The sequence below is a fragment of the Chiloscyllium plagiosum genome, unplaced genomic scaffold, assembly GCF_037043375.1.
Source record: "Chiloscyllium plagiosum isolate Xiang-an unplaced genomic scaffold, Cpla_swu_hap1 HiC_scaffold_9, whole genome shotgun sequence".
In the NCBI taxonomy this organism is placed as follows: domain Eukaryota; kingdom Metazoa; phylum Chordata; class Chondrichthyes; order Orectolobiformes; family Hemiscylliidae; genus Chiloscyllium; species Chiloscyllium plagiosum.
Genome location: NW_028270147.1, coordinates 32,926,024 through 32,998,112, shown reverse-complemented (window position 1 = coordinate 32,998,112; position 72,089 = coordinate 32,926,024). Strand labels below are relative to the sequence as shown.

At 40.9% G+C, this 72,089-nt stretch overlaps 1 protein-coding gene across 2 annotated transcripts; it reads right to left on the bottom strand.

Moving 5' to 3' along the window:
* Positions 1-14,342: 14,342 nt before the first annotated feature.
* tmem275a (transmembrane protein 275a) lies at positions 14,343-58,839 on the bottom strand. Of its 2 annotated transcripts, none has more exons than XM_043700127.2 (2): positions 58,721-58,839; positions 14,343-15,740 (listed from the first exon to the last, which is right to left on the bottom strand). In XM_043700127.2, exon 2 carries the CDS (start codon positions 15,666-15,668, stop codon positions 15,114-15,116), a length of 555 nt encoding a protein of 184 aa, XP_043556062.2. In that variant the 5' UTR covers positions 15,669-15,740; positions 58,721-58,839; the 3' UTR covers positions 14,343-15,113. The 2 variants fall into 2 exon arrangements, with proteins under 2 accessions (XP_043556062.2, XP_087846393.1); XM_087990267.1 differs by lacking the exon at positions 58,721-58,839 and adding an exon at positions 58,188-58,699.
* Between the last annotated feature and the right edge of the window lie 13,250 nt (positions 58,840-72,089).

Sequence of the window (72,089 nt, the reverse complement as noted above, 5' to 3'; positions counted from 1 at the left end):
AGTTTAGCTTTTTCTGCATACTTTTCCCATTGCTCTGTAATTTATTTTTCCTAGTAGCATTATTTCTCTTCCTAACCTTCACTTTCCTCTCCAGGATCTTGGTTGGATAATTACTTTTCCTCCTGACTCACTTAAGTTATACATTTCAATTACAATGAGATCTGGTAAACTACTCTTATTCTCTTCTTTCTTCCCATGCCACCTCTATTCTGCATCAATTACCAGGGCAATGACAGAAGAGTATGTGATGCACTTTCTAAGGAGACCCATAAGATCCTGAGGGGGCTTGGTTTAATGAATACCAGAACTAATTGTGAAGGAGATTAGAATTTGGGATGTACTTTAAATATAAAAAAGACTTCTTTCAGACAGAGATGAAGATTTCTTTTCGGAGAAGATTATTAGTGCATGCAATTTTCTTCCTCAAAGAACTGTGGAGACTAGGTCATTGACTTTATCCAAGATTGAGTTCAGTAGACTTTGGTAGAAGAGGGAGTCAATGGTTATAGGGATAGACAGAAAAGTTAGTTGAGACCAGAACCTGATCAGCCACAACCTCCTTTCCCCATCATCAGCCAGACAATCAGACAATAGCTAGTTATGTTAGAAGTAGCATACATCCCTGTTTAAAATTCAAATTATCTTGACGCTTCGATATTGGGCATAGCATTAAGGTGACAGAAGTTTTGTGCCACACCAACATCCAACATCCCACTCCTTATTTCCAGTGCCCTCATCCATATAAGTTCTTCCAGAAATTTTGAAACTGTTGTTCCTCTTATAGAATGAATCCAAGCCTTTTGTTCTCTTTGAACCCTGGTCACAAATGTTACTTGTGAAGGTACTCAGCGGACAGTGGTTTGTTGGAAAATCATTGAATGTACCCTGTATTGCATATTATCTTGATCTCCCCAGTTCTGTCAGCTCAAGTACTCATGCTGTCATTTTTGCAATCAATTGCTTTTAGCCAACGGGATGTATCTTGACCTAGTGTGAATGCATAAAATAAGTGATAGTGAGATACCAGTCTTTGATACATCTCTAGCCAATTTTATTTCAAATGGAGTGATGAAAAATGTAACACTGGCTGCAAATTCCATCACAGTAGATGTCAGAAAATCATCTTCCATTATGGATCATAATTTAAGATGCAATTATTAATCACCATGTAATATTGTCACATCACTTTATCATTATATTTCATATCTTATTTCCCTTAATAGCATTATTTGAGCTTTTATTACCTAATTACCACATTAATTTGTATAATTCTCTGATGACTCAGCTTTAGTTCACTTCAACAGATTGCAACCTGAGAAAGATTGACATATCTGCAAGTCTGCTGTTAAATTGGAGGGAGATTTTGGTTAGTTAAATAGCATTATTTGAATATTTTATGGAATAGAGGGTTGAAAGTCAAACAGCGTTATGTGACACTCTCTTGAGAATATGGCATGCATGAGAACTAATGTTAAAAAGTAACAAAATGTACACATACTTTCATGAGTACTGGCCTTTTTGGGAACCTCTCATTTGTCAGTTTTTACATAGTACTTATCCTGATTTTAAAACATCAGAAGATGTATTCTATAAAGGACAGTAATTTGCAGTGGACCTGACAAGCCGTGTGACTGTTCTTCCATTTTCTTGTTAGTGGATGTATGTGAGTGAATTTTAGGTACAATGTTGGAAAGATGTTGACGTCATATATGTCAGTTTTTTACTTCTACTAAATATGAACATAACTAGATTCAGCAAATAGCAAGTGTCACAAAGGAGAGCTGAATGGCAAATATTTACAGGGCTGAATCTTACCAAAAATTGACTTTGAGTAGACTCTCCCACGAGATAAAACAATCTCTCTGCAACTACCCTGTCAAACCCTTAAAAATCTGACATGTTTCAGTCAGGTTGCCTCTCATTCTGCTAAACTCCAATGAGAGGCAACCTGACTGAAACAGGTTAACCCCTCCTCATAAGACAACCCCTCCTTTCCTGGAACCAACTTAATAAACCTTCTCTGGACTGCCTCCCTTGCCAGCATATCTTTTCACATATAAAAGAGCCAAAACTATTCATAGTATTCTATTAGTGCGTTTTGGGAACATTTGTAGCGCAGGTTTGCTTGCTGAGCTGGAAGGTTCATTTTCAGGTGTTTCATCACCATACTAGGTAACATCTTCAATGAGCCTCCAGATGAAGCACTGGTGGTATAGCCCATTTTCTATTTATGTATTTAGGTTTCCTTGGGTTGGTGATGCCATTTCCTGCAGTGACTTTATTTCCTGTGGTGATGTCATTTCCTGTTCATTTTCTCAGGGAGTAGTAAATGGGATCCATGTGTTTGCTGATAGCGTTCCTGTTGGAATACCAGGTTTCAAGGAATTCTTGTGCATGTCGCTGTTTGGCTTGTCCTAGGATGGATGTGTTATCCCAGTCAAAGTGGTGTCCTTCCTCATCTGTTTGTAAGGATACTAATGAGCGTGGATCATGTCTTTTTGTGGCTAGTTGATGTTCATGTATTGTGGTGGCTAGTTTTCTGCCTGTTTGTCCAATGTAGTGTTTGTTACAGTTCTTGCAAGGTATTTTGTAAATGACATTAGTTTTGCTTGTTGTCTGTATAGAGTCTTTCAAGTCCATTAGCTGCTGTGTTGGTGGGTTTGTGGATTTGTGGACTACCATGATGCCAAGAGGTCTGGGTAGTCTGGCAGTCATTTCTGAGATGTCTTTGATGTAGAGGAGAGTGGCTAGGGTTTCTGGATATGTTTTGTCTGCTTGTTTGGGTTTGTTGCTGAGAAATCGGCAGACTGTGTTCATTGGGTACACGTTCTTTTTGAACACACTGTACAGGTGATTTTCCTCTGCTCTTTATAGTTCCTCTGTGCTGTAGTGTGTGGTGGTTCATTGAAATAATGTGCTAAAGCAGCTTCAATTGTGGGTGTTGGAATGATTGCTTCTGTAGTTCAGTATTTGATCCGGATGTGTTGTTTTCTGTGACAAATAAATAAGACTGACTTCCAAAAAATGAAACCAGACAGATCCAACACACAACACTTCTATAGATTACCCAAAATTCACAAACCAGGAGCCCCCCTCAGACTATAGCCTCACTAGTTGGAACACCAGCTTACAGATTGGCCAAAGAGCTACACCAAAGTCTAAAATACTTAGTAGACAACTCACACCACTCCATCTACTCCATTCAAGAATTCCTGAAGACCATCAAAGACACCAAGATAGAAGAGGATAAAATAATGGTCTCCTTTGATGTAACAGCCCTATTCACATCCATCAATGGCCAAGGAAACACTGACTACACTATTATAAGACATCTCAGAAATGACTGCCAGATTACTCAGACCTCTTGGCATCATAGTAGCCCATAAACCCACCAACACAGCAGCTAATGAACTTGAAAGACCCTATACAGACAACAAGCAAAACTAATGTCATTTATAAAATACCTTGCAAGAACTGTAACAAACACTACATTGGACAAGCAGGCAGAAAACTAGCCACCAGAGTACATGAACATCAACTAGCCACAAAAAGACATGACCCACTTTCATTAGAATCCTTACATACAGATGAGGAAAGACACCACTTTGACTTTGACATCCTAGGACAAGCCAAACAGAGACATGCACAAGAATTCCTTGAAGCCTGGCATTCCAACAGGAACTCTATCAACAAACACATTGACTTGGATCCTATTTACCACTCCCTGAGAAAATGAACAGGAAATGACAACAACACAGGAAATGGCATCATCAACCCAAGGAAACCTAAATACATAAATAGAGAGTGGGCCATACCACCAATGATTCATCTGGAGGCTCACTGAAGATGTTGCCTTGTATGGTGATGAAACATCTGAAAACAAACCTTGCAGCTCAGCAAGCAAACCCACATCCACAGTATTCTATCAGTGATCTGACTTGTACCTTGTATAATTTCAGTAAAACATCCCTATTTTTATATTCCATTGCCTTTGAAATGAATATCAGTAACACTTGCCTTCACTGTCATCTGCTGAACTTAGATGCTAGACTTCTGCGATTTATGCATAAGGACTCCCAATTCCCTCTGTGCTGCAGCTCTCCATTCAAATAATATTCAGCTCCTCTATGCTTCCTGATACAGTGCATGTCCTCACAGTTTCCCAAATTATATTCTAAGAATTTGTCCACTCCTTTAACCTGTCTATGTCCCTCTGCAGACTCTTTGCACCATCCTTACCACTTACCTTCTCACTTATTTGTGTGTCATTTGTAAAGTTGGCGACAGTACATTTATATTCAGCATTCAAATAATTATCCCCGCGGCACTCTACTAATTGCAAGTTGCCATCTTAAGAATGCATTCCCTGCCATCCCAACTCTCTGTGTTCTATTAGCCAATCCTCGATCCAGACTAACAGAGTAGCTCCAGCATCATGGTCTTTTATCTTATTAAGTAGCCGAATGTGCAGTACCTTTTCAATGCCCTCTGGAAATCCAAATATATTGCTTGAAACATAGAAACATACAACACAGAACAGGCCCTACAATGTTGTGCCGAGGATTAATCCTAATCTAAAATAAAATAATTTAACCTACGCACCCCTCAATTCACTGCTGTCCATCTCCATGTCCAGCAGTGACTTAAATGTCCCAAATGACTCTGCTTCCACCACCACCACTAGCAATGCATTCCATGTGTTCACAACTCTCTGCATAAAGAACCTACCTCTGATGTCTCCTCTGTACCTTCCTCCTAACACCTTAAAACTATGACCCCTTGTGGCCCTGAGGAAAAATCTCTGGCTATCGACTCTATCCATGCCTCTCATTGCCTTGAACACCTCGTTCAGGTCACCTCTCTTCCTCCTTCTCTCCAGAGAGAAAAGTCTGAGCTCAGTCAACCTCCCTTGGTAAGACAATCCCTCCAGTCCAGGCAGCATCCTGGTAAACCTTCTGTGCACCTCTCCAAAGCCTCCGCATCTTTCCTATAATAGGGCGAACAGAACTGGACACAATATTCCAAAGACAAAAATGAGGACTGCACATTGTGGAAACCAGAGTTTAGATTAGAGTGGTGTTGGAAAAGCACAGTAGGTCAGGTAGCATCCGATGAACAGGAAAATCGATGTTTTGGGCAAAAGCCCTTTGTCAGGAATAGAGGCAGGGAGAGATAAAGGGGGGGGGGGGGCGGTGGGCTGGGGAGAAGGTAGCAAAGAGTGCAATAGGTGAATGGGGGTGGAATGGAGGTGATAGGTCAGAGACGAGGGTGGGGGAAGGTAGCAAAGAGTACAATAGGTGAATGGAGAAGGGGGTGGAGATGATAGGTCAGAGGGGAGGGTGCACCAACCAACCCAACTGCCCCGTGGCCCAACATTTCAACTCTCCCTCCCACTTTGCCGAGGACATGCAGGTCCTGGGCCTCCTCCACCGCCGCTCCCTCACCACCTGACGCCTGGAAGAAGAATGCCGTATCTTCCGCCTCGGAACACTTCAACCCCAGGGCATCAATGTGGACTTCACCAGTTTCCTCATTTCCCCTCCCTCCACCTTACCTCAGTTCCAACCTTCCAGCTCAGCACTGTCCTCATGAGCTGTCCTACCTGACAATCTCCCTTACCACCTATCCGCTCCACCCCTCCCCTTTGACCTATCACCTCCATCCCTACCCCCGTTCACCTATTGTACCCTACCTTCTCCCCAGCCCTCCTCCCCTCCCCACCGCCTCCATTTATCTCTCCACCCTGGAGGCTTCCTGTCTCTATACCTGATGAAGGGCTTTTGCCCGAAACATTGATTTTCCTGCTCCTCGGATGCTGCCTGACCTGCTGTGCTTTTCCAGCACCACTGTAATCTAAACAATACTCCGTGTGGTCTCACCAGGGTTTTGTAGAGCTGCAGCAAAACCTCACAGCTCTTAAACTCAATCCCCCTGCTAATGAAAGCTGAAACACCATATGCTTTCTCAACAACTTTATCCACTTGGGTGGCAACTTTAAGGGATCTATGCACTTGAACACTAAGATCCCGCTGTTTCTCCACACTGCCAAGAATCCTGTCTTTAATCTTATATTCAGCATTCAAGTTCAACCTTCCAAATTGCACCATTTTGCATTTATCCAGGTTGAACTCCACCTGCCATTTCTCAGCCCATGTCTATGTCGAGCTGCAGCCTGCAACAGCCCTCAATACTATCAATGGCATCTCAACATTCGCACCATCGGCAAATTAACTAGCCCACTCTCAACCTCCTCATCCAAGTCATTTATAAAAACTATAAAGAGCAGAGGCCCAACAATAGAGCCGGGCTGGACTCCACTTACCACTGACCTCCAGGCAGAATACTTTCCATCTACAACCACTCTCTGACTTCTGTCAGGCAACCAATTCTGAATCCAGACAGCCAAATCCCCCTGTATCCCATATTTCCTGACTTTATGAATGAATCTACCATGGAGAACCCTATCAAATGCCTTGCTGAAGTCCATAGACCCCACATCAACTGCTCGACCTTTGTTGACCTGTCTCGTCACCTCCTCAAAGAACTCAATAAGATTTGTGAGGCATGACCTGCCCCTCAGAAAGCCATGCTGACTACTTTTAATCATGCTATGCTTTTCCAAAAAGTCATAAATCCTATTCCTCAGAATTCTTTCCAAAACCTTGTGACCACAGATGTAAGACTGACTGATCTGTAATTGCCAGGGATTTCCATATTCCCCTTCTTGAAAAGAGGAATAAGATTCACCTCTCTCCAATCTTCCGGTACGACTCCTGTGGAGAGCGAGGAAGCAAAGATCTTTACCAGCAGCTTAACAACCTCCTTTCTTGCTTCTCGGAATAACCTAGGATAAATCTGGTTTGGCCCTGGAGACTTATCAATCTTAATATTTGCCGAAGTTTTCAGCACATCAACTTCCTCAATCTCAATCTGTTTAAGCTTGTTTCCCAGCTCGTCAAAGTTCTCATTCACAACAAAATCCCTTTCCTTTGTGAAAATTTAAGCAAAAAACTCATTTAGGGCTTCCCCTATCTGTATAGACTCCACGCATGTTTCCTATGCTATCCCTACGCTTCCATTGCTTCACCCTTATCATGCCTGTTTGTTACTCTGAACCATTCGAACAAATTTATCAGGTATGATTTCTTCTTCATGAAGCCAAGCTGACTCTGCTTGACTATATTTTGTATTCCTAAATGTTTCGTTACTGTATATTTTATAGCACACTCAAAATTTAACAGATATTCAACAAACTGGCCTAGACTCCAATCACACAGTCTACCCATCCTTCGCCTCAACTCATTTTACAACCCCAAACATGGCACTCTTTGAAGAATGGTTGATATTGTATTGATGCTGTGTCTCTGTCAATGGGTCATGAAATGGATTCATGGTCGCAGAAAGTAGCTCTTGTCTCGCAGTAACTATTCTCCTGGTCCTCGGAAGTTGCCTGACTGGCTGTAGTTTTCCAGCGCCACACTCTTCGAATCACCTCAATTTACAACCTGATCAAAGTCAATGCTGCTATTTCTCCAATGCCCACTGTCGGCCAAAACGTTCCTTTCATTTAATATAGAGCTATCACATAAAGAGATTTAAATTAGTTCAGAGCCTTCAATTTTATTCAGCAACAGCAGAAGTCAACAATCAACAAACAGACAGAAGCTGCATTTGCTTCTTAAACAGAAAAAGACAACTTGCCTGTTGAGCCACAACAAAGTTACAGCCAACAAATGATCACTACCCCCAGCTCACATCTACTGGAACAGGGTGTCAATTAAACATTGTCTGATGCTACACCACTCTATCATACAGAATGTGATTAAGCATTGGAACCTCATCTCCAGGAGAGTCATTGTCTTCTCCATTGTGGCACTGTTTGAAGAATGGTTGATAATGTACTGACACTTTGTCAGTGGGTTGTGGAACAGATTCGTGGTCGCAGAGAGTCGCTCTTGTTTCAATGTAACCATTCCCTTAAGACACCTGGGTCTTGACACAAATTAGGAAAGTTTTCAAAGATGTAGGTATCATGGCAGCTCCCAGTGAGTTGAGCATAGATTTCTAAGCTGTGGTATCAGTGATCACAGATCAGTTGCATATTGATGGAATGGAACCTTGTTCCATTGATGAACTCAGCTGTGTATAATAATAGCTTCTCAATGTCAATTGTGTAAAGTCTCTAGTGACCTTCACCTTGGGAAGCTAGCTATGTTTCCAAACTCAATTATCCATGTTACAACACTGTCCTTGTAACAAGGAAATGGGATAAAGTGGTGTAATCTGGCACAAATAACATTGGTAACATCCTTGATCATATGTGGCTTGAGAATTGACAGATCCCACACAGATCCCCAGTACTTCCTTGGAGGTGTTAGATACATAGATGTTTTTAGTGGCAGTTGTCACCTTGTGGGCCATCCCTCCTTCAGATCACAGCAGCTGCCATTGTTCTCTGAAATATCCTGAGACATCCTCAGTGTATAGTGACATTGTGCCTTGCTCATCTCGTGGAAATAACATTGAGGCCAATAGATTCTTGACATGCTATAACCCCTGAGGGGGCTTCAGTTGTGGCATTTTCATGAGGAGGCAATTTAGCAGCCAATGGAAGCTGCTGCTGTCCTGGGTTTGCTGGTACATCTGTTCCTCCTCCATTTTCTAAACTCTTGTTACATCACAGAGACAGCAATGATAACCCCTGCTGTGGCTGAATCCATCAGTCACACTTGCAACTGAAGCGAAACATTTTAATGTGAACAGTCAGTATTCAATTCGCACAAATAATGGTTTAGTGTTCTCTTCTACACAGTGAAATATTGACAACTCCAACAAGCAGGGCCTAGGAATGACTCAATATGGAACTTGGACGTTGCCCTTTAATAATGAATGCAGTTCTAGCCATGTCACAAGAAGACAATAGGAGATTCTAAATGATGCATGAGTGCAGAGATCTTATTCTCTCAACCACACTTTTCCCAGGAAAGACATGATTTCATATAAGAGCATGTTGGCATATGCTCAAAATGGGACGGTATCAATTCAGTGGTCGTGTGCAGTCTGTAAGCTGTTGCTGTATCATTCTGCAGGTACCACTCTTCAAGTCACCTCTGTTTTGCAGAGATGTCCACCTTCAATCTGCAATGATCGATGACGTGGTCAAGATTGCTCATAATAAGCATATGAATTCAACACAGTTGGATACTGCATGCATATCACATGTTTGATTCCAGATGACCTCAACCTATACTGTGAAAGTGCCTGATTAATGTAATTTTGCAGGGCCACACATTGCTCACAAGTAGAGAATGTGTGTTCAGACTGAATTAAACTCTCACTCTGTCCACTCTGGCTGTGGTTGCAGCCCTTTTCTATTCACAGTGAGCATTTTTGAGTTGTTTGCCTATGAAGACTGCCTGGGTCACACTTGGCAGTCTGAATATCAGACAGCCTGGTTATTGAGGGAAGCTCCATCTCCCTTTCTTCCTGGTTGTCCTTGCATCCCCCACATGCTCCTACATATTACACCTGCTCCTCTCATTAGTATTCACTCTGCCCCAGAGTAGTTTAGTTTAGAAACAAAACAGAATTTGCTGGAAAAGCTCAGCAGTTCTGGCTACATCTACAGAGAGGAATCAGAGATAACATTTCAAGTCCACCAAACCTTCTTCAAAACACCTAGCTTAGGTTAGTTTTGTTAGTTTAGTTTTTCCCACCATTGTACTGCACAACCCCCCCTCATTAAAACTACTGCTGTTGATAACACTCCTCCACCACTCTGGCAGTACCCCATGTGCCATGCATTATCATCTCCTACTTATATTTATGTTGAATCTTTCCCCTTTATCATTCCTGTCCACTCTGCATCCCAGGCCATTCCCTCCAATCCCCAAAAATGATTTCCCTAATCTCATTAATGCAGCTGTATTCCCTGCTAAATCTCTGTTGACTTTAATTCAGATGATCAATATGACAGACCAGTCCCCAATCTCCTGTAGACTTGGGCCAACAGCTCCAGTTGATGACTGACTGCTCAGTTGCAACTCCCTTATTGACTTAGCATGAATTCTCCAACTGGTTGTAGTGAACTTGCTGGACTGAAACTTTGCCTTGGTGTGGCAAGTAAAATTTGCAACACACAATTGCCAGTCTATGACCATCTCCAACAAGAGTGATTCTAACCATCATCCATTCAGATTTAATTGCATTACTGTTGCTGAATTCCCCACTATCAATATACTAGGGGGTAACCATTGAACAAAAATTGAACTGGTCTAGCCATATAAATACTGTAACCACAAGAGCAAGTCAGAGGCTAGGAATACTGCAGCAAGTAATTCATACCCTGACTCACAAAGCCTGCTCACCATCTACAAGGCACAAGTCAGCAATGTGATGGAATGCTCCTCGTATGCCTGAATGCTGCAGCTCCAACAATACTCAACGAACTTGACACAATACAGGACAAAGCAGCCTGTTTGATTGGTACCACAACCCCAAACATTCACTCCCTCCACCACAGACAGTCAGTAGTAGAAGTGTTTACCATCTACAAGACACAATGAAGAAATTCACCATGGCACCTCCTTCCAAGCCCATGACCAATACCATATAGAAGGATAAAGGCTGCAGATATAAGGGAACACAACCACCTACAAGTTCCCATCCAAGCTGACTTGAAAATATATATCTGTTCCTTCACTGTCACTGGTCAATATCCTGGCACTCCCATCCTAAAGGCAAAGTGAGTCTACTATCGCAAATAGACTGCAGCGGTTCAAGAAGGCAGCTCACTACCACCACTAGCTCTTATCTTGTGACTTGCCTTTTGTGAGGTATCTTGTTGAACTCCTGGAAGTCCAAACATAGTTCTCCTGTATTCATTCTAGTTGAGACTCTCAAAACTCTAATAAGTTAATCAGACATAATTTCCCTTTCATGAAGCCACTCTTACATCTCAAGGGCAACTAAAGATGGGTAACAAATGCTGGCTTAGCCAATGATGTCCACATCCAATAAATGAATAAAATAGGATTCAAGTCATTTACAGAGATCATGAACAGCACTAGACCTCACACTGATCCTTGTGGTATCCCAGTAGCAATAGTCTGCCATCTCATCCACTTTTTCCTACACCCTGCTTTCTGACTGTTGATCAATTCTCTGTTCATACTAGTGTATTTCTGCAATCGCACATATTCGATTGATCATTACTCTGATGTTCTTTTGCTTCTTCTGAATTCTATGTTTTGCATCTTACATTCTTCTCCCTCTCAATATTCCTGTCACATTAAAATTAAGGTTAATTCGATCATTGCAAATCTAATTCCCTATTATGATGTCAAACCTGTGGAGCTTGTTTCTCCCAAAAGAATTTCCATTTTCCTGCAAACTTCAGTTTACTAAATTCAAACTAATAATCACCAATTTTAAGATCACTTTTGGTCTTCAAGCCATAATGGTGCCTTGTACCGCATGCCTTTATCCTTGTTACAATACAAAAATATCAAAATCTTTTTTCTGCCTTTATTTGTTATCTTCATGTTCCTCAGACAAGAGGACAAGAATTCACTGTCTCCTACATTAAGTCATTAGCAGCGCAGTACTGTACAATCTTTAATGCCTCTTTGTAGTCATGCTGCTATTAGCAATTTGAATGGGATGCATTTTTAATGAACTATATCTCACGATCTACCAGGCTATTTTTTCAGCCAAGCCCCTGTACCTTTGGGTCTCTGATGCTTGCATTGTTAGTGAATGGGAAATGGTAGAGGAGTTAAACAGATATTATGAATCAGACTTTACAGTGTAAGTTACTTCAAACATCCCATTAATGCCAAAGAAAATGGGGGAGTAATTGAGTACCATCAAGTAAAGTTGCCATAGTCTTACCAGACCAAGGCTGCTCTCTCATGACAGAATGACAATTGGTGATGGTTTAACCTGAGGTTCACTATACCTCAGGGAAGGGGTTGAGAAAGGAAGTCCTTCATGGCAACCTTAGCCAGTGTAGAATTGAACCTGTTGGCATCACTCTGAATTTTGAACCAAATGCCCAGCTAACTGAGGTTAACCAATCCTCATTGTTAGACCAACTAACACAGCTTGGGTAATTATATCCCCTGTCCTAATTACTTAAATCCTAGGATCCTAAAAGAGGTAGCTGCAGAGATAATGGATGCATTGGTTGTAATTTTCCAAACATTCTTCAAATTTAGAGAAATATCAGAGGATTTTAAAACTACCTGTGTGATACCTTATTCAAAAAAGAGAGGGGAAGGCAAGAAGTGGGTAACTGTAGGCTGATTAGCCTAACGTCATTTGTTGGAAAAGTATTGGAATCTATTATTAAAGCTATAAAAGCAGAACATTGGAATATAATAATCTAATCAAACGGAGTTGGCTTGGCTTCATGAAAAGGAAATTGTGTCTGATTAATTTATTAAAGTTTTTCAAGGAAGTCTCAATCAGAGTGGATAGAGGACAACTGGTAAGTATGTTGCATTTGGACTTCCAGAAGGAGTTTGAAACTTACCTTACAAATGGCATGTCACAGTGTTGGAAGTGGTATGTTGGCATGGGCAAGAAACAGTGAGTAGGGATTAGGGGTATTTTTCAAATTAGCAATCTGTGACCAGTGGAGTTCCACGGGGGCCAGTGCTGGGATCACAATGATTATAATAGATGTTAATCATTTAGAGGAAGGAAATGAATGTACTGTAGTCAAATTTGCAGATGACACAAAAATAGGTAGAAAGGCAGGTTGCAATAGAGGTACAAACAGTTTACAGAGAGATATTGATAGGTTAAATAAGTGGAAAAAATGTTGGCAAATTCAATTTGGAAGGGACAATGAAAAAACAGAATATTATTTAAATGGACAGAAGAAAACTGCAATACAAAGAGACTTACAGGTATTTGTACATGAAACACAGAAAGCTATCACACAGATGCAAAAGGTAATCAGGAAGGCTAATGGAATGTGGACATTTATTTCTAGGTGGTTATAATATAAAAGTAGGGAAGTCTTACTGCACTTGTACAAGGTGCTGGTGAGATCATATCTAGAGCACTGTAAACAATTTTGTCCCCTTATTTAGGGAAGATATCATTTCATTGGAGGCTGATCAGAGAAGGTTCACTAGGATGATGTAGGAGCAAGTTATGGCAGATTCTAGAATCTGTACGTTTTGAATCTAAATGACTCATCAGAGCCGATGAAGAGCCATCTAGACTCGAAATATTAGCTTGTCCTCTCTCTATAGATGTTGCCTGATCCATTGTGATTTCCAGCATTTTTTGTTTTCACTAGGATGATCCCTGGTAAGGAGGATTGTTTTAAGAGCAAAGGCTAAACAAATTGAGACTCTACTCAGTGTAGTTTAGAAGAGTGAGAGGTGACCTCATTGAAACATACAGGATTCTTAGGGGACTTGACAGAATAAATGCTGAGAGAACATTTCACCTCATAAGTGAGTCTAGGACCTGAGGACATAGTTTTAGAATAAAGGGGCACAAATTTAAGATTGAAATGTGTGAATCTTTGGAATGTTATACCACAGAGAGCTGTTGGGGAAGAGTATTTGTGTATATTTAAGGCTGTGACAGATAGATTCTTGGTCAGTATTAGAATTAAAGTACGAGAAAAAAGCAAGAAAATGGGTATGAGGAATGTCAGATCAGCCATAATCCTATTGAATGGTGGAACATGCTTGAGGAGTCAAATGATTTACTCCTGTTCCTATATGATCTTACTGTCTTATGATCTAATTAATAGCACTGCCTTCTTTTACTCCCACTCTTTATTGCATTGAGCACAAAGTATGTCCACATTTTGGGTTTTTCCATTACTTTTTAAAATAGTACTGTTCCTTACTAAAACTCAGTCAATGTAAGTAATAGACTTTAATTAGAGTCCTCCCATTCAATCCATCTTCTACACAAATACTTTATGTCTAGTTGTACTTTACAGATACAAGAAAACATTTATTTGGAATTGTTTCTATGTTAACGAATACAATGAACAGATAATACATCTTACGCAATGACATGATCGGTACAGGTTTCTCCAGAAGTAGTTAAATAAACAAAACAAAATTTCCTGGCATTTTCACAACATTCCCTCCATTTCATTCATGATAAATACATAACTCATAATTACAATTTTAAAGCTGATTAACAATAGCAGGTAACTAATACTTGTTTTTCACTTCTTTTCCAATTTGTAGTATTGTTCATCTCACAATCTTACTTTAGGCAATTGTATACATTGGACAATTCACATTCCTTCAAGCTACCTCCTTGATAGAACTCCAACTGTTTTTGTTACCCCCCCCAAAAAAGGGAGAGATAGATAAAGCAAATATATTGTCATAATCCTCCTGCCCTTAATACTTCTACCCTTGGTCTCACAGTTTAATTATGTCAGCACTATGTGAGCCCTTATACAGTGCTTAAATCAATGAAACAGATCCAGAAGAGAATTGAGGTATATGGGGAGAATTGGGTTTTGCCAAAATATGTATCTCTGTTCACAAAATTAAGCTTCTCAAAGTACGTTATTGAATGAGTTTTGTCTGAATTAAAACAAATGTTCCCTGTACTGCATCCCAATTTTTTTTTGAGGGTGGAGTGGGCATGGGTAAAAAAAAGGACGTCTGGTAACAAAACTCTTTACTTGTGACAAAATACTTTTGATATAATGTTTATGCTCTTTACACTTCTCAACCAATTGATTTCGCATCATGTTGCCTGCAATTTGCACAGATGCTTGCAACTGTCTCATGTTTTGGGGCTTAGTGAAGTTACTATCAGACAGTGCTTTTGCTGTCAAATTTCACTGTTCAGTTTTAAAAATAAACTTTTTTTTGAATAACTTCTGTCTTGTGCATTTTGCTCTCAGAAAACAGCAGGAGATTTAAAATATCACTGTTCAAGTAACAGAACCTGTAAAAATGAAGGTGAATGCAGTTCATACAGAACAGTAGATTAATATAGTCTGCAGCATTGGTTGTTCAAACTTAACAACAAGTTTCCGCTGGTGGACAGTTCAAAAGACTTTGCCATGACATTGTACAGTGAGGGTAGTTTTGGACTCAGAGCTCAATCCAGTTCTATGATGATGAGCCCAAGTCACGGGGAAGGTTCAGTTGTATCGCCTCAGCACCAGCTGTATACTTGGCTCCAGGATTGTTGGCATCCATTGTGAACAGTTTGCATGTCTTTGAGTTTTCATGGACTGGAGTGGATTTCTTCGAAGACACTGGTGAGTTTGTGGGGCTGAGCTGGACTGCAGTCGTGTCTTGCACTGTATGCTCACTGGTCTCAATCTCAAATGTGGCATGGCCCGGCTTAATGATGCCAATATTGGAGCCAGGTTTGGACTTCCTCTGGCCATGAGCTGGAGGTCTCCGACTGCAGATGCAACAGGCTGCAAAGAAGGTGAAGGCAACCACTAGCAAGATGGGCCCAATAATGATGGGGGGATTGTTCACTGGTAAGAAGGTACCAAATGCAAAGGCTCCCACAAGAGTTATGTTAATTCCTGCCAACATGATGCAGAGGCCACAGGCACAACACAGAGCTGGAGATGGAAGACCCTGAGGTCTTGTCTTCTTCTGTCCAGGCTTCTGAGGTACAGCAGTGTTAGTCTTCTCAGTGAACATCATACTTTCAATCAAGGGATGTGCTAAACCATTCCCACTCCAAGTCACACGTAAAATGGTATTTAATTGCTTTAGCTGTGAAAACAGAAAGCATATGCATCAGCTAATTAACAGATTCATGCACATCTGAACTGAGAACTGTTCCATTTACAATTATTGCATTCAAAGTACAATCTGTCAACCCATGTTTATGAAATGTACTTTAAAAAACTTGAATACGATCAAAAATAAACTTCTTTGATGCACATTGAATGAGAAAGTGAATATAAAAGTTAGAAAAAAATGTGATTGAGGAATAGTAACAGAAAGATTAATCAATTAATAAGCAGATTTGTGCTCAGGGAACGTGTGGTGAAAGACCAAATTCCTAAAATCGTGAACTACACAGATAAGCCATGGGAAATCATTAATTAATCTCCTCATAATCTTCCTTGGTAACAGCAATGGCCTGCCCAGCAGGAACTCATCATCTGAGCCCTTTGAAAAGTATACCCTTTGGTCATTTCCACCAACTCTCTGCCCCTCTTCCATGGTTATATTTGAGACTGGGTGTCATTGGAGAATGAACATGTGGTGTCCATCAATGCTCATGATGTCTTTATAATGAGGTGGGCAGCACAGGGGATACAATGCTTCATTTCCCACGTCAACTCCATTTCACCTTCATGCCCTTCTTTTCTCCCTTCCTCCCGACCTCCCCCCCCCCCCACCCCCAATCAGTTTTTCACATTAGCATTTGTTTAACAGGCTTTGTTTGGCAAACGTTCAATTGACAACTCAGATGTTTCCTGAGCGATGGGAAAAAAAGAAAATAATATAATAAAGCCTTTTCACAAAAATATCTTAATTTCCTGTCTCACTGTTAAAAATAAAAAAAGAAATTGACCAGAGGTAGTTCAGAGAAAAAGATTGAAGCAGACCTATGGGTTTTCTTGTAGCACAATGTCCCCACCCATGGACTGGTAGGCCTGGGTTCATGTCCCACTTGCTCCAAAGATGTATAATATCATCTCTAAACAAGGTTTAAAAAAGAACAGTACTAATCACTAATGATTTGGAGAAAGAATAAATAAAACCTTAAAAGAAAAGCAGACAACCTCGCTAGCTCCTCTTCACCTTTCATGGTTTACATTATTCGTAATGGGCTTTGCATGGAAATTTCTAAATGGCAACATGGGTGATTTACTGGTGGCAATTAGTAGCTAAAAGAAGAGCATTTCTGGATATAAAGAAAAAAAAACATTTTAGAGACAGCTGGTCACTGCAGGGGGTAGAGTATTTTATCTCCCCATCCAGCTCCTTTTGGATTTAGCCTGCTTCCCCTCCCCTACCCTCCTCCTTACTTCCTGATGGTTTGCTTGCTAATACCCAATGGGCCACATGGATGATTTACCAGTGAAGATCAATAGTTGAAAACAAAAAAAAATGGTGATTTGGTGATGGGCGGAAAGAAGAACATTTGGCTGTGTCTGTGATAACACTTCCAAATATATAAAAAGCAGACCCTGTCCATTTTGATTTAGTGCCTTCCCACTCTCCCTAACTTGCCCTCCCCTTCTGGTAGTTTGTATTACTGATAATGGTCTTTGCATGTAAATACTCAATTGGCTACATGGATACAAAAAGAAAAAATGAAAGCCAAACCCAGAGGGACTGTGGTGGTGCAGTTGTACTGTCCATACCTTTGGGTCATAAAACCCACATTGAAGTCCCATCTGCTTCATAGGTGTGTAATAATAACCCCTGAACAGGTTGTGTAAAAAGTAATAAAGTAGACCCTGGTAGCTACATTCATGCCCTGGTATCCTTGAAGAGGAGGTGTGTGGTATCCACCAATACTCACAATGCTTTTAGAGAGAAGTGGGCACTGCAGGGGGCAGAGTACTTTAATTTACTCTCCAACTCCATTTTGATTTAGCTCCTTTCTGCTCTTGCCACCTCCTCCTCACTCTCTGATGGTTTGTATTGCCTATAATGGGCTTTGTATGTAAATATTCAATGGGCCACACAGATAATTTACTGGTGATGGATAGTAGTTAAGAACAAAAAGACAAAGCAGACCCACGGATAAGTCTGCATACATGTCTGTCCCAGACTGTGATGAGCCCATGTATGCTTCAAGTAGTGGCTCCATTTTGACATTCAATGGTGCAAGATGTTTCTTTCCAGTAGATCCTCCTGAGTTATTACATTTAGCGATAAGATCAAGAAAACTTTTGGACCTGGTAAGACAATGACAGGGAAATATTGGAACTGCTGCTGTTTGGAAAGCCTTCTGATGGGGTGAGAAGGATTAGCTTCAGTACATCGAAAGAATAAGATACCTTTTTTTCAGGCAAATGGGATAGAAAGGGATCACTGACAAAAGTCACTCTCCTGACCACTCGTGGAGCCCTAACGTTCAGCATTGTAAAGAGACTAACCTACTTGGCAACACTAGAGTCAAAATCTTTTGACGAACTTATAAATATGGTAGCAGACCATTATGATCTCAAACCATCTGTTACATTGCAGGCTTAAACCAGCAAATAGATTTCTGAGGGAATCAGTCACTGGATTCTTGATGAGACTATGGAAATTGGTGGAACACTGTGTGTATGGGTTAGCACTTCAGGAAAGGTTAAGGAATCGCTAGGTTTATGGAGTTAATAGTATTGTGACCCAAAGGAAGCTACTGACTGAACTAGAAATGGACCTCGAGGAAGCCATTGAACTGGCCCTTTCTCACAAAAATGTGGATAAAAGGTCTCAGCAGCATCAAGATCTGTAAATGGTACCAAACTCAACCTTGAGTTACTCCCTTACCAGAGAGCCAAGTCCACAGCAGATAATACTCGTGGCTTCTGTTGATTGTTAAGGAAGGGGATTGCTGTCAGAGGCCGCAAGTTTCCAGAACTGGATGGCAAGTTTCTCCACAATATAGTGTGGAGCAAGATTGTCAATGCTGCACTCATAGTTACAGGGTCCATTCCAGACAAGGCTACGGAAAAAAGGCGAAGCGCATACCTCAAGATTGAAAGGTGAAGTCACTTCAAGACAGAGCTTAGCAAATAAATCAGCCTGGGGATGAGGAATTGACACAGCTAAATTACATCACAGCTGTCAAAGTGGCCCCAACTAACGCAATACTCAGGAAAATGGCCACCCCTTTGACATGGAGGTAGACACCAGGTATCGCTGCATCTATCGATAGGGAGCAAACCTTTAGGAAATTCTGGAGCATCTTGCCTTTAGGTCTGAGAGACACAAGGCTAGGTTGGCCACATACACTGGGGAGACCTTATATATTATTGGGATCACTGCAATCCCAGTTATGCATGGGCAACAGACAACCTGACTTCCTTTAATGGTGGTGTGACAGGTCCCAAACTTGTAGAAAGGGACTGGCTGCAGAAAATCTACTTAGATAAGCAGCAGATCTTTAAAAGGGGTACTAGATATCTATACAATGTCATTGGGAAGTATCCCAATGTGTACGAAGAGAGTCTTAAAAAGATAAAAAGCGCCACGGCCAAGATTATGTAGACATAGAGACTTGACCTAAATACTTTGGAACATGATCAATCCCCTATGCCCTATGTGCCAATGTAGACGCTGAATTGGAACTTCTAGAGGAACTTGGCATCAAATGCTCAGTACAATTTGCTCAATGGGCAATGCCAGTAGTCCCTGTTTCAAAACCTGGTTGGGATTATGAGTTGACAGAGTTTTCTGTTTAGACATATAGCCAGTGCAATGGTTAGAGATTTGAATGAAAAGCTGGCTGGGGTCACATTTCATCTAAATTGAATATGAGCCCAGCCTACCTCCAACTGCATCTTCAGAGATCTTTGAGGAAGTATGTTCCTATAAATATAATCAAAGGATTGTATGAGTACACTCATTTGACCTTTGGAATATCTTGGGTTGCACAATCTTTCTAAGGGTGACAGAGAACATTCTCATGTATTGACATCTCATTTGGATATGAATGATGTGATAATATCTATGCTTACAGCAAAAGCATAAATCAGTAACCTTGTTCATTTCATTGAGCCTAAAATTCAATGGGGTTTTGAGGGAGGGGGAGGGTCAATGGAGATGAACTCTATTGGGCTTCCTTGTAGAACCCCAAGGTTGTACCCATCACTGAATTCAAGGTTTGGTCAAAAGGACTGAGCTGCCTAGGAAAACAAATTTTATAAAATGTCTGCTGTAATAGACTGCTATTAAAGCATTGTTTCAAGAGGGCTGCAATGTCTGTCCCTATCAACAAACAGATTTCCAGGTACAGCAAACAGACATAAAGTAAACGCCTCCAGTGGCTCTTTCCTGCCCTGCATGAAATGTGATGTTGTCTCATTGACTTTGCAAAGTTTGGCAAAATCAATTGAAGAAAATTTCCAGGCATTACCTTACACACTTATTTCAAGTACCCACTTCAGCCTGATACAGCTCCAATGCATCATCACATGTTTCAGCCATTATATGTACCACATTCACCGACACATCAGCAATAATTACATTTGCAAGCACTTCATTGGTGTGAAATGTTGCATAATATTGAAAGCTGCTACATGCTATAATAATTCAAGTCATTTCTTTATTTTCCTCATTTTATGGGTCATTCTTTACCTACTATTGTCATACATGAAATGGGATTGAAATTCTGATTGTCCGTCAGTTGCTTTCCATAATCGTGCTGACAAACAAAAATACATGTCTTTACATCATTTTTTACTTTAACTTGTCATATTTAACCACACCTTACTCTTCTGCACTTCAATCATAACAACATTAGTATGTTTATCTTGGTTATCAATCTATATTTGCTGGGGAAAGTTATCTATGGTTTTCCTTTTGCTTCCATCTTTTTAATTAAATCCAAACTTTTAAAGTGAACACTATAGGATATTGAGGGCCGCAATGTTGCAATCAGCAGAGGTTCTGCCTCAATTCATTGATGGCTTTTCCAGTGAATGGATTTTAAGCTTCTCATCCTGCCTTACTGGAGAAAGTTTTTCCAGACAGAAATTCCATTTTACATCCTCATTTTCTGTCACTCCAGTGAGCCTTTGTTTCTTATATTTTCTTCGCTATGTCATCAGAAGTTGATATTTCAGCATTGCACTCCTACCCTCATCTTCCAAAATCACTTCCCTTTGTGGTCTTTATTGCAGTACTCATATGCCTCCTAATCCCTTTTTATTTGAACATGTATCACAGTGGAATCAGGGACACTATGAATCCTTTTCCTCCCGACAAAGTCCATTTCATGTCCTATTTAACAATCACCAGAGTAAAATGTAATGAAATGTTCTGTTACATTCTGATCTCAGCCGATACAGCTAGGAAAGGGACCAAGAGAATGCCGGTCACATCTGCAAAATAATGGAAACAAAATCAGACAGACACCTAAATTAAGTGGTTCTTCCCCACTTCAGTCTGGCCAGTTCAAATATAAGATCGATAGAAGCACAAGTACAAATTCCCTGTTGACCTATTCAACTGAACAAAGCTGCTTGCAGCAGAGAGACCAAAGCTAAGGAAAACCAATAACTAAACTAATTTTAGTAACTGTCTCAGGCTAACGCTGAGATCCCAGCACAAATGAAAATCATGGAAAGCTTAGTCTAGTTCTGGATTAGGAAGGAATTTCCAACACTTTTTCCACTTAAGTTATTTATTTTGTGTAAAATATTATCTCTAGGTTATATACCTACATCATGGAAAATTATGAACAGTTAAAGCACCATGACCATGTGATGTAGGCTACGTAGACTAACTGGTATTTTCATGTGCACCATTTGTTTAAGTGAAACAGCTAAAGAAGAATATGATTCCACTGAAGATTGATATTCTGACTTGCGAAATCACACGTGAACATCAAACGATATTTTCAATACCCTTAAGGTCTGGTTCTCTTCGGCAGCTTCTATCTTTTGAGGTGATGGTTTTGCATCATGATGAACATACCTCTGTTAATTGTGGCCTGGTCTGCCTCAAGAGCCGCCACTCTGGCATGACAGACTCTGCTGTATTTGCTGTAGGGAAAGATTCTGGGTTAAGAAGGTATTAATAGCTGGCCTCTGTTTACTCTGGGCCATTATAACAAACTAAGTTTTCCAATTCTGACCACTTCTTCCGACGCTCTTGCAAGTTGATTGAGTTTTTTGAAGAAGTAACAAAGAAGATTGATGAGGGCAGAGCAGTAGATGTGATCTATATGGACTTCAGTAAGGTGTTCAACAAGCTTTGTCTTATGAATAAAAAATGTTGTCCAGCTCGCCCACAGTGGAGTGCACTGAGGATACAGGCTAGGTAGAATTGCAGTGTGATGTTCTTAGGTTGTTGTTTCACACTCTCTTTCCAGCTTTTGCAGTAGGCTTGTGGATTTCAGCATCAAGTGACTGATTGCTAGAGGTTATGGAGCTGACAGTAACCTCGAGGGGAACCTTGTGAATTGGTGGTATGGCAACATGCACCATGACAGTTATCTTTCCACTGTTGATGTGTAAGAGATTCCACTTCCTTCCTCCTTGTTGTGATTCTTGGAACCCAGAATTACAACAACAAAGTGCACACAATAAAGAGGATTTAGCTCAACCATAAATTGCATGGTTTATTAAGTCAACAAAATCACATTATAAGCTCCTTTATGATTTGACTGAAACTTACATCACTCACTAGTCATTACCAATGATGCTTGTAAGTCTGGAGCTGGAGATTACTGGTCACTATCAAACTTCACCTGATTGCAAAGACCACACTTCGATATGGCCCTTTCTTATAGTGCTCAAATTACATAGTCATGTACCTGGGCCTCAGCTATAGATGCAGTTAATAGGCTTCTGGATTGCCTGACATTTCACATCAATTTATCTTGGTCTTTCAGCCTTCTGAGATATGCAAGAATGCTCCTGAAAGGTACAGAATTATTTCCTTTTTGGGAATGAATACACAGATGTCAAGCATCGCAAACTGTTTCTGCTCCCAATGTCCTGTTGTTGACTTTCTTCATCTGCAATAAGAAAGAACTGGGGCAATGAATGAGATTACAGTGAGTGGGATGGCCATTAGTGCTGGCGCTTGTGGGGGAATGCTGTATTGTGTTCTGAGGGACTGAGGAGGCAGCATGGAGCACATGCAGGGTTAGTGAGGTGACAGGCTGAAGGAGGTTGGGTGGTGGGGGGGACAACTGATGGAAAATGTAGCAGGCAATATTGCGAGCGGTACAGCAAGAGACCAGGTGGATGATGGGCGTAGTGGCAGAGATAGTGTGTGTGAGCTGCAGAGAGAAAAATGTGGCACTTACTCTGATGGAGCAAAGAAGGTCATTGATCTTTTTATGGCATTTCTGGCCATTCTTCTGCACCCTGGAGACCACATTGATCCAGGTGGCGACCTCAGACCAGGCTAGCATAGTAAGGTGGCACAGTCCCCTCTGCTAGCCCGCTAGGATGGCTCAGTCTCCATCAGAGAATCATAGTGTCCTCTTGCCCTCTCTGACATCTTCTGACTCTGTTTACATCTCAGCAAGGCTGCTGTTGAATGCCAATGCTCATCAAGGTATCCTGTGGCGTTTGTGGAATGTGCAGGCAGAAGGGCTGCTGGTGTTTCAGCTGATATCCTCTGCATGGTGAGTTGTTTGGTGAAGGACGCATGTTAAGTTGTGGTGGAAATCAACATGGGAGGTGACTTGGTGGTGAAGTAGGCAATACACGCACTGAATTTGGCCAGAAACGGTGAGAGAATTGACCAGGCCTTGCAGAGACAAACTCTGGCAAATGCAAAGGAATATAAGAAACTACAGAAGGTTGTGTGCACAGCCCAGACCATCACGGAAGCCAACCTTCCATCCATGGACTCCATTTACATGGCTCTTTGCTGCAACAGGGCTGCCAACATTATCAAAGACCCATCATACCCCGGTATGCTCTCCTACAACCTCTTCCTTCAGGCAGAAGATATGGAAGGTCGGACACATGCACCAGCAGGTTAAGGAACAGCTTCTTCTGGGCTGTTATTAAACTGATGAATGGACTCCCTGACTTCAAATAATGCTGAACTTGTTAATGTTGATGTCGCCTAGAGCACGCCCTGTGCAACGTAACCTGTACGCCTCTGCCCAAGTTTTTTTACTCTCTACAATCTGTACATCTTCGCTTACTATCATCTGCCTGTACTGCTTGGAAACAAAGCTTTTCGTTGTACTACGGTACATGTGACAATCAATCAATCAATCAATCAGTAAACTTGACAAAAACAATATATGCTGTTTGTGATTTGCTTATAGTTTGTTCATGTTCAGCTGTTAATGTTCCTTCTGTTATTGATAATAACTAATGGTGGGTCATAGACAAGACTGAAGCTTTCACAGCAATCTTCAGCCAGAAGTGCCGAGTCGATGATCCATCTCAGCCTCCTCCAGTGCCCCCAGCATTACAGATGTCAGAATTTGTGGGTGGCACAGTGGCACAGTGGTTAGCACTGCTGCCTCACAGTGCCAGAGACCCGGGTTCAATTCCCGCCTCAGGCAACTGACTGTGTGGAGTTTGCATGTTCTCCCCGTGTCTGCATGGGTTTCCTCCGGGTGCTCCGGTTTCCTCCCACAGTCCAAAGATGTGCAGGTCAGGTGAATTGGCCATGCTAAATTGCCCGTAGTGTTAGGTAAGGGGTAAATGTAGGGGTATGGGTGGTTTGCTCTTCGGCGGGGCAGTGTGGACTTGTTGGGCCGAAGGGCCTGTTTCCACACTGTAAGTAATCTAATCTAATCTAATCAAAATGCAAGAATTCAACCAATTTCATTCACTCCATGTGATGAAGAAATTATTGGAAGTGCTGGATACTGTAAGGGCTTTGGGCCTGACAGCATTCCAACAATAACATTGAACCCTTCTGCCTGCCTTAGAACCTGCCAGTCCCTGAGCCAAGCTGTTCCAATACAGTTATAGCACTGGCATTCACCCAACAATGAGGAAACTTTCCCAGGAATGCCCTGTACATAAAAAGCAGGACATAAATGGGTATTTAACCAAGGCTGACCTCATTACAGCCTTTGTTAAATTAAACTCTGTCTGCCACACCTCAGCTCATTGACCAATTTAGAGTCTAAGAGTTATACAGCATGGAAACAAACTCTACGGTCCACCAGTCCACACTGACCATGTTCCCAAAATAAAGTAGTCCCACCTGCCTGTGCTTGGCCCATAATTCTCCAGACCTTCCATATTCTTCTACTTATGCAGATACCTTTTCAATGTTGTAACTGTACCAGCATCCATTTCTTGCTCTGGCAGCTCATTCCACACATGAATGACTCTCTGTGTAAAAACGTTGCACCTCATGTCCTTTTTGAAACTATCTCCTCTCACTTTAAAAATATGCCCCAGCTTTGAACTCTGCCAACCTAGGGAAAAGACCTTGTTATTCACCTAATCTACAATCCTCATGATTTTATAAACCTCAACCTCAAATGCTCCATTTGAAAAATTCCCACTCTTTCCAGTCTATTTTTATATCTTAAACCATTCATTCCTGGTAAGTCTTTTCTGAACCTTACCATAACAGGGCGAACAGAACTTCACACGGTACTCCAAGATCTCTTTGTAATCTTAGATAACCTTCTTCGCTGTCTACTTGACCACCAATTCTGGTGTCATCTGCAAACTTGCTAATCATGCCTCCTAAAATCTTATCCAAATCATTTCTATAAATGACAAACAAAAGTGGACCTAGTCCCGATCCCTGTGGAACATTGTTGGTCACAGGCCTTCAGTCTGAAAAATAACTCTTCACCACCACCTTCTGTCTCCTACCATAAAGCCAGTTTTCTATCCATCTGGCAGGCTCATTCTGAATCCCATGTGATCTAACTTTATTAATTCATCTCCCACGCTGAACCTTATCAAAGGCTTTACTAAAGTCCATGCAAACAATGTCTACTGCTCTGCCCTCATCAATCTTTTTGATTACTTCCTCAAAATATGCAAACAAGTTTGTGAGACACGATTTCCTTCACGCAAAACCATGCTGACTATCCGTAATCAGTCCTTGCCTTTCCAAATGCATGCAAATGCTATCTTTCAGGAAGTGTGTAATATCATTAATGTATTATTGCCAGCCAACGTCCGTTGCATCTGCACAAATAGTGATATGGCTTGCTCAGACTGACACCCTCTCTGGTGTGCCCTGCACACTGCAGGAGCTCTAACATCACTGTTCTGAGCCCTCCCGTCTGCATTGACCTGCTTTCTACATTGCCCCAAGACTGGCTTTCTCCTGAGCTTAGTCATATGTCCATCTCTGGTCCATTCTGTCCTCTGACCCAATCACTCACCAACTCTCTACAGAGCCCTCACCTGTTCTCTCCCAAGCCCTTCCCTCACTGGCACTCTCTTGAACCCTCACCACGCAGTGTACCTATCAATCACCATTGACAGAGCTACAGTCAATCTGGTATTGGTGATAACCAGTTATTACAAGGTGCCAAAGTAACCCTGCAGCTCACTACATGCAGAGAAATCATGATATCTTTCATAACATTTTCGTATTTTTTGAGGTGTTAATGCAAGACATTATGTACTGAAAGCACTTGTGAATATGTTTGCAACCTGAAATATTACATGCAGCAAAGTGTAGCCCAGTAAGCAAAATTTGACCAGTGCCACTGGGTTAATTTTTACTGGGGCTAACAACAACAAATTCTGTAAACCTGCTTTAGTCTTTCTACACATTTGTTGCATTTTACTAACCAGAACACGTGCTGTAGGTAGACTCAAAATGCCATTAAGGATGAAGTTCCGGGATTTTCAGGAACCCTCTCACTGCACTGCAGGTCGTATCTTCTGCTCCAAAGCTCTTCTACCATGTCCTGAAGCAGACTCGCTACCACAGCCACATCTCCTTCCTCAATGCCTGCCTACAGAACCGACTGAATCCACCCTCCCCTCCCAGCACCTTCTCCTGCCACCACAGGAATTGCAAAACCTGTGCCCACACCTCCCCTCCCACCTCCATCCACGGCCCTAAAGAGCCTTCCACATCCATCAAAGTTTCACCTGAACTTTCACACATATCATTTACTTAATCTGTGGTGGTCTTTATATTGGGGAGACAGGACGCTTACTTGCAGAGCCCTTCAGAGAACATCTCTGGGGCACCTGCACCAATCAACCCCACCACCCCATAGCCGAACATTTCAACTCCCCCTCCCACTCCGCCAAGGACATGCAGGTCCTGGGCCTTCTCCATCGCCACTCCCTAATCACCCGACACCTGGAGGAAGAACACCTCATCTTCCACCTCTGGACCATCAAACCCCACAGCGTCAATGTGGATTTCACCAGTTTCCTTATTTCTTCTCCCCCACCTTATCGCAGTTCCAACATTCCAACTTGGCACCGCCTTCATGACCTGACCTACCTGTCTATCTTGCTTCCCACCTATCCACTCCACCCTCCCCTCTGACTTATCACTATTACCTCCTCCTCCACCTACCTATCGCACTCTTAGCTACCTTGCCCTCAGCCCCACCCCCCTCCCATTTATCTCTCCACCCCCGATACCCCCAGCATCATTCTTGATGAAGGGCTATTTCCTGCTCCTCGGATGCTGCCTAACCTGCTGTGCTTTTCCAGCACCACACTTTTGACTTCCAGGATTTTCAGCCAATGACACTCAAGGAACAGCAATTATATTTCCAAGTCAGGATCATGCGTGACATGGTGGGAATTACTGCTTGTGGTCTTCCCTTGCATCTGTTGCCCTTGACCTTCGAGATGGTCATAGATTTGAGAAATGTTTTCAAGGGAACGTTGGTAAATTTACCTTCCAAACCCACAACCACTTCCACCTAGGAGGTTTGGCAGCATCCGTGGAGAGAAGTCAGAGTTAACATTACTATTACCGTGACCATTCTGAAGAAGGGTCACTGGATTCAAAACATTAACTCAGTTTTCTCTCCACAGATTTTGCTACACCTGCTGAGTTTCTTCAACAATCTCTGTTTTTGTTTGATGTCTAGCATCTCCAGTTCTTCGTTTCTTCATCCATCCAGACGGACAAATAGGAGAGGTCTTCTGGCTACCTTGCTAGTTGGTGGAAGTTATGTAATTGGCGGGTGCTGTCAAAGGAGCTTTTGATGAGTTGTGCATCTTGTAGATGATACATCCTGTTGACACTGAGTGTCAATGGTGGAGGGAATGAATGTTTGAGGTGGTGGATGAAGTGACAATCAAACAGCCTGCTTTGCCCTGCATGGTACTGAGCTTCTTGAATGTTGCTGGTGTTGCACCCTTCTAAGAAAGTAAGAAATATTTCATCAAATCATCACATACTTTTCTTGTACCTTGTAAATATGTGAAAAGATTTTGAGGAGTCAGGAGGTGAGTCATCTCACAGAATTATCAGCTTCTGAGTCAGTCTAATCATCGCAGATTTTACATAACTAGTTCAGTTTAGTTTCTGATCAATGCTAATAACCAGAAGTTCAAATGTGGGGATTCAGTGATCGAACATCAAGGAGATATAGTTAGATTCTCTCACTGGAGATGCTCATTTGCCTGGCATTTGTCTGGCAAGAACATAGCTGTCCATTTATCAGCCAAGCTGTCTACCTTTGAGATCTTGCTGCAGAAGAACATAGACTGCTTCAGTATCTGAGGAGTAGTAAACGGTGCTGAATGCTAGAGATCCACTTGGCTTGGAACTAGATTTAAACTGATGTGAAGAAAATGGAAATTCATGCCCTATAATTGCTAGGTTTTTGTGTGCAGCTTTTGACCAGGTCTTCAGTAAGTACCAATACTTCATTGCTGACTCTGAAATCCAGAACATGGAATTCAGTCTCATACCAATGATACCACATGGTGAATTTCAACTCAGCTACTTTATAAAGAAGAAAGAAGAAATAATCACCTCTTAGAAAGGATGTAACACTGGGGACTGAATCAAAAAAGATATCACATCAATTAGAATTGTCACATTTTGGGAACACATGTCTTGTCTCTCTCACATGGCCGAAAATATTATGAACTCAAAGAGAAAATGTAAATGATTTTTGAAAGATACACTTAATGAAACCCCACTTTGTAAAATTAACCATTGATTAATTGTCATTGGGGTTAAAATCTCACTGATATAAACTAGACTACTTCAAAGAGCTATTGTACATTATTATAAATTAGCTAAAGCAAAACCATAATCCAGAGTGACAGTAAAAAGACAGCTTCTATGACTTTCAATCAAATGAGCTTGTCCAAATTTAATTCTTGGCATGCTCAATATCCACAACATTTTACTCCTCACTATTAAATATTTGGCTTCCTGTTTAAATGTTGTTTTGCTGAATTTAAAGGGATATTGTTTGCAAGCCCCCTGTTGACAGAGATACCTGCAGTTGACACCTTTTGGTAAGGGGGAGTTGAGCTAACTTTCCACCATAAAGACACATAAAGGTCTTGAGTAAGAAAGCTGCCATTTCTAGCACTAGTTGAAGGCATCCTGAACTGCAAAGATAACCATGTGGATGTCGTGGCAGAAGAGACACACTCTTGAGTTACAAGAATGGTTTATTACATGATAGGAGAATAGCACTTCATAAGAAAATAAGACTAGGAAATGACATTAACACTTAGTGAGAGATTTGTTATCTTCTAAAAGATAGAAGCCAGGTCTAAACTACATGACTATAGATTATATAGATTATATAGATTATGACTGAAGACTGGCTAGCTCTTTCCAGAGATTGCCACTTATATATCAATGGGCAGAATCATGTTTACATTCCTCAATTAACCCTTTCAAGCCTTATACACCATTATATAATTGCCTTATCCATTTGATAAGAAAATGGAATCGATGATTGGACATAGAGGTCATTTTATCCTGGGGAGCGTAGTGCTGGAAAAGCACAGCGGGTCAGGCAGCATCCGAGGAGTAGGAGAATCGATGTTTCAGGCATAAGCCCTACATTGTGGGCGGCACAGTGGCACAGTGGTTAGCACAGCTGCCTCACAGCGCCAGAGACCCGGGTTCAATTCCCGCCTCAGATGACTGACTGTATGGAGTTTGCACATTCTCCCCGTGTCTGCATGGGTTTCCTCCAGGTGCTCTGGTTTCCTCCCACAGTCCAAAAACATGCAGGTTAGGTGAATTGGCCATGTTAAATTGCCCGTAGTGTTAGGGGCAGGGGTAAATGTAGGGGAATGGGTCTGGGTGGGTGGCGGGTGGGTGTGGACTTGTTGGGCCAAAGGGTCTGTTTCCACACTGTAAGTCATCTAATCTAATCAGGACAAATTCCTGATGAAGGGCTTAAGCCCAAAACGTCAATTCCAGCACGACACTCTTGACTCTGAGCTCCAGCATCTGCAGTCTTCACTCTCTCCTAGATCATTTTATCCTGCCTAATTATCTGGTTTCTGTAAATAGCAAGTCAAGCACTCAACAATTTTAACACTATTAAACTTTTGGAAGAAATAGGGAGGTGAGTCAAGTATTTTTCATTCTATACGGTAAACTTTTATGACTTCCAAGAGGAGGTATCGCCATGCATAAAGGGAATAAAGTTTGTGTTGTGCCAATTCTATTACGTGTACTTGCTTTGATTTCCCCAACGGTTAGAATTGAGTAAACAATGCTGGTTGTGAAGGTAGTGATCCGTAGCATTGTGTGAGCCAGGAAATTGAGCTAAGTCTGCTTAACATTGTTATCCAAACACATTTCTCTATAAAACGTTTTTCTATTTTCTAAGCATAAGTTACAAATACTCATAAAAATGAATGATTAATGCAAAGGTTCTCATAGACAGCATTAATTGTAATTTATTTGTTTCAAATTTGAAAAGAGATGTAAAACAGCCTTTATGCAAATATTAAACATTATGATCAATGAAACTAAAGGTCTTTTGTCGGCCGTGAGGTCTGAAATTTCCTCCTAAACTTGTCAATCTCTCTTATCTCCTCTAGCACACTTGCTTACAGTCTAGCTCGTTGAGTAAGCTTTTGGTCACTTGTCTTATTGGCTCCTTCTTAGCTCACTGCTCAATGTCAATTTTTGTCTCATTATGCACTTGTAAAGTATCTTGGGACATTTTTAATTATATTAAAACCTGGATATCAATGTGTTTTGCTGTTGCAGATTAACAGCCTCAAAATAAAAAGTAATGATTCTTTTCTGGTGTTGGAATTAAACTAACAAGACTGATCCCAACTCCTGAACATTTACTTCTTAGTGATAGCGGGAATATTGGGGCTTCACTGAAGGTAGCATTTTGTTAAAAAATGCAAACACCAGATGGTTAATCACTGCAAATAGACTCTACAACTGTACTGACACATAACAATAAAGCATCTGAATGATGTGCTAAATCAGAATCCAGAGTTTGGGAAAATGTGAGCAGGATAAAAGAAACTCACAATTCATAACATTATCCCACAATGATTCCCTGGGCAAGCTGCAACTTCTTCCACCTCAATGTTAAGAAGACTGACTCACATGACAAACACAAATCCCTTGCCACCAATTCATCTCTCCATTTTGCTTGAATTCTCAATTTTATTATGCTCTTTGGCCGTGAAAAGGGTTTGAAACTGAAGCGATGATGAAGACCATTTATTCCTACCTCAGCAATAGTGCTTGCCTTTACCCTATTTTAAGCTATCTAATGGTGTTATAAATGATTTTGTCACCTTTTTATCTGAGCGATTCAATATTCTCTTTGAGAACTTTCAAGCAGTCATCCTTCAGAAACTTTCATTTTTCCAACACTGCTATACACATGATAGCACACATTTAGTCCCATCCACTTTTCACCCATATCCTTGATGACTGATACTGGCTTCCCAACTCCTGATCTTCATCTTCCAAAACTGTGATCTCTACCAACCAGAAGGACAAGGTAGCAGATCCAGGGGGACATCAACAACCTGCAAGTTGCTGTCAAGCTGCATATTTTCCTGATGTGAAATTATATTGGCAGTTTTTCACTGTTGCTAGAATAATGTCCTAAAATTCCTTTCCTACACCACAAAGACCGCAGCAGTTCAAAAAGGCAGCACAATTTACTTCTTAAATGACTATTAATGATGGACAATAAATACTGGCCTAGTCAGTGATGCCTACATACTATGAGTGATATCAGAGCTGCAGTCATCCAGGCAAGGGAAGATATTCCATCACATTCCTGACATGCGTCACATAGATGGTGGACAGACTTTGAGGAGTCAGGAGGAGAGTTATTCCTAGCCTCTGACTTGGGCTTGTAGCCATTATATTTATATGGAAAATCCAGATCAGTTTCTAGTCAATGGTAACCCCCCAGGATGTTGATACTGGGGGAATTCAGTGATGGCAATGCCATTGAAAGTAAAAGGAAGTGGTTAAATCTTTTTTTTTTATTGGAGATGGTTATTACCTGGCATTTGCAACTCACAAATATTGTTTGACAATTTTCAGCCCAAGTCAGAATATTGCACAGGACTTCTGCACTTATACATGCACTGCTTCAATATCTGAGGAGTCAATGAATGATGCTGAACATTGCGCAATCATTGGCGTACATCTCCATTTCTGATAATTTGATGTAGGAAAGGTCATTGATGAAGTAACTGAAGATGTTTGGGCCAAGGACACTCCCTAAAGAAGTCCTGTTTTGGAGCTGAGATGACTGAACTCCAACAACCACAACCACCTTCCTTTGTGCCAGGTATGATTCCAACCAGCGGAGAGTTTTCCACCTGATTCCCATTGATTCCAGGTTCAGTAAGACTCTCTGATGCCACACTAAGATGAATGTGGCCTTGATATCAAGGAGGTCAGTCTTACTTCACCTCTGGAACTCAGCTCTTTTGTCCATATTTGAACCCAGACAGTAATTAAGGTAGGAGCTGAGTAGTTTTGGTAGAACCCAAACTGGGCATCAGTAAGCAGGTTATTGCTGAGCATGGGATTGGTTAGCTCAGCAATGGTCTGCAATGCAGAGTGATGCCAACACAGTGGGCTCAATTCCCACATTGTCTGTGGTTACATGAAGGATTTGCTTTCTCAACCTCTCTTCTTGCCAGACACCTGATGACACTCAAGATACCAGGTTACCACCAGCCATCTCTCTTGAATGGAAAAGCAGCCCTATGGTCTGATAGGACTATAGTGATTTTACCTTTACTGCTGAGCAGATGCTGCTTGCTAGCACTGTTGATGACACCTTCAGTTGCTGTACTGATGATCGAGAATGGACCAAAGGGAGAGTAATTGACCCTCCTGGGTTTGTTCTGCTTTTCATGTACTGGACATATCTGGAAAAAATTCCACATTGTTGTGGTGTAACTGTACTGGAAGAGCTTGGCTATGGGTTGGCACATTTGGAGCACAAGTCTGTTGCTGGAATCTTGTCAGGGCCCACAACCTTTCCAGCGTCCAGTGCTTCCAACTGTTTCTTGAAATCACATGGAGTGAATTGAATTGGCTGAAGACTGGTATCTGTGATGCTGGGGACCTTTAGAGGAGGCCAAGATGGATCACCTACTCAACACACCTAGCTGAAGATTGTTACAAATGCTTTAGCCTTTTCTTTCCCACTGATGTGTTGGGTCACCTCCATCATTGAGGACGGGGATGTTTGTGCAGCTTTCTCCTCTAATAAGTAATTTAATTGTCCACCACCCTTTACAGCTGAATGTGGCAGAATTGCAGAACTTAGATCTGATTTTAAGTCTGGCTGTGGGATTGTTTCGCGCTGTCTATTACTTGCTGCTTATGCTGTTTGGCATGCAAATAGTCCTGTTGTGTAGCTTCACCAGGTTGACACGGTACTTTCAGGTATGCCCAGTGCTGCTGTTGTCATGTCCTCTAGCACTCTCCAACGAACGAGGGTTGACACCCTGGCTGGATGTTAACAATTGAGCCGGGGATATGCTGGGCCATGAGGGTGTAGTTTTGCTGAAACACAGTTTTTCTGTCGCTGACTCATAGTCTTGAATTACTAGACCCTGTTTGAAGTCTGTCCCATGTAGCACAGTGATAGCCCCACACAACATGATGGGGGATATTCTCAGTGGGAAGACAGGACTTCATCTCCGCAAGGACTGCACAGTGGTCGCTCTTCTGATACTGTCAGGGACAGATGCTTCTGTGCCAGGCAGATTGCTGAGGTCAAGTATGTTTTTCTTTCTTGCTGATTCCCTCACCTCCTGCCACAAACCCAGTTCCAGCAGCAATGCACTTCAGGACCTGACCAGCTATATCAGTCATGCTGCTGCCAAGCCACTTGATGATGAATATTGGAATCCCCCACCCAGAGTAGATTCTGAGCCTTTTCCACCCTCAGTGCTTTCCCCAAGAGTCATTCAACTCAGAGGAGCACTGATTCTTCAGCTGAAGCAGAATGGTACATGGTAATCAGCAGGAGGTTTCCTTGCCCATGTTTAACCTGGGGCTATGAGACTCCCAGGGCAGCTCTCTCCTGACTGTATACCACTGTGCTGCCACCTCTGTGGGGTTTGTCCTGCTGATGAGACAGGATATATCCAGGTGATATCTGGGAAATTGTGTGTATGTACGGCTATCTCAGGCATGATTAATCTGTGAGATAGTTCTCCCAATTTTGGCATTCACCCCCAGACGTTAGTGAGGAGGACTTTAGTGAGGCTGTCTTTGTCGTTGACGATTCCATTTTCGAGGTCAATCCCCGGTGGTCTGTCTGGTCTCAGTCCTTATTTTGAGACTTTGTAGCAATTAGTTATGACTGAGTGGTTACGTGGTTAGGTTATATTGGAGAGCAGTTAGGAGTCAACTGCATTGCTGTGGATCTGGAGTCACCTACAGCCCTGGCCATGTAAGGGCAGTAATTTCCTTCCCTGAAGAAGATTAGTGAATCAGATAAGGTTTTTCAACAATTGGTTGGAAAGATTTGCTGGTCACCATTTGATTTCAGTTTTTAATTAAATTCAAATTCCACCAACAATTACGGAGGGATTCAAACCTGGGTTCCCAGACCATTATCTGAGTTTCTGGATAAATAATTAAGTAATAATAAAACTAAGCCATTGCCTCCAAGCTGTTGGGGGTGTGTTTTGGTAATCAGCTTATCAAATAGAAAGCAATGAAGGTGAACTATTTAAAAAACACCTGAATTGGAAGGGGCCTAATATATTGGCAAGGAGATTTGCTTGAACTGCTTGGGAGGATTTAAACTATTAAGGTGGGGGTGGGGTGTGTGGGACCCAGGGAGATAGTGAGGAAAGAGATCAATCTGAGACTGGTACAGTTGAGAAAAGAAGCGAGTCAGGGCAGGCAGGGACAAAGCAGAGAACAAGGTAGGACTGATAAATTAAACTACATTTATTTCAATGCAAGAGACCTAACAGGGAAGACAGGGTATGGTTAGGAACATGGGACTGGGATATCATAGCAATTACAGAAACATGGCTCAGGGATGGACAGGACTGGCAGCATAATGTTCCAAGATAAAAATGCTACAGGAAGGATAGAAAGGAAGACAAGAGAGGAGGGGGAGTGGCGTTTTTGATAAGGGATAGCATTAGAGCTGCACTGAGGGAGGATATTCCCAGAAATACATCCAGGGAATTTATTTGAGTTAAACTAAGAAATAAGAAAGGGATGATCACCTTAGTGGGATTGTATTATAGACGCCCAAATAGTCAAATAGAAACAGATTTGTAAGGAGATCTCAGTTATCTGTAACAATAATAGGGTGGTTATGGTCGGGGTTTTAACTTTCCAAACATAGACTGGGACTGCTATAATGTTAAAGATTGAAATGGAGAGGAATTTGTTAAGTGTGTATAAGAAAATTTTCTGATTTAATATGTGGATGTACCTAGGAAAAGGTGCAAAACTTGACCTACTCTTGGGAAATAAGGGAGGGTAGGTGACTGAGGTGTCAGTGGGGTAGCACTTTGGGGCCAGTGACCATAATTCTATTAGATTTAAAATAGTGATGGAAAAGGATAGACCAGATCTAAAAGTTGAAGTTCTAAATTGGAGGAAGGCTAATTTTGATGGTATTAAGCGAGACCTTTCAAAGGCTAATTTGGGGCAGATGTTCACAGGGGGCAGCACAGTGGCTCAGTGGTTAGCACTGCTGCCTCATAGCGCCAGGGACCCGGGTTCAATTCCCGCCTCAGATGACTGTGTGGTGTTTGCACATTCTCCCCATGTCTGCGTGGGTTTCCTCAGGGTGCTCCGCTTTCCTCCCACAATTCAAAGATGTGCAGGTCAGGTGAATTAGCCATGCTAAATTGCCCATAGTAATAGGTACAGTACATTAGACAGGAGTAATGGGTTTGGGTGGGTTACTCTTTGGAGGGTTGGTGTGGACTTGTTGTGCCGAAGGGCCTGTTTCCATACTGCAGGGAATCAAATCTAAAAAGGGACGGTGGAAAATGAAAAGCCTTCACAAATGAGCTAACGAGAGTCCAGAGACAGTATTTTCCTGTTGGAGTGAAAGGAAGGTGGTAGGTGTAGGGGATGCTGGATGACTAAAGAAATTGATGGTTTGGTTAAGAAAAAGAAGGAAGCATATGTCAGTTATAGCCAACTAGATTGAATGAATCCTTAGAACAGTATAAAGGCAATAGGAGTATACTTCAGAGGGAAATCAGGAGGGCAAATGCAGACATGAGATAGCTTTGGCAAATAGAGTTAAGGAGAATCCAAAGGGTTTTTACAAATACATTAAGGACAAAATGGTAACTAGAGAGAGAATAGGGCCCCTCAAAGATCAGCAAGACGGCCTTTGTGTGGAGCAGCAGGAGATGAGGGAGATACTAAACAAGTATTTTGCATCAGTGTTTACTGTGGAAAAGGACATGGAAGATATAGAATGTAGGGAATAGATGGTGACATCTTGAAAAATGTCCATATTACAGAGGAGGCAGTGCCGAATGTCTTGAAACACATAAAAGTCAATAAATCCCCACTACCTGTTCAAGTGTAGCTTAGAACTCTGTGGGAAGCTAGGGAAGTGACTGCTGGGCCCCTTGCTGAGATATTTGTATCATCGATAGTCACAGGTGAGGTGCCGGAAGACTGGAGATTGGTTAATGTGGTGCCACTATTTAAGAAAAGTGCTAAGGACAAGCCAGGGAACTATAGACTGGTGAGCCTGATATTAGTGGTGGGCAAGTTGTTGGAGGGAATCCTGAAGGATAGGATGTACATGTATTTGGAAAAGCAAGGACTGATGAAGGGTAGTCAACATGACTTTGTGCATGGGAAATCATGGCTCACAAACTTGATTGAGTTTTTTGAAGAAGTAGCAAAGAGGGCAGAATGGTGGACTTCAGTAAGGCGTTCGACAAGGTTCCCCATGGGAGTCTGTTTAGCAAGGTTAGATCTCATGGAATACAGCGAGAACTAGCCATTTGGATCCAGAACTGGCTCAAAGGTAGAAGACAGAGGGTGGTGGTGGAGGATTGTTTTTCAGATTGGAGGCCTGTAACCAGTGGAGTGCCACAAGGATCGGTGCTGGGTCCTCTACTTTTCGTCATTTACATAAATGATTTGGATGTGAGCATAAGAGGTATAGTTAGTAAATTTACAGATGACACCAAAATTGGAGGTGTAGTGGACAGCGAAGAAGGTTACCTCAGATTACAACAGGATCTTGATCAGATGGGCCAATGGGCTAAGAAGTGGAAGATGGAGTTTAATTTAGATAAATGCAAGGTGCTGCATTTTGGGCAAGCAAATCTTAGCAGGACTTATACACTTAATGGTAAGGTCCGAGGGAGTGTTGCTGAACAAAGAGATCTTGGACTGCAGGTTCATAGCTCCTTGAAAGTGGAATGGCAGGTAAATACGATAGTGAAGAAAGTATTTGGTATGCTTTCCTTTATTGGTCAGAGTATTGAGTACAGGAGTTGGGAGGTCATGTTGCAGCTGGACAGGACATTGGTTAGGCCAATTTGGAATATTCCATGCAATTCTGGTCTCCTTCCTATCGGAAAGATGTTGTGAAACTTGAAAGGGTTCAGAAAAGATTGACAAGGATGTTGCCATGGTTGGAGGATTTGAGCTATAGGGGGAGATTGAACAGGCTGGGGCTGTTTTCCCTGGAGTGTCTGAGGCTGAGGGGGTGACATTATAGAAGTTTATAGAATCATGAAGGGCATGGATAGGATAAATAGACAAAGTCTCTTTCCAGGGGTGGGGAAGTCCAGAACTAGAAGGCATAGGTTTAGGGTGAGAGGGGAAAAATATACAAATTACCTAAGGAGCAACTTGTCCATGCAGAGGGTGGTACGTGTATGGAATGAGCTGCCAGAGGAAGTGGAGAAGGCTAGTATGATTGCAACATTTAAAAGGCATTGGGATGTGTATAAGTATAGGGAGGGTTTGGAGGGATATGGACCAGGTGCTGACAGGTGGGACCAGATTGGTTGGAATATCTGGTCAGCATAGATGAGTTGGACCGAAGGGTCTGTTTCCGTGCTGTACATCTCTATGACTCTCTGACTCTATTCAACAAGAGTTTCAGTGGAGAAGAGCAAGATATATACCTGGAGGGAGGCATCCAATTAAACTCTCAAATAAAAGCAAAATACTTGGTTGTTGAAGATCTGAAATAAAAGCAGAAAATGCTGGAGAAACTCAGCAGATCTACATCATCCATGGAGATAGAAACAGAGTTAACAGTCCAACACAGAGCCATCAGATTCAAAACATTACCTCTTTCTCTCTTGTCAAAAACTGCTGAACCTGCTGAGTTTCTCCAACACTTCTGTATTCATGGTATTCTGCTTTTATTACAGAGCTTCATTGCATGTGAAGTTGTGAACTGGACAATTTCGGCTCAGCCAGTAATGTACTTACATAATTGAAGCTCAGAAGCTAAAAGGTTAGTTTCCATTGAGACTGTTTTTGTTATCAATCCAGTTCTGTACTGAAGCTGCCAATATGAGGAAAATCCAAGCTATGAAGTTTCTATTGCCAGAGTGTTCCACCTTGATAAGAATTAAATTGAGTACAAAATGTGTGAAACATAGACATGATACTTATGACAGAAAATCAATGCTACCATGTATTTAAGTTTAAAATGTTGACAACTTGTCTGAGAAAGCTGAAAATGTGTTGCTGGAAAAGTGCAGCAGGTCAGGCAGCATCCAAGGAACAGGAGAACCGACGTTTCGGGCATAAGCCCTTCTTCAGGAAGGGCTTGTCTGAGAAATCATTTTATATCGAGTTCAATTAAGAAGTTAGGTAAGTCACTCAACCTGACATTGATCTGAAGTCTGAGCATGCACTACCATTGCCAACTTAATTTGATACAAATGAAATGATTCAATACAAGTGAAATTCCTTTGGGACAGGAACCCAGACCTTGCATCTGCCACCTTTTACATGCCCTGGTATTCAATTTCACTGAAATTATCAGTCTCTCTCCATCCTTTCTTCATTGATCGGCTGATTTTTAATGTTATTTTATTTCATCATTCTCATATTCTTCTTACATTCTTAAGATCTGCCTTGTTTGTTAGCCAAGACTCAGTTTCTAGCACACTTATCTCTGAATCTCCAAGTTTAAGTCCCACTCCAAGACATGAGCACAAAAACCAAGGCTGATCCTGAGTAGAAGAGAGGAGTGTTACACTGATGGAGTTGCTATCATTCATATTAAACCCCTTTGACAGCTCAGACACATAGAAAAGGTTGTGTGGTTGTATTTTGAAGAGCAGTGGTGATCTGGCCAATATTTATTCCTGAATTAACATCATAAAAACAGATTATCTGATCATTATCGCCCTTATATTTGTGGGAGTTTGATAGTCACAAATTAGCATTTCCAATATTAAAACAGAGTGCTGGAGTTCAAAAGTACTTCACAAACTGTTAAATGCCTCATACATTCAGTGATCATGTAAGAGCCATACAAATGGAACTCTTCTTTTTTTATATTTCTTCTCATTCTCCATATTTCTTTAGTTAAAACTCACATAACACCAGATTATAGTCCAAGAGGTTTATTTGGAAGCACTAGCTTTCAGAACACCGCAACTTCATCAGGTGGTTGTGGAGTATAAGATCATAGGACACAGAATTTAAATTCTACAAATTCTGTGTCCTACGATCTTATACTCCACAAGCACCTGATGAAGGAGCAGCGGTCTGAAAGCTAATGCTTCCAAATAAACCTGTTGGACTGTAACCTGGTGCTGTGTAATTTTTAACCTTGTATACCCCAGTCCAACATCGGCACCTCCAAATCATTTGTATTTCTTGTTATTGTATTATTGTTATATTCCATTACTTGTGATAAATTGTGAAAACAGCAAATCCTTAAGCAGCACTGCAGGACAAAGCTTCCAAAACCAACAGTAACCCAAAAACATTCGAAAGCCTCCTCTGGTACAAAATTCTATTTAATTACATACATGTGGGAACATTTTACTGTAAAACCATGAAAAAGATACAAATTCCAGAACCGTACGTCTCATTTGGTTAATAGACAACATGATTTTGAAAACACTGTTGATACCTCAACAAAAGATCATTTTCAATGGCTATTGCCCACTGCAAGGAACAAATGGGTTGTTATCGTTCAATTTACATCACAATTTAGAAACATTTCCTTCTGCAATTCAGCTCTTTTGTACACATTTGAACTAAGGTTGTAATGAGGTCAGGAGCTGAGTGGCCCTGGTGAATCCAAACTGAGTCTCAGTGAGTAGATTATTGTTTAAAAGGTGCTGCTTGATAGCACTGTTAATAACACTTTCTATCACTTTACTGGTGGTTGAGAGTAGACTGAAGAGACAGTAATAGTCAGGTTTGGATTTGTCACGCCTTTTGTGTAGGACATACTTGGGCATACTTGTTGCGCAGATGCCATATTCTAACTCTACTGAAGCAGCTTGGCTAGAGGCATGGCATGTCCCAGAGCACAAGTCTTCAGTATGAGTGCCAGAATTTTGTCAGAGTCCATAACCTTTACAGTATCCTGTGCCTCCAATGATTTCTTTCCTTCATGGGGAATGATTAAAGACTGGTATCTGTGATGCTGGGGACCCCTAGAGCAGGCTGCTTAAGATGCTGGCACATGCTGCAAGAATGATGTTGCCATTAATGCATTTTAATGCTACTATCAAGTTGAATTGTATGCAGGGACAGGCATCCACCTCATGCATCAGACTAGGCTGCAACTCAGAGCTCTTAGCTTGCTTGGCTGATCACTGCTGCCAAGCATGTCAAGCTGGCTTTGTGTCTACACTAAAAGACAAGGCAAAGTAGTTGTTACATGAGGCTCTAAGTTCTGATTGAAATGACAAAGTGCAAAAAAAAGACAAGGCAAGGCATTGACAGGGAGTCTGCAAGCATTCAAGGAGGCACAAAGTGAGTAAGAACAAAGAAAGAAAGCTGAAGTTCTGTGATGCAGCCTGGTCTACACATTAATTGGGTGCCTGTCCCTGCATGCAATGTAGGGTAGTGGCAGCATTAGAATGCAACATCTCAGTGCACTACAAAGTACAGAATTGAGGTGGTGAATCATATCATAAGCATGTTGGAAATGTGCCATAACGATATGGTGAGGCTGGTGCATATCTGATGCCAACTTCTATGAACAAAGCATGCTGGTGGTCACTGCCCATGGTGCATACCCTGCAATGTTGAGGAATGCTGGCCAAGATGTTGGCCTGGGGGAGCAGGTGGTGAGCTGAAGTCACAACATACCCATTCTGACTTTCCAGACAGGAATTGTTGCTACTTAGTTCTCCCTGCTGTATGAGAGAAATAGGAAACTGCAAATAAATGAGGTAAGCATAGCAAATACTGAGATGTAAACATTTTCAAACAGGCTTCTTGCCGCTTGCTAATGAGATCCATCATTCAGGTCTTGGGTGGAAAATTTTATTTTCTCCACTTAAGAATCTAGATTTTTCGATTTTTTTTCCCCATATGTTCCCATCTGACCTGCTACATCTATGCTATTCAGCAAGTGGGAAAATTCCACCCATAATTTCTGTACCTCAACACTTTATCTTATAGTTCTAAAGCCTCTACTTTAAAAATATTATACTGTTGCTAAAGATAACTCATGACTCCGGTCTAATTGCTTGTATTGTGAGTTGTTAGATACCAATTGAGCTTAATTGATATTTGCTTTTAGCATGCATAGTTTTTTATTGACAGACAATAAGCAGGATAGAATGACATGAATGAAGCATGCACTGACACTCGGGGATAAATAAAGGATTCAGAGGGTGTCTAAATGTTCCTTTCTACGCTTAGATATTTTGCTTCAAGATATAGGTGATACAGATTTATTGATTTCAAAGCTCTTACATTTTGTTGTGAGGAAGGTAGGTGGCAATGCTTGTGATAGGTCATCAAAAAAGGGAACAGTTCTATTTGAGTGGTGAATTCTCACCATCAATACTCCTACACAGTCAGGAAGTTCATTTAGAATTAGAAACAAATTAGGGTAAAATTTGCTCTCCTTGGTGTGGTGTGAGGTGAGAAGACACCAGGTTATAGTCCAACAGGTTTATTTGGGAGCACTAGCTGCTGGAGCGCTGCTCCTTCATCAGGTGTCCACAACCACCTGATAAAGGAGCAACGCTCCAAAAGCTAATGCTTCCAAATAAACCTGTTGGACTACAACCTACTGTTGTGTGATTTTTAACTTTGTACACCCCAGTCCAACACCGGCATCTCCGAATCAATAGGTGAGAAAAGACAGTGAAAATGAAAAACATCAAATTCTCAAGATCAAGAAACATTTCCCCAATATTTGACATACCACATCACCACGCCTCTCCCCCAAAAGTCTTAAATGGCAACTTCAGGACTTTGTCATCAAACAGCAAATGCTTTAGAAACTCTACACTGTGGAAAGGGGCCATTCGGCCCATTGGATCTGCACCAACCCTCCAAAGAGCATCTCACCCTGTCCCTGAAACCATACAGTTACTATGGTTAATTCACCTAACCTGCACACTACAGGGCAATTCCACATGGCCAATCCATTTACCTGCACATCTTTGGGCCGTGGGATGAAATCAGAGCATGCAAGGGAAACCCACGCAGACACAAGGAAAATATGCAATCTCCAGACAGATAGTCACTCACGGCTGGAATCAAATGGTCTCTGGTGCTGTGAGACAATAGTGCTGACTACTGAGCCACTGTGCCACCCATGTGTTTCTTTAAATTTCTATTTCTGATGGTATTTTCAAAATTGTTGAGCACATGAGTGATGAAGGATGAACTAGTTCCCTTTCATCTGATCCCTCTGTTGGCTGCAAGAAGTTTAATTTTAAGAAAAATCCCATTCCTTATGGATACCTTTCGCCAAGACAAAATTAAAATCTGTTTTAAAAGTGGCTAAATTAATCAAGCTTTCTTGGAAAAATTCTTATTAGTTTCTAAACACAAGAAGAAATAATAAAATACATACACACAGGTCAAGAATGAGAACTGAAACCATTGCCTCAGTTAAATAAATAATTGTTTGGTATGTATTACTAAAAGAAGACAAAAAGTTGATGCTTTTCATCATGCATGTATCAGAACTAAAATGCAAGAAACAGACTTGAATAAAGGGACACTAAGTTTGTACAACATGTAAAGAGGGCTCTGATTGGGCCATTACTGGAAGGGAGATGCACCAAGAACTGTTGGTTGTCAGCTTTAATTCTCAACCCACGCAGACAGATAACGAATTAGTGAAAGAATTAATTTATTTTTCAGTCTCTGAATTTTCATGAAGAGTAGATAGTGCTGAGTTGACAGCCAAGTAGTCAAGTTTGAGATTTTTGGCTTTGCAGTTTGATTGAAATTCTTTTATCCTGTTTATGTTTGAATGGTTTTCTGACTAGCTGGCTTCTTGAACTTGGACAGAATAACTTAATTTTCTGCAACACAGGGATGACTCGTGGGTGATCCACTGGCTGATCTTCACAGCACACTCACATTCAAATCCTGGCTAGTGCACACAGATAGCTCAGTTCACTGGCACACCTCAGTTCACTAGACACACAGACTGGCTGAACTGGCTTTTAAAGCCTGTTCTTTTGTATTTGTGAAAGGGGAGGACAAAAGTTGTAACCCAAACTGTTGTCTTTTCTCCCAATGTTTACATAGCAACCAATAGATTACAGTTCAATTTGCAATTAATTTCTTCCTTTTATGTTCATCTCTTTGAAGCTCCTTGATACCTTGTCAAATGTGGCATCCAGAATCTATCTCTCCAACAGCCACTGAATTTGCACCCAGTCATTCTTTTGGTTATATATTCTTACTTTTAAAAATGTAAAAATGAGTTTGATATGTATACTAATGATCTGAGTTATAATCCATTATCATTAGAATTTGCATCCCCAACTTGCATTATCTATATGCCACTTCCAATTCTCACTTCCTTCACTGAGGAACGAAATGACCCAACCTGTAAATCAGAGCAAGTATCACGCAGCTGCAGCCTACTTACTGAATGCTTGTCCCTGTCAACTGTACCTTCATCACGCTGGTTCTACATGCTCAACACAAACCCAGAAATTACTGGAAAGGCTCAACATGTCTGGCAGCATCTGTGAAGAGAAATTAGAGTTAATACTTCAGGTCCAGTGACTCTGTTCCGAGGAAGGGTCACTGAATCTGAAACATTAACTCCAATTTCTCTTCAAAGATGTTACCACACCTGCTGAGCTTTCCCAACAACTTCTGTTTTTGTCTCTGATTTACAGCATCCACAGTTCTTTCAGATTTTATTATCCATACATGCTCCATAGTCACCATCCTATTCGTCCATGCAAGTAAGCATCAACAAACTACCAACAACATGTCTGCTCTCAGATCACATCAGACACCAACTTAACCATGCAACACTTTACTTTGGACCTCAAGAAGACTTGGGACTTGCATGCTTCTGACATGACAGTTTGCGCAGAGGAACATACTCTTAGTTTGTTTTCTTAGTGCTCATTCACTTTACTTCTTAAGTAGAGACTGTCAGTTTCTGTTTACTTCATATTGTTTTCTAAGTAAACACTCACTTCAGCATTGACTTAAAGGTTGCCAGTCTCTATGTAGACAGGCAGAGGCTGGAAGAACACAGCAAGACAGGCAACATCTGGAGGTGTAGAAGTCGATGTTTCAGGTGTAACCTTTCTTCAGGACTGGGGATGAGTGTAGGGGGAGCTGCAGATAAAACGGATGATGGGGTCAAGGTGGCGAAGTGGGGATAGGTGAAGACTGGCAGAGGGTCTCTAGCAGTCTTGCTTTTTTTAAATTCATTCACAGGATGAGGGTATTGCTGGATAGGCCAGCATTTATAGGCCAGAGGGGAATTAAGAGTCAACCATATTGCTGAGTCACATGTAGGCCAGACCAGGTAAGGATGGCAATTTCCTTCCCTAGAGGACATCAGTGAACCAAATGGATTTTTCCTGACAATCGACAATGAATTTATGGTCATCAATAGACTTAATTTCAGATTTGTTTGTAATTGATCTCATATTTCAAAATCTGTCTTGGTGGGATTCAAACCCAGGTCCCCAGAACATCATCTGTTGGTCTGGATTAAGAGTTCATCGATAATACCACCACGCAATCATCTCCCAAATGAATGCACAGGGTTTTTACTACTTAGTTGCATATTGCTAATGGCTCTGTGGCTTACATTGCTTTTTCTTTAGAGAAAGAGGAAAGTACCTTGGGATGGTGGTAGGGTGCACTGAACAATCAATCTATCAGACAGAGTGTGAAAATGTTGATAGTACATCATTATCAACATCTGATCTGTAACATGTGCCAGTAGTTAATGTGGCAACAATACAGTGGATATGCTTCAAGCAAATGACCATGTATGAAAGTCAAAGGGGAGCAGCCCTGAGTGGAGTGAAGGGGAATCAATCAGTCAGAGAAACTGCAATAGTCAGTTAGGGGCAGTAGATACCTATCGTATTTCAGTCCAGGGTATTGATCATGGTAAGTCAGGTGCTTGGTCCAACCAGAGTCTAGTGATCTCTATCCTAGCATTCTGGGGATTGAGTTCCAGTCAGCCTGTCAGTCATAGTGTCAATCTCTGAAGTTAGAGAAAAACTTTGAGAATGTGAGAGAAATCATGATTATCAAAGAGTTCTGAAATATCCTGGTAACTCTTCATATTTAGATGAAAGTCAAATAGCAAAAATGCAAAATGCAACAGTTTTGGCAGATATATCACAAATGGGACTAAGGCCATAAGATTATAGGATCTGAATCAACCTACTAAACCTTCTTTGAACTGTGCCCCATGTCAATATATCTTCCCTCAGAATAAGAGATCAAAACCGTCCACAGTATTCAAAGTGTGCTCTGACCAATGCCTTGTATAATTTTAGCAAGACCTCCCTAAATTTACATTCCATCCCGATTGAAATAAAAGAAAACAGTTCAAGTCCTCTTCATAAAAACATGCTTGATATTATGTATTTCCAAATGCTCTGCTAATGTATCCTTTCTAATAGATTCTGACATTTCTAAAACTGGAGGTATAGAAAATCTGGGAATGGAATAAGTATAGATATTGGGACCAAATAAATGGATGTCAAAATAACAAAATACAAAGGGCAGAATCTAAAATTTATTTAAAAAAGATAATGTGCTTCCATTGAAATAAGGCTAAAGCTAATATCAATTGTTGGAATTTAAATGGAAAACCAACTGCAGTCTTATGTGTGCGAAAGGAATCCTCAGAAAAAGGAGCAAGAAAGGAAAGGAAATGGATATTAAATTGTAGCAAAGTGGAACATGTTCTCTCAGAAGCTATTATGAAAGCAGAAATGACCCAGGGCAATCAAGATTTTTTTCCCTAGATTATTAATAAAGAAAATCAGACTGCTGACATTATGAATATTTTATGCCAATGGAAGAAGTGTTTCCTTATTCTTTAAATTAAGGTGGCATGCCATTATGATATTGGCAAACACTGAAACAGGTCAGTCAATTATGTTGGCACATGATACATCCATCTTGAAGACAATATGTATGAAAAAATATCAATTAGAGCGATGTACAGAGGTGGTAAAGAGGTCCCATTATGTAAGGGCATAACATATAAGGTCATAACATAATAATATATAATTATCACGAATGCTGTAATGACTGGGACAAAGGAATTACTTTGTTAATATTTGCCGTTAGGGATACTGCTATTGATCCACAGAATCCAGTTCTTTTTAAGGGTGGGTGTAAGGCAAAGGACAACTTAACTTAAACTTTAAAAACAAATTTTAAACCAAAACTTGGAATCTACACTTTTGACCTATGTAACAGGTTTCCAAGAAAAACTAACCAAAGCATGAGGGTTAGATAAAAGATTTTAAAGGTGTTCAATATATAATGAAAGTCTGAAAAGATAAAAGGCCAAAAGATGGAATTTAGTTGTTAAAGACAAGATGTTGGTATTGTTATCTGTCTCTGGGAAATCAGTATAAGAGAGGTTCACTTGACCATGCAGAATAAAATCAGAAGCACAGGGAAATAAATTATGTATTAAGTATTCCAGCCTGGAAAAACAAAACAGTGAATGTGTGATGTTAATATGTGAAAACAATATTATGACAGGAAGGATCTTCAGGATAGAAGTGCATTTACAATATTGATAGAAATGGGAATGAAATAAAATGTTAGAACAATTTGAGCCTGAAGCAAAAATTGAAAATCCTGAAGTTAACCCTTCAAAATCAGATTGAATAATATGAACATACTTGAAAAGTTAGGTGGTATATTATGCTGTCTCCCAGTAAACTATCAAATTGACTTAGGAATGCAATTACAGACTCATAAATCCAAGTGGGCCAGGAACAATTTTTTCAGCTATAAATGATTTTAATGCTGCTGGTGTTACCAATAGACAACATCCTCACAGATTCAACCAAGAAAATCAGTTCCTTTGAAGAGATCAAGTTCAAAATGTATAAAGATATTACTGAACAGGGTCATAATAGCTAGAGCCTACTTGTTGTGGTGGTGCCAAAACCAAATGGATCACAATAATTGTGTCAATTATTACAAAAGTCTACGAGGTAACAAAGATAAAGGTTTCATGATTGCAGAATTCAATTGAGATGATTTGACCACCATAATTTGTTACAAAAATTGTCTTGTTACAAGGAAATTAGCAACTTCCATTGACTGATACAACCAAAGAAATAAGAGTTTTGAAATACTGGATGAGTATAATTGTGTTTTTCTGAATGAAAAATTCACCAGGAATTTTTCAACAATTAACTAATGTCATTGAATAATTACGCAACTGTTGCATACATAAACAAATTAGTTGTTTTCAGCCAAACCAAACATTTACAACACTTGACCATTTTAAAAATCAAAGAGTCAATTTGGTCATATATTTGGCTAAAAAGGAATTTTTGCCAAAACAATAATGACTTGTATAGGCCACACTGTTGGACAAGATAAAGCAGAACCTGACAAAAATGAAATATTAGGCTTGTCTTGAATTTTCCCACACCTAAGATGAAATTTAAAAAATTGTATTGTATTAACATGCCTGAATTAACATGACTTAACATTATTGGATGCCTGTTTCAAATTTAAACACTATAGTGACTACTTTGACAAATTTGTTAATGTAAAGCAAGACATTTGAATGAGAAAAAGAAAGTAAAAATGACTTCAATCATGATGAAGCTGGACTGATTTCTGCACCAGTTTTGGTAGTATCAAATTGTGCTAAGTCATTTAAATTGGTTACTGATACCATCAACACTACTGTTGGTGAAGTATTATTACAGGAGGGCAAGGTGGGAATTAAATGGTTGGTCAGTTATTTTGCTCAAAAGTTAAATTGGAGCTTGCAGAAATATTCAACCAGGGAGAAACAATCTTTTAGTTTAGCATTGGTTCTGCAACCCCTTCTTGCATACACATCTAAAAAAACTCTGCACAAACAGTTATTTACATGGATCTTAATCCTTTGAATTGTCTGTCAAGGTTTGATACCAAAAAATTGAGATTGTTTTATTGGGGTTTATTGCTCCAAATGTACAATTTAAAAGTAATTCACATCACAAAAGTAATGCATGAGCAGGAGAGGTGCTGAGGTGTGCCCAGGGAGTGAGCAGGACAGGAGGGGCTGGTAATTTGGGAGGATGAAGTGTATGCAAGCCATTGAATGGACATGATACATGCAATACGAAGAGTTGTAGTCCATAAGCCTTGGTGAGAGGCATGTACTGTGGCAGATTTAGAGGAGTGGTAGCCCTTTGAATGTGAGGTAGCAGACAGAAATGGTGGCACTTACCCTTGTGGAATTCAAAAGATCAGAAGCCTTCTTCCTGCACTGAAAGGTATCCCAATTCACTTGGGACACAGGACTAACCCAGGCTGCAATTTGTTTCAAGGCTGCTATGGCTTGTTGCTGCAGCTTCCTCTGGTATTTGGAGAAAGGACTGCCATCCTTGCTACAATGCCCCCCCCCACCCCCTCAACCAGCATCTTCACTTCCTGCCTGTAAAGCAGGGAATGAGCCTTCCTTTCCTCTGGGCAATGTCTTGATTGTTGAAGTTTTACCATCACCATGTGTTCCTGCAGCTTCCGATGTAGTGTGCTGCTGGGCTTTAATGATGATGTCAGGGATGTGAAGGCAGCAAGGACCCAGCAGGGGTAAATATTTCCTCTTTTCTGGCAGCACAGAACCAGCAAGAGGCTGGTTGTGTAAGTAACGAGCAGAAGATAGTATCAGAAAAGTTGTTGTAAGCCAAGGTTGACCATGTGCCATGAATCTCCCTAAAAAAATGCTTCAACTGAAAATAGGAAAATTCTGCCCATGGTTTTCAAAGATCACATCTTTTAAAACAATTCAGATGGATTAAAATATATAGAAGTACCACAATATTAAAAGAAGCGCCTCAAATGTTTTTCCAATATAGTTGGAGACACTGAATTTAGTCAACAAAGAGGCAGAAGTGATTGTACCAATCATATTTGTACGAGTAAGAATAACATTTGCACATTGGTAAGTCAAGGCATTGTTGGACATAAAGGTAGTCCATGATGTTAAATCTTTTTCCCATTGATTAAGTATGCTTAAATAACATGAGTTAAGAGCTGACTTGAATTTGTTATTAGTTCATCGTTATTTAGCATTAAACTGTCAATTTTACTCATGGATATCTAGAGCACGGTTTGTGAAAAATTTAAAATTCCACAATTAATTATTAAAAGCAATAGTGTCAGCCTTGGCTCATTGGCATCAGTTTTGCTTCTGAGTCAGAGCTTGCATTTCAAGTCCCATTCTAGCAATTTATGTAAAAAAATCTGGGAGGACACTCCACTGAGGCACTGTAGGTTCACAATTTTTTAATGAAATGTTAAACTGCAGTCTGTCTGTTCTTTCTGTTTGAGGTATTAGATCCTGAGATGCTAATCTGAAGAACAACACAATAGTTCTTGCTAAGGCTGTGGTCAATATTTATTCCTTAATCAATATTACTGAAAACAAAGAATATAGTCATTAATTGTGCTTATGATTGTGGGACCTTGGACATATTGACCGCTGCTTCCTACTTTAAGTGACAGTATTTTCTTGTTTTCAAAGTACCTTCGAACATCCAAAGGTTGTTAAGGCTCAAACAGAACATACAAAGGTTATAGCGCCAGGAACACTGTGATTCTACTCTTACTTAATGATTTTCTTAGTAGAAGGTGCACCATATGACCATATGTTGCATTGCTACAAACAAACTGATGCAAACTATGCAAATTACCCATTGAACCAAGAGACTACGTAGATTAAGAAATATTAAAATCAATTCAATTCAGCGTGATGGCATCCTATAAACACTCAAAAATAATGAAGATAAATCAAAAGCCATTCATTTGCCAAAGATAATCACCTACAATATGTCAAAAAATACAGATCACCATATATATTTTTTCACAATGGTATGTGTAAGTAAATAGATCCTTAATTTATGTTTGGCGAAAGTGAGGACTGCAGATGCTGGAGATTAGACTCGAGAGTGTGGTGCTGGAAAAGCGCAGAGGTCAGGCAGCATCCAAGGAATAAGCTAGTCGACCTTTCGGGCAAAAATCCTTCATCAGGAAACTTTAACTTATGTTACTTAGTACATCCAAGCAGGTGTTTCAAAATGGAAAAAAAAACTGGCCAAGCTATTGCTGAAAACAGCAGTTCAGAGGTACAATTCATGAACAATTTCACAAATGGATTCATAGATAACATGATTATGGTAATAAAAAAAAGAACTGCAAATGCCGGAACTCTTAGACAAAAACAGAAATTTTTGGAGAAACTCAGTAGTTCTGGCAGCATCTGTGGAGAGAAAGCAGAGTTTGCAAATGGGTCCAGTGACCTTGTTCGGAACCGAACTGAATAATAAGCTCCAGCATAAACTGGAGGAACAACTGGAGACGACGTACCATACAACCTTCTGGACTTAATACTGACACCTTCAGATTATGAATTCACTCTCATTTCATCCTTTTCTTTTAGCTTTACTTGTTGCATTCTCTGTCCTTGCCCCCCCCATTCCAGTGGGACCTCTGTTCTTCCCAGTTCAGCAGATGGACACACCATTGTATTGCCATTCTCACGTTCTAATCACTTTACCTGCACTATCAACACCCTTTCTCACCCAGCACTCCATCCCCCCACTATTGCATAAATGCTGCAACACACTTCATGTCAGCCCTGACGAAAATTTGTCGAGATTGGAAACATTAACTTGCTGTCTCTCCACCGATGCTGTCTGAACTGCTGTGATTTCCAGCATTTTTTTATTTTCAGTGAAGAATAATCACTATGGTTGTGATTATTATCTACTGTAAGTTGTTTAAATGTATATCAGATTGAGACCATGTACTACCTCGCATTTCTTAAAGTAAGATTACAGCAATGTTATCAAGTATCTAATGTATGCTGTACAAGATGATAAGTTAGACAAGCAGGAGGTTGGAAGATCACGGCAAGCCAAGCAGCATCAGGAGGTGGATAACTCAACATTTCAGATATAGCCCTTCTTCAAGAGTCCTGAAATGTTGACTTCTCCACCTCCTAATGCTGTCTGGCTTGCAGTGTTCTTCCTGCCTCCTGCTTGGCTACTTTAGATTCCAGCATCTGCAGTTGTTTTTGTCTCTATACAAGATTGCAAGGCTGTATTGGATTTAGCCTCCCACCACAGCACTCTCCTGTTTCGATATTGATTCCAGAAGTCTGGTTTTCAATACACTGCCCTCATGTGTTGATTGAAAACTTACATAAGGCTTTCTTTTACAAATTTACAAATTTCTGCCCCAGCTCTAATTTTAATCTTGGATCAGTTTTGTGCAAAATGAACAGTGCTTTCAATTAACAAATCAACCACTGCTCTATTGGCCTTAATAGTCCCCAGTAGGTGGGTAATCAGGGCACTTTTAACCGTCTTTCCATCCTATAATTGCCAGTTTCTACGCTACTATGTAGATTTAAAATCCTCACAATGGAACAATTTGTCAGAGCTTATAGGACTTCCATTTATCCATTGCATCCTTGTAATCAACATGTATTCAACACATGATCTAACCTAGGACACTATACAATTTAAGCATAGTTTCCTCCCCATCATATTTGACTATTCTGCTTATAGAGTTCAACAGGATGTGTGTTTTGCTGACTACAGATTTAAAGGGGTTGTCCATGTTCAGTGCTCTATCTACTAAAATTCTGAGAACTTTATATTTAATTATGTCAGTACAGTTCAACACCATCCCAAAAAGACTTTGGACGATTCTCATCTACCTCTGATTAATTTGAGGAAGTAATAACGTGATTCAACCTGATATAAAAGGTAAAATGTTAGTTTATAACCTTTCACGTGAAAAGTTCAAATGAAGTTGCTCCATTCTGCCTCAGAACTTAATGAGATATGCCAAGAAAATAGCATTGGGTCCACTACTGTTTCTGATTTAGATTAGCTACTTGGATTCAGAAATTCAACATAAACAAATCACATTTTTAGGTAACACCAAATTGTGAAACTATATTGAATTGGTAGAGGTGCCCCAGAAACTACAAAACAGGTTAACAAAACATGGAAGTGAGTCAAGCAATGGTAGATTAAATTGGATGAAGTACAACCTAATTTGGATACGCAGAAAAAATTGTGCACAATAAATTTCATAAGTGGTGGATTCTTTTTTTCATTTCTGCATGAGATGTGGGCATTGGCTGGCTACACCAGCATTTAATGCCCATCCTTAACTGCCTTTGAGAAGTGGTGAGTTGCTTTCATGATCTGCTGCAATCTGTGGTGTAATAGACCCACAGTTCACTAGAAAGAATTTCCAGGAATTTGATCCATTGGTTTGAATAGCTCAAGATGAAGTTTCAAGAGCATTGGGAGCTGATTTTTCTCCAGAAATTTATTCCAGAAATTGGAGTAAATCATTGGGAGAATAAAATGGTGAGGCATATTACTGAATTGATTTTCCCATTGACTATCAAAAGAACTCATGTTGGTTACACTTGCTGAATAAATATGTACAAATATTGGTGGGGCCTTGTTTCTGATCAACATCAGGGCTCACTGGTGGAAGAAGGTTATAGGCCCAAGCTAGTGGTAAACACCCTAGTTTATTCTAAACAAGAACAAAGTTGAGTGGAGGTTTCCTCTGCCTCCAATTGGGTGCTTGTGACTTACCTTCTTGGTTAAAGATGTCAAACCTCGAGAATAAGGTGATAAGATGTCAGCCCTTTGAGTCTATTCCACCATACAATGAGATCATAGCTGATCTGATGATCCAAAACTGCATTTTCCTGCCTTTTCCCTATAATCCTTGATTCCCTTCCTGATTAAAACTATGTCAAATCAACATTTAATATACTTAATGACCCAACCTCTATGGACCCCCATGATAAAGAATTCCACAGATTCACTATCCACCAAGAGAAGAAACGTATTCTCATTTCTTTCTTAAAAGTGTGACCCTATTCTGAGATTTTGCCCTATGGACCTAGACTCTCCAACTTCTTCCATGTCAAGCCCCCTAAGAATGTTGTGTGTTTCAATGAAGTCACTGCTCACTCTTCTAAACTCCAATGAGTAGAGATCTGATCTATTCAACCTCTCCTCAGAAGACAGTCACTCCATACCTGATTTTAGCCTACGGAATTTTATCCGCGCTATCTCCAATGTCAATAAATTTATCTTTAAGAAATGAAGGACAAATATGTTTGGAATATTCCAGATGTGGTCTGACTAGGGCCTTGTACAGTTACAGCAAGCTACTTTTGTATTCCATTCCCTTTGAAATAAAGGCCAACATTCCATTTGCTTTCCCTGCTACCCATGGAACTTGGATACTAGATTTTTGTGATTCATGCACGAGGAATTCAAAATTCTACTTTTCTATAGCTTTCTGCTACAGAATCATATTCAACTCTTCTATTCTTCCTGCCAAAGTGCATAGTCACAATTTCCCACATTAAGTTGTATCTGTCAAGTTTTTGTCCCTTCGCTTAGCATATTCATATCCCTCTGCAGACTTTTCTAACAGCTTCATACTTGCCTTCCTGTCTACCTTTGCGTCATTCACAAACTCAACCACAGTACATTCACTTCCGTCATCCAAGTCATGGATATATACAGTAAATAAATTAGCCTGGAATCACCAGGAACTGAAGATTAATCAGGTTAATCACCAGAACACTGTTATGAACAATCCTGGAAAATATCAAAAAGGTCATTTTTTTTTAAATGCACTTCTTCAGCTTCTTTTTATTCATTTAGAGAAATAGTGAAGATTTGGAACAATAGGTTATTTGACTATCTAACACTAATCAATTGGATAAAGAGAATTATTTTCACATACCTATTGATATTGAGAAGGTGTGAGCCATATGGACAGGGATGTAGGGTGACAAGTGGCAGAAGCTTTAGGAAATCACATATATATTTTCAACCACAAGGCCAATAGAGTTGCAAAAAGGCAGTACCAGACCAAGTTAGAGACCCAACCTAACCACATGGACACCTGTTGTCTGTGGTAAGGCTTACATGGCATAACAGGATACAAAGTGAAGCAGAACAAAACTGCAGACGAAATCACATCTCTCCTTGATGCACTCAATGCTTTCTATGCTCAGTTCGAACAGATTGCCAGTGACATGGTGTCACCTGACCCTACAGGCCCGGATGCACCTCTTCTGTCAGTCACTGCTGCAGATGTCAGATTGACCTGCTTGAGAGTAAACCCAAGGAAATGAAGATTCAAAGTACTGGAAGGAGCTGGAGTGCACAGAGTTGTGGTGTAATGATAACAAACTCTCTCTCAATGTCAGCAAAACAAAAGAAGTGATCATTGACTTCAAGAAGAAAGGAGGAGGATACGTCCCTAACTACGTCAATGGAGCTGAGGTGGAGAGGGTTGACAGCATCAACTTCATAGCAGTGAAGTTGACCAACAATCTGTCCTGGTCCTCCCACATAGATGTAATGGTCAAGAAGGCAAGACATTGCCTCTTCTTTCTCAGGAGGCTTTGAAAATAAGGAACAACACCAACATTTAGAGATGCACCATAGAAAGCATTCTGTGGGTACATAACAGCCTGGTCCAGCAACTGCTTTGCCCAGGGCTGTAAGAAACTACAGATGGTTGTGTGCACAGCCCAGACCATCATGGAAGCCAACTTACTATCCATGGACTCCATTTACACCTCCCATTGCTGTGTAAAAGCTACCAACATCATCAATGACCCAACCCACGCCAGTAACATTCTCTTTCAACCTCTTCTATCAGGCAGAAGATACAAAAGCCTGAACACGCACACGCCAAAAGGTTTAAGAACAATTTCTTCCCTGCTGTTATTAAACTGCTGAATGGATCTGTCTAATTTCAAATCTAATGCTGATCTTGCTTTTGTGCACTTCCTGTGAAGCTGTAACCTTGTATGTCTTGCTTTGTTATGATCTGCCTGTACTGCTCACAAAAAAACTTTTCACTGTACTCAGGTACATGTGACAACAATAAATCAAATCAATTCAAACCAGAGGTGATAAGCCCAAGCTAAGTCCATGTTCCTGTACAGGTTGCAGATCCTTCCTTCACAGGGTTTTTCTGTCCCTTTATGGTCATTCACTGTTTACTTAGATGCTACAGTGGTATTAATGCTATCACTTCTAAATTCCTCATCTTGGCAGTGGGAATCACGCATAATCAATGACATCTGACTATTAAAGCAGCAAAGGAAAATCCCGTCCTACAGGTACCCAATCCCAGAAACTTGAATTCCAGCCAGAGACTTAACACGTACCTGTCCAACCAATACAAAGCAGAATAAACATATTCAATAGAATATTGAACAACATGGCTAAAACTATATAAGTCAGAAGGAGTCATAACCAAACTGTATCATGCTTGTATTAGATTGCATAAGTCTTGTTTCAAATATTAAACTCAAACAAGGATTACCAGACTCAGAACATTAACTCTATTTCTCTCTCGACAGATGCTGCCAGATCAGTTGGGTCTCTTCAGGAAATTCTGTTTTTGTTTCAAATCTTCTTTGTTTGAATTTTTCTTGTTTTATTTCAGACAAACATCAATAGTTCCTTCCATAGCAGTTTCCACAATCCATCATGAATGACAGAAGTTATAAAAATCCAAACTTTTTTTTATGGGTACATTTCACTCTTCTGTTCTTTAAGTATTTAGCTCTATTTTCATTGAAATAATTGAACCCTCATCTCATCACATAATTGATCATTCAAACTTTCTCCCCACTGATTGTGAGTTCAGCTGCTTTTCATCACTAATAGAATTGGTATCTTCCTCCAGTGACGGTAGATTCAGAGATTCAGAAGCTTGCAGTTTCAGTCCTTCCCTTGCCTTTCAACTATTAATCTTTATTGGAATGATAGAGTTCTCAACTCCACGCCACCACCTCCCCCGCCCCTTTCCCCCCCACCACCAAAATGATATTGGGTTCAGACTAATAATCAGTGCTGGAGGTTTCAAAATTCTCTCTAATGATAAGGCACTGTGTGCTTATCTAATAATCTAGAAAGATGTTGAACTTTCTTGACCTCCGGTCACCCCAATTACAGCCAATGAAGTAAATTTGAAGAGTGGGCACTGCCATAGTGTACAGCAACCTGACAGCCAGTCTCTGCACAGCAAGTTCCCACAGATAGCAATGTGATAATGACCAGGTCGTTTGCTTCACTGCTACTCACTGGAGGATAGATACTGGCCACCACTTTTTTTCCTCCTAAGTGCGGTGGGGGCATTTTATGTCCAACTATCAGGAAGTGGGGAGGGGGAAGAGGTGGTGAGACTATGGATAGTTTCTCGTCAGAGCATCAGCACCTTGGACAGCGCAATGTTCCCTGAGAACTAGCGTGCCAAACGAGACAGGAGCAAGTGAGAGTTCTTACATGATTTAGGATCGCAAGACGAATTCGGCATTTGCTGGTTGGAATTGCCAGAAACTAAAATTGAGATTAAGATCAGGGCAAGATAGGCGCAAAGGGCTGATCAATTTCCGGCGGCTGAATGCGGTAATTTCCACTCCCAAATCAGCATGCAGACCAGCTCCATGGACACCGAGGTGAGGGCATGTGTTTCTGTGCTGGGACCCATTCCGCTCCCTGACCACATTTTGTATTCTCGACAAAAAAAAAAATCCGATATCAAACTGCATCTCCATGTCATCAAGCGAGCGGATGACTCTCAACTCTGAGGCCGCTTGAATTGCTGATCGGAGTGAAAAGGGGATGAAGATAAGAAGTGGATGAAAAAGAAAGGAATAAACCGACGGGGGAGGGGCGGGGGTATCCCAGAGGATGAGAAATGAAAGATTGAGGTCTGGGGATTATTAGAGGGAGAATGCAACACGCTGAGTTTATAAAACAGCAAAGTGAGGGTAGAGAAATCCTGAACCAGTGGGTTAGAGATTTGAGTGGAAAAAGAGGCAAGAACATTGAGGGAGGTGAGTTCGGGACGGCGTGTTGGATATACACGTAATCCCGGTAGCAGTGATTTAGAAATGTGCCCAGTGCTCTTCAATCGAAAACCTACTGGCCTTTTCAGAACCTGAGGACTTTGGAAAACCTCTCTGAAATGGGAGCAGAATATGTAAACAACGTGATACTGGGACTCAGACATAAGGAGAACCGGAGAGTCCAGTCTTTACTCTCTCTCCAAATACAGTGAAGATGAGGATCTGCTCTAAAAGGAGCCACTACCTCGACTCAATATTCAGACTCTTAACAGCTCAATAAAACACCGCAGTGCTCTCATCATCCTTCAATTTTGTTAACTGCAATAAAAAAATTCTACCCACTCTGTTCTTTGCTGTCTTTCAGAGAGACAACGCTATACATTCAGCCAGGTGGATATCAGTGCTGCACAGTCTGATGTCTGACTATACCGAGGGGACCAAGCATCTAATATTTGCAACAACATAAAAGGTTCAGATGTGGTTTTCCTGTTACAAATGTCCACAGAGAATGGATATGTCTGCATGCAATAGGCATCGCTTATATCTCAGGCTTGACTCTGATGGTAAAGTATTCCCCTCACCTTGCTCTCGCGGATCCTTCTTATCGCCCTGACATCAGACACCGCAATGGGGGCAGTTCATCCAAGCTCCAACTCATACACAGAGCCGCTCCTCCTCTTACAGCACCAGGGCTTCCGTTGCCGTCGTAATCCCCATTCCTCAACCTACACCGCCAGCAGCCTGAGGGGAGGCGGAGGGGGTGGGTAGCAGTCACATTCTAGAGGAATGGGATTCCGTCCCTGCTCCGTAACTAAGCCCAGCAGGAATGTGAAACAGCCTTGCTGGGATTATAGCTTTACCGAGAAGTTAACCAACATTCTACACACACACATACACAAACAGCTAAGTGACTATAAGAAGCACAATTGCCCGTTAAACAATCCACAAAGATGTCAGCTGTAAAAATCAATCTCTGGATCACATTCTTACTCCCACCCTGGCTGCTCGCAAGCTAAAGGCAGTAGAAAAAAAAGATGTATTTTGCTTTCTGTTGACAGGTTCGAAAACACCATTAAATGAACCTTCCTCACAGACAGGCAGATGAGGTACTGACCGTGCACTGGAGCTCATATCCGAGAGTGTGCTTCTTTCTCCCCTTAAAAAAAAAGGTCTGCCTTCCCCCAGCACAGCCCCTCCGGGTTGTGAAGTGAGACTGGTGAAAGCTGCAGGGGCTCCTTTCCCAGCAGGTGCCCTGTCCACAGTACGTGAGCGGAATTGCTGTACTGTTCCATCTACCCCCGCCCCCCCCCCCCCTCCTCCCCTTCACCAGGGGCTGTGCAGCCGCTGCGGATCCCTGGGGAAAGGGAGGGATGAAGGGGTGGGTGGGGGTGGTTCTGGCTGGTGGCGGGCTGATGTTGTCTGTGAGCAAGCTGCCTCCGCTCTCACATCCCGCCCCAGGTGGACAGGGTCCGGGAAAGGTTCAGCCGTACCTTACTAATATATCCCACCCCCTCAGTGTTCCCCGTTGAGATTGCACTGGGAGAGGTGTGAGGAAGGTAATAATCCTGACTGGAATCGTTTCTCAACTTTCCTGTTGCCCCCGCCGTTTTATAGAGACGAGCTGGAATACCGAAGTGTGAGTAGATCTTATCGATAGTTTTGTAACTGGGTACAACCTCCAGAGAATCGGCCCCTTTATACAAATCACTTCATCTACTGCCCTGCTTCCGCCTCTGTCATCTTTTCATGCAAGATATGGATCTACATATCTGTGAAACATTCATTCAAATGCACTTTCTAGCCTCATTAGTGCTTCAAAGTCTATTTCATCTGGATCTCTCCCCGATAATGCACGTGTATCTGACATTATTCCGCTTTTAATCCATTCCCTGCCTGGTAAATAAATGCAGACACTTATTTCCGAGATGCCAGTCAGTGATGTGTGTGTGTATACAGAGGCATAATTGTATAGATGGATGGAGATGGATATGACCTTTCCTCAGAACCCTCTTTTCTCCACAGATACTGCCTCATTATTTCCCGCATTTTCTTCTTTTTTCACATTTCCAATATTTGCAGCATGTGTGTATATGTTTTAAAAACAGATGTTTCTTTTTCTACATTTGTAGAGCTCCAGTGGTCCCTTTAAGGGGTTAAACTGCTCACCCCAGTTACAAGTTGGTGAAGTCTATATGGTGCACATTCCATCCATCATGAGCTTTTTAATGACACAGCATTGCACCCCATTTTAAGTTAATGTGGCTTCCACATAATCACCCGCGCTAGGGATTGTTCTTGTAAGGGCCCTAGTTAAATTGAGTTGATAAAGCATGGCACTGGAAAAAGCACAGCAGATCAGGCAGCATCCGAGGAGCAAAAGAGTTGACATTTCATGCAGGAGCTGAAAATGTGTGGCTGGAAAAGCGCAGCAGGTCAGGCAGCATCCAAGGAACAGGAGAATCGACGTTTCGGGCATAAGCCCTTCTTCAGGAAGCCCTTTCATGCAGGACCCTTCTTCAGGGCGCTGGTAAAATTGGCAATGCTGAGAGTGGCAACAGAACACAAAGTACACAGGTTACTAAGGTCCACTTTCTGCCTGCCTGTCCAAGTTAAAATCAGACTTCATGTGTGTGCACCAGATGGCATTAATCCAAAACATTCCACTCTGTCATCTCTACTTTGTCATCATTATTGCTATCCTGCTGATGAAGACCTACAGTAAAAAAAACACTCTTCCTACCACTTGTAACTAGCATTCTGAGTACATTAAAGCTGAAATTCATTCTCACATCAAAATGAAAAATGTAGTGATGAGCAACTGATGAGTACTTGATTGACCTGCCTCTAGTAAAGCCAACACACCAAGTCCTAGTCTCATGGCTGACCGATGTACCACTTGCTTGACTTATTACTAAGAGCAGCACTACCATTCACTGATGGTGAATGGATCAAGATGGCTCAAAAGGCAGAAAAGCCAGAAAAGCAAAGGCATCTCGAAGATTGCAGAGGGAAGGTAGAGCTGTGGCAATAAGATAATTTGAAATTATATCATAAACAATAGTATGGCACCAAATATAATGTGATGTTAACAATCTTAGAAGGCATCCATTCTGACTTATAACTCATCTTCCTTTTCTCTTCCAACAGATGGTGCAATAACACCTGGTGGTAATAAAGATTCAAATATTTCACTGCAGGTCAACTACATACTCCACCTGCTGCCTACATCATCACACATCCAACTATCCAGGAAGAAAGGTGAAGAATGACTTACATTTACCATGCACTTTTCATGACTGCTGGATATCTCCAAATGCTACACAGCCAACCAAGTACTTTGGAAATGTCAGTGTTGTAATGTAGGAAAAGTGGTGGGTAGCGTGTGCACAGTGAGCTCCTACAAGCAACAAAATGATCATAGCCTGATAATCTGTTTTTTTTTGTGTTATCAAATAAATATTGGTCAGGAAATATTGACAAGTAATGGCTCCACTTTGGAAATAATACCGTGGACATTTTATCTCAGCCTTGGGTGCAAGAGGGATTTAACGTTTCATCTGCAAAGCAGTACCTCTGACAGTGCAACATTCTCTTAGTCCAACACTGAAATGTTAGCTTTGAGTTTTGTGCTCAAATCCTGAATAGGGATATGACTCCAAGGCCTGACTCAGAAGCAAGAATGCTCCCAATTGAACTAACTGAAAGTGGAGTTGATTCTTTCAAAAAGAAAGCAAATAGGTTGCACATAAAAATTGTATTATTTAGGAGACAAAGTAGGCCATTCAGCTCTTCAAGCCCAATCCACCATCCAGTATGATCATGGCTGATCTGTTTGTGTTCCAAATTCCACTTTCCCATTTATCCCTGATACCCTTTTGCGAGGTGCTGCATTTGGGAAAGCACATCTTAGCAGGACTTATACACTTAATGGTAAGGTCCCAGGGAGTGGGGTTGCTGAACAAAGAGACCTTGGAGTGCAGGTTCATAGCTCCTTGAAAGTGGAGTCACAGGTAGATAGGATAGTGAAGAAGGTATTTAGTATGCTTTCCTTTATTGGTCAGAGTATTGAGTATAGGAGTTGGGAGGTCATGTTGCGGCTATACAGGACATTGGTTAAGCCACTGTTGGAATATTACATGCAATTCCGGTCTCCTTCCTATCGGAAAGATGTTGCGAAATTTGAAAGGATTCGGAAAAGATTTACAAGGATGTTGCCAGGGTTGGAGGATTTGAGCTATAGGGAGAGGCTGAACAGTCTGGGGCTGTTTTCACTGGAGCGTCGGAGGCTGAGGGGTGACCTTATAGAAGTTTGCAAAATTATGAGGGGCATGGATAGGGTAAATAGGCAAAGTCTTTTCCCTGGGGTTGGGGAATCCATAACTAGAGGGTATAGGTTTAGGGTGAGAGGGGAAAGATATAAAAGAGACCTAAGGGGCAATTTTTTCACGCAGAGGGTGGTACGTATATGGAATGAGCTGCCAGAGGAAGTGGTGGAGGCTGGTATAACTGCAACTTTTAAGTGGCATTTGGAGATGGGAATATGGAGGGATATGGGCCATGTGCTGGCAGGTGGGACTAGATTGGGTTGGGATATCTGGTCGGCATGGACGGGTTGGACCGAAGGGTCTGTTTCCATGCTATACATCTCTATGACTCTATGATTCTAAATCTATCTACCTCTATCATAAACATATTCAATGACCAACCTCCAATGCCTTCTGAGCTAGAAGGTCCAAAGTGGCACAACCCACTGAGCGAACCCTCTATCCTGAAAGGGTGATCCCTAATTTTAAAATAGTGCCCCCTAGTTTTGGATTCATTTTGGATACAAGAGTAAACATCCTTTCCACAGTCACCTTGTCAAGTCAAATCAAGATCTTCTAAATTTAAATCAAATCTCCCCTCATCTTTTCTAAACTTGAGAGATATCAAGTCCAATCTTTCTTTTTCAGACAACCCACTCACTCTAGCTGTGAATCCAGTAAATCTCTGATCTGCCTCATACAGATTTACATCCTTCCTTAAACAAGGAGACTATTGCTTTGTATAACTAAAGCATAAGATCCTTACTGTTATGCTCAATTTCTCCTCCATTAACAGCTAGAATCCCATTAACTTTTCTGATTGCTTGCTATATTTGCATATGAACATTTTGTGACCTGTATTGGAATGCCTAAATTGGCACTTCAAAATTCTTCAGTTGTTCTCCATTTAAACAATATTCTGTTTTTTTTTCTTCTTTCTGTCAACGTGAACAAATTCACAATTCCCTGCAGTATACTTCATTTGCTAGATCTTTGCCCACTCATTTAGCCTATCCTATATTGGTTTGCATACTTGTGTGTCATCTTCATAACACACTTTCCTAGGTATCTTTTTGTCACCTGTAAATTTAAATGATAAAACACTGAGCACCCAGCACATATCCCTGTGGGACTCCACTTGTAAGATGCTGCTGATCTGAGAAAGATATTTATCAATACTTCCAAGTTTCTGACAGGCAGTCAATTTGCTATGCTAATATGTTACCCTCTGTACAATGACCTCCTATTTTGTATGATAGGCTTTTATGTGGAGCCTTATCAATGCCTTATGAAAATCCAAACACAGTACACCAACGAGCTCCCTGGAATCCATAGCAAATATTATTTCATTCTAACTAATTGGTTAAATAGTATTTCCCTTTCACAAAACATATTAAATCTTCCTGACTACCTTGCACCGGTTATTACCATCTTAATCATCAATTCCAACAACTTCCCAAAGATGATAGCAAACAAATTGCCCTTTGGTTCTCGGTTTTCTGCCTCCCTACTTTCTTGAATACACGGGTTATATTTGCTACTGTCCAGTTTGATGAAACTTGTCCAGAATCTAAGGAATTTTGGAAAACTAACACCAATGCATCAAATATCCAATTAGTCAGCTCTTTTAAGACCCTAGAATAAACTCCATCAGGACCAAGAAAATTACCAATGTGCAGGTCCATTGACTTTATCAGTACCAATTACCAAACTGATCATATTTTCACCAAGTTCTTTCTTTGGTTCTCTTATTTTCCTCACTTACACTCACACCCTCCTGACCCCGAAATCAGAAGGTTGCCTCCTGAAGACTGCAACTGCCTCTCGGAATAAAGTGGCCGGGAAGCTTCCTTCCACCCCATAGTGTTGCAGTACTTGCAGATTGGTCTCCAATTTAATAACACTGAGCTGAGGTCCCAGAAGCTGAAAGCATTTGCTGCAGTTGAATTGACCTTGGATGACATCAATGTCCAGAGGTACCCACATGTTGGAATTGCACCTGGGACAATAACCTGGCACCTTCCCCTGCCACCGCAGGAAGTGCAAAACCTGCACGCGCACCTCCCCCCTCACCTCCGTCCAAGGCCCCAAAGGAGCCTTCCACATCCATCATAGATTTACCTGCACATCCACCAATGTCATTTACTGAATCCATTGCTCCCGATGCAGTCTCCCCTACACTTGGGAGACAGGACGCCTACTTGCAGAATACTTCAGCACAAAGCAACGCCACCGTCCCATGGCCAACACTTTAATTTCCCCTTCCATTCTGCCAAGGATATGCAGGTGCTGGGCCTCCTCCATCACCAAACGCTAACCACTCGATGCCTGGAGGAAGAACGCCTCATCTTCCGCCTTGGCACCCTCCCACCACAATGGATTAATGTGGATTTCACCAGTTTCCTCATTTCCCCTCCCCCCACCTGATCCCAGATCCAAACTTCTAACTTGGCACCACCCTCATGACCTGTCCTACCCTTCCTTCCCACCTATCCGCCCACCCTCCTCTCCAACCTATCACCATTCCCCACACCTTCATTGTTCTATTGAACTCTCAGCTACCTTCCCTCAGTCCCACCCTCCCCCCTTTTAACTCTCTACCCCCTTGGCTCACAAACCTCATTCATGATGAAGGGCTTATGCCCTAAACATCGATTCTCCTGCTCCTTGGATGCTGCCTGACCGGCTGTGCTTTTCCAGCACCACACCCTCGACTCTGATCTCCAGCATCTGCAGCCCTCACTTTCTCCCTGGGACAATAATTTAAATAATTTTGCAAAGGTTATTGATGAATGCACAGCTATCTGTACAAGAGATATTCAACAACCATAGTACACGATGGTGCATGATGCAACTTCACAGCTATTTACACTAATCAACTGGGGAAAGTGGAATGAAATAGGGAGACATGTCCCATTATGAAAGCTGTTACACGGACACTTGTGTCTGTTCGTCATATTTCCCAACTAACAGTTGTCTTTAATAACTTTCCACCACCAATGGAGGCTAATAAACCTAAAGACATAATATGAAGACTCAATCATACACTGCATACTGAAGCCACACCTCTGACCAATGTATTTATTTCCAGTTCCTGGAGCGCAAAGGAAATGATTAAACTGTGCTATGTAGTTGATTACCACGGCTGATCCTCAGTAGTAAAGGACTGAGTCATGAAAAAATGTTTGGAAAATGCAGATTCTTCAGCTTGGAAAAGAAATAAGTAAGAAGGGTTGTTATGTAAGATACAGTGGGATAGAAGAATTCATCTGAATGTATTGAAAGCTAATACCAGAAAACGTTGTTTTAAGCCAACAATTATTGAGGGCTGAAATGAGGAATCATTCAAAAGGAAGTTTAATGCTCTGATTCAGAGTCTCATATTTTGATAGAAGCATGAGGTAGAAAATCCAAGTCAGTTTCCCTCATTTGCAACTATTATTGAATGCTGAGCTGAGTCATGTGAGTTTGTTTGGTGACACCTTCACCTCTAAGCCAGAAAATTGCAAGAACAATTCCCACTTCAGAGCCTTGAGCACAAAAATCTAGGCAACCTATTAATGAAATACTGGGGGAGTGTTGCACTGTCAGAGGTCCTGCCTTTTCATTCAGACATTGGTATTAATGCCCTACTTGAATAGTCAGTTGAATGTAAAAGATCTTATGGCACTATTTCAAAAAGGTGCAGTGGAAGTATCCCTGGTGCCTTAAAAAGTATTGATCTCTCACTGAAAGTCACTATAATAGATTATTTGATAATTATTACATCGCTGTTTGTGGGAGCTTGCTGTGTGTAATTTGACTCCAACATTTTCCACTTTATACTTGTGACATTATTAGCTGCAAAGTTCTTTGGAACAAGCTGATGACGTAAAAGATGAACATTTCCAAGTAAGGAATGCACATGTTGCAACAATAAACTGGCAGAGTACTTGTAAAAATGCAGCAATGTTCATTATTAATACTTTTGGTTGATTTTCCATGTAACTTACTGTGAACTCATCATGAATGTTAAAGGTGCAAGCATTGGTGTACAAGTTCAGGAAAGTTACTCCAAATAGCACGATGCAATAATTTTCCGTAATCTTACCAGAAATTAAGCAGTTAATGATTTTCTGTGATGCTATTGTCCATCACTGTCTGCATATCTCTTTCTTATTGCATTTTCCATTGCTCTTTCATTTTTGGCTTTTCTTCATCATTGGTCCATTACTGAACTAGTTGAACTAATGAGCTCAAATTACTTCTTCTTTCAAGTGATGAATGGCAAAAGCTGTCCTTACATAATGCTTCATCATATCTTCATTGGCATGATTCAAACTTGCTCAAGATCATTTCTTTGATGTCCAAACAAAAGTCACTAGTAAACTCATTTTTCTAATGAACTGAAAGATGAGTCTGTACAAAGAAATAATCTGGGATAGTGAGTCAATGGTTCTCAATGTGTGGCCACAAGGGGTCTGGTTCAAAATGCAAGACACTATGTGCAATGCCTCAACCAAAAACATATCAGATAACAAGCCAGAATTCTCAATGTCACCACACCCCTGAAACATAGAGTCATAGAATCATACAGCATGAAACAGATCCTTTGGCCCAACGCTGACCAGATATCCCAATCTGACCTAATTCCATTTGCCAGCATTTGGCCCATATCCCCTAACCCTTCCTATTCACACACCCATCAGATGCCTTTTAAATATTGCAATTGTTCTCGCCTCCACCACTTCCTCAGGCAGCTCGTTCCATACATGCATCACCCTCTGCGTGAAAAGGTTATCCCTCAGGTCCTTTTCAAATCTTTCTCCTCTCACCTTAAACCTACACTCTCTGATTTTAGACTCCCCCACCCTCAGAAAAAGGCCTTGGCTATTCACTCTATCCATACCCCTCATGATTTTATAAATCTCTATAAGGTCACTCCTCAGTCTCCAACACTCCAGGGAAAACAGCCCCACCCTCTTTAGCCTCTCCCGATAACTCAAACCCTCCAGTCCCGGAAACATCCCTGTAAATCTTTTCTGCACTTTCTCAAGTTAGCAACATCCTTTCTATAGAAGGGAGACCAGAATTGTATGCAGTATTCCAAAAGTGGTTTCACCAAACTCCTACACTCAGTGTTATGACTAATGAAAGCAAGCGTGCCAAATGCCTTCTTCACCACCCTGTCTACCTACAACTCCACTTTCAAGGAACTATGCACCTGCACCCCTATACCTCTTTGTTTGGCAACACTCCCCAGGGCCTTACCATTAACTGGACAAGCCCTATCTTTGTTTGCCTTACCAAAATGAAACACCTCACATTTATTTAAATTAAATTCTGTCTGCCACTTCTTGGCACATTGACCCATCATGATCCCTTATACTCTGAGATAATCTTCTTCATTGGTCATGACACCACCTATTTTGGTGTCATCAGTAAATTAATAGTCATATCTCCTCTACTCACATCCAAATCATTTATATAAATGACGAAAAGCAGTGGACTGATCAGTGGACAGATGATAAGCAATGATCCTTGTTTCATAGAGTCATAGAGGTGTACAGCATGGAAACAGACCCTTTGGTCCAATCCATCCATGCCGACCATTATAGTCCCACCTGCCAGCACCTAGCCCATATCCCTCCAACCCCTTCCTATTCATATACCCATCCAAATGCCTCTTAAATGTTGCAATTGTACCAGCCTCCACCACATCCTCTGGCAGCTCATTCCATACGTGTACCACCCTCTGCATGAAAAAGTTGCTCCTTAGGTCTCTTTTATATCTTTCCCCTCTCACCCTAAATCTATACCCTCTCGTTCTGGACTCCCCGATCCCAAGGGAAAAGACTTTGTCTATTTATCCTATCCATGCCACTCATAATTTTGTAAACCTCTATAAGGTTACCCCTCAGCCACCAATGCTCCAAGGAAAACAGCCCCAGCCTGTTCAGCCTCTCCCTGTAGCTCAAATCCTCCAACCCTGGCAACATCCTTGTAAATCTTTTCTGAACCCTTTCAAGTTTCAGAACATCTTTCCGATAGGAAGGAGACCAGAATTGCATGCAATATTCCAACAGTGGCCTAACCAATGTCCTGTACAGCTGCAACATGACCTCCCAACTCCTGTACTCAATACTCTGACCAATAAAGGATACCACTGGTCAGAGGCCACCAGTCCAAAAAAGCATCCCTCCACCACCACCTTCTGATTCCCAGTTTCAAGTCAATTTGTATCCAATTGGCTAACTCCCATGGATCCCGTGTGATCAATCCTTACTAACCATTGTACCATGCGGAACCTTGTTGGATGCTTTGCGGAAGTCCATAAAAACAAAGTCTACCACTTTGCCTTCATCAATTCTCTTTGTCATCTCTGCATCAGACAATCTCCTACATTTGAGGGAGAAATCCCCAAGCTTACCCACAACCCCAACCTAGTTTTGTAAGCCAGATTTATATTATTATTGATCTTGTTTGATCAATATAGATGTAAGTTAAGTAATTGATTCTCTGAAGAAGATTATTACATTGATTTTACAGTACATACTGCAGAGATAATTAGCTCCCATTGCCGGTGAGTCCAACCTGCCTGTAAATTTCCCAGTGGTAGAAAATTAATCCACAAATCCCATCCAATTAGACTGCATTCCAGGAGATGTTGGTATCATTCTGACATCAAGAACAATATGATCTTTGTCCTCAAAGGCAAACATCAAAATGAAAACTGATTAGAACGTAATCCAATAGGACACTCAGAGGTGAAATCCAATCCAATTTGTTTATGCCACGGATGTTACCTTTGCCTCTTGTAGAATTGCTCCTGGGGCACAAAACCTCCACCTCTAATGAGACCTCCACTTTGGACACCCCGTCCACTAAGCTGCTGAGCTCTTAATTGGTAATAACTGGCTAACCACCACTGCCAAGCTCACCAACCACTTCAATGAGGTTTCCTAGAGATGGGAATGCATCAAGCCACCAAACTCTGTATATTCCTTTCAGTCCCAGCTTCCAAAGTCATTTCCTATGGTCTCTTATGATTGACCCAAAAGGTCTACCATGGAATGTGGGTGGGTTAAATGAAAAAGTAAGAAGGTGATAGGTGAATCATAACATGGGGAAATTTGAAGTTGTTTTCTTTCGGAAAAGCAAACTATTTTGTGACAACGCCTTCAACAGGTTGATATTAAAATAATTCAGATGTACAAAAACTAAGAAAATAACAAACAGGCCCAAAGATATGCAGGGAAGTAACTGGTATGCTATCCTGTATTGCAAAGGGGTTGGGGTACGTTCGTGCTGTAATTGCCATAATTGCACAAACCATTGGGATCACAACTGGAATACTGTGTATAGTTCTGGTCTTCATATCTAAGGAAGGATATATTTACCTTAGAGGGGTACATTGAAAATTCCATTATAGTGGACCCTGGATTGTCCTTTGAGGAGAGATTGAGAGGATTAATGGGTCCATAGTCTTTTCAGTTTAGCATAATAAGAGGTGATCTATTAGAAACATAAGATTCTGAGAGGGTTTGACAAAATAGATACAGAGTGGTTGTTTGTCCCAGCTGGTGGTCCTAGAACTAGAAGGATGTTATATCCAAATAAGAGGTGAGCAATCTCAGATTGAGATGAGGGGAAATATCTTCACGTAGGGTTGTGAACCTTTATCATTCTCTTTACCTTGGAGGGCTGTGCATTGACTACATTCAAAGCTGAAATAAACAGTTTGAACTCTAAAGTATCATTGGAAATGAAAATATTGGCAGGAAATTTCATTTGAAGTCAAAGATTAGGCACAATCTTATAAAATAGCACAGATGGTTCAAAGCTTTCTCTTGCACTGTTTTCTATGATCTTGTAAAATAAAAATCGTACATTTCTATCTAAATCACTCAAACAAAACCCATAGCTAGATGTAGCAGTGTAAGTTGAACACACAGAAATGACTGTTGCAGAAAATTTTATTCAGACAGCAGTCTCCTCTTCTGAAAAGGCCAATTAGGTTCTTCTGCTCAGGATCTGTAGTTAAAGAACAAAATGAATTGACGATCTGGCTCTTTCACTGACACAGCTAATTACGTTTCTTATGGATGCCACTCAGCAGTGCTACCTGTTCAGTGTCATTATCTACACCCTGCAGGATATGTATATGTTGTTGCAATCTGGTTAAGGACCATTAAGATTGTTATGTCCAGTACAGACATGTCATTTTATGAGCTTTTAGTTAATACCATTAAAAATGATCACACACGATCTGTTAAGGTGGTTGCTGCAAACATAATTTTTAACAAGACTGCAGAAAGAATCAAGTCTTCAGTGAATAACTAATTAAATATGGAGATAGATGAGGGGTATCACAGAGCCAACAGTGAAATTTACATATCCCATTGTTTAAGGATATCATTGAAAGACTAGGAAGTTTCCAGACAGCTTGTCCATTTCAAAGTGGACAAAAGTAAACATCAGACTTAGGGCCATGATAAAGTGTAATTGCATAATCATGTAAAAACAGGAGGTGCTGAAAGAACCCGGCAGGTTTGACAGCATCAAGGCGGACAGAAATAACACTAATGTTTCAAGCTTAGTGTGCCCCTTCTGGGTCTCTTTTACATTATATAGGTGGTAATATTTCAAGTAGAAATCTGAACACCTTACTTAAACCAATAGAACTACCGCACACAGTTTTCATATTATAAACAAAACACAAACTTTATTGTGTACAAAACAAATTAATGTTGTGAAGCAGATGTTAATGCCCTCTCTGATAACAAAAACTGAAACACCCAGAGAGGCTCACCTCACCTTATAATCTGTTAAAGGAATGTGACAAGTAATGTAATCTCACCACCCTCCCCTAATCAGTTATTGGTTAAATGAAATGAAATCCTTTCACTCACTCTATAATCAACAAGTAACAATTTATTTATCTAACTCCAACAGTAAACAAATTAACAGATCCACTAATAAACCAAATAATTCCCCTCTAACTAACAAAATTCTAGTGGTATACTTTTCTAATAAATACAAGTCCCACTTATATAACAAAACAATAGAATTTAATCTTTTGAAATTACCCCTTGGTCTGCGCCTTCTCTGCTGATCTTCTTTCAAGAACACCTCCGCCTTTGAATTCTTGCATCAGGAATATTTCTCTCAATCAAATTCTGGTGTCAGAAATATTAGCTAAGAGTGTCACTGTACCTTTATTCTGAGAGCTGAGAGAGCTAATTTCTTCAGATGGCAATTTGCTCTCTACCCCCTAATTTTCCAAAACCTTATTCTTTTATATCCTTGATGATCTATTCATTTCTTTACAAACAGATTAGTTCGAGGTTGTCAAAACCATCAGATTTAGATGTAATTGGTCCCTAGTCTCCAAATGCCTGGTTTAAATTAATTGGCTAATTTTTAAAAAATCTCTTGACTTGGTAAATATGCTGATGTGCCTGCTAACAGTATGGTTTTTTGATACAAATGTTTCAATTTGGGCACCTGCAACTGGCAAACTTCTGCCCATGGACATTCATTTTCAAAATGCTAAGCACAGAGAATAAAACATCATCCTTTAAAGGGACCACAAACTCTGCTTCCCTATCATTTTTACAAACATCAAATTCTAACACCCTGTCTTTAAAGTCACAAATACTCTATCTAACTTTGCAACATTGAATAAAACAATTATGATTAACTTAATATGGTTAATAACTATATACGTTATGTGCTCAGGTTTAGTTCTTACTTCTCAAAGCAATTTTCCTAAGTAAGCAATCTTAAAGTTATTTACTCCTGCAGTGAATGCCCAGAAGTATGCCACAGTCCTCTTGTGGATTCTCTTCAGCTCCTGCAATTATCAGACTGAAACATTCATACACTGTTTCTTGTCTTTGGATATATCACTCCCTTAATCTGATCACTTTTCCAATACTTGCAAGCTAACTTGTTAGGTATTTTCTTTTATAAACATTACTCTGTGGAGGATTACTGTAGATTTTTCCATAAGTTTCACATCAGGCAAACCTTCAGCTTTTATTTCTTTACCAAATTGCAAACTGAGTTCAAGCATCGTCCATATTCCATGCAGTCAGTAATGAAGTTTGCATTTTAATCTGCTCATAGTGCAGCCTATCTCGCTGTCATTTAATTTGGCTATGATGTTCTAATGGACTACAAATGAAACAAAGTCCA

Bases quoted from the DNA above. Each gene is read 5' to 3' on its own strand.
- tmem275a (XM_043700127.2), bottom strand. From the start codon at position 15,668: ATGATGTTCACTGAGAAGACTAACACTGCTGTACCTCAGAAGCCTGGA.